Raw genomic sequence first — 72,089 nt, 5'->3', positions numbered from 1 at the left:
AACAGTCATGAGCATAATCAGAATGGTCATTTGCCATTTGTTGAGTGTCTATCATGAGCCAGGCACTGCGGTTTGTGCATTAAAACCATTTTTATTTCCTAGTGTTCATATCAGCTCCTCAATGGTATCATTTTTATTTTACACACGAGGAAACCCAGGCTGAGAGAAAAAGTAAGTAATTTGCTCAATATCAAAAAACTAGTAAAGTGATTCAAACCCAGATCTGTCTGTGTGTAAAGCCCATCCAATTTTCCTGATGTAAGGATACAGCCATGGCTCATTTTCAGAGCTGATTCCAGACACGGACCAGGCATTGGTTTCTGAGGCCAGTCCCTGGAACAGATACTGCAGATATGGCAAAGCCTTCTTCACCGCACTCTATCAACCATCAATTTCCCTCCTATGATGATAGTTTGCAACACTCCATCAGACCTTAGTTACTATTATCAATCAGTTGCTTTGTAGAACAACAGAAGGCCCTGAAAACACTTAGGTTCCTAGTGGCAGGACCACAGAAGACAGTTCGTGGCATTATAAAGGTTAACATTTTAGGCTTGCTCTGTGGCAAGTTCTACTAGCAAGGCTCTTGGGACAAACTGCATGAATCACACTTCTAGATGTTGTTCCAACTAGTAGGAAACAGCCTTTCCTTTAAATAAATTTCACTTTCAGAAAAGGCTTTAAAGCACATTACAGATAGGGCCGTGAAACATTTGGCTACATGTAAATCCTTCCACAGCAAAAGGAAACCTTCTTATGTACCAGAAAAGCTAAAACTAAGTCCAGGAAAGTCTTAGCAATAAGGGCCAAAGAGATATCTGGTGGAAAAGAATGCTTCATTCTCTTTCTGTTTCAAACCCACAACCATTCTTTTGAAGGAATCTTTAGTAATAGAAATTAATAGCAAGAACAACAGCAAAAAGAAGTGTTAACTGAGGTATTCAGCCCAGCAGGTCATCTGCTCTCTCTCTCCACAAGTAACTCTACCCCATCCTCCTCCACTGCCTCAGCCCATCCAAATGTCTTTTCCTACGGCTGCTTTTCACATCCTCATTTTATGGAATAAAGCAGTAACCCAAGTTTGCCTCAGCACTAACAGATGTTGCAAGGAATTGCTTCAGCCTCTCTCTCCCTTCACCCCACAACTCCTATCTTGTCAACACCACCGACCTTTGCAAAGAATTCATAATCCTAAAGGCACTGGTTACTTTTTTGTACCATCTAATGAAACTTTTTAGTTGAATTTTCTTTTTTTTAAAGGAGAGCTAGCTCCCTTAGATATATCAGCCTATTTAGGGCTGGTTAGTGGAGGAAACCTGTTACATCAGGCAGTTGCTTTTCTTGTTGTCAAAGATAGGTTTTTCTGATCTGGTTCTATTTATTCACTGACCTCATGACTTTCAACAAATTATCATATGCCTCTAAACCTCAATTTTCTTCTTTGTAAACCTTTCCTCACCTCTAACATAAGAGATTATGTTTTTGAAAATCATAAGAGAGCACAAATATAATGGACTTTTTTTGCAATGGCTCCTGCTATCTATTTTATGTTGCACATCATCCAGAAGTTTCTGAGACACCCAGGAGCAACAGCTTATTAACACATCAGACAAGGAAATCCTAAGACCAGGCTCTGGATGGAGAAGTTAGCTTTTCTGAATGTATCAGAATTTAATATGTAACAGAATCAACATTTTATGAAACATAATAAAACCCATAACTCTGGATTCCTAATTGCTTACCGCTTACTAGAATGCAGTGGGCAAATACATAATAGCTTGGAACTCAGAAATCAAAAGTAACACATCAGCAGTTTTGTAAATAGTTGTCTAAAAGCAAGGCTATAGTGACTGAGAAGGGCAACCCCCGGTAAAACTTAACTCAGAAAGCTTGATTTAGCTCCTCATTGGTGAGCTGTAGTGGTCAGGGTTCTGCTGCAAAGAAAAGAATTCAATCTGGTTAATTCAAGCAGAAAGGGGTTTATGACACTGTGCTAAATAGCTTACAGAATACTGGAGGGGGGTGGGTTGGAGAAGGGGAGACTAAAGAAACAAACTCTAGCTTCTTCTAGAAACAACTCCCGAGTCACACAGGCTGCCGAAGTTGCTGCCCGCTGACTGGGAAGCTGAGCTACAAACACTCCCCACCGCCATGATATAGAGACTTGGGCAAGCCCCCACTATTGTTGCCAGCTCCAGAACTCCACCATATGGGTGCCCTGCACCCTACCTGTCCACACCCATGTCTAGTCCACATCCATGACTAGTCTACACCCATGACTAGTGGCCAGGCAGTGGAGCCTTTGCTAATACAGAGAAACCACATCTCCCCGACCATCCTGGCCAGTGGAAGTAACATCTCTGCTTCCCTTTGCCTTCCAAATAAGGGGCGTCTAAACCACATCTTCAGCTTTGACTGCAAGGGAGTCTGGGAGATGGAGTTTTTAGCTTTTCAGCCCCTGTGGTAGAGAAGGCATGGTATAAAGAGGTTTAAGTGGCTGTTGTGCGACAACCCCTCATGCCCATCACATAAGTCAATACCAAAAGGCTCATCTTCTTTGCAATCCCTGCCACTCACCAAGACTTCTGGGAAATATGTGGGAAAACCTATGTGATATGCACAGCAAGGGTTTGGTGGTATAAATAGATGGCAGAATTGGCAGAGCTGTTTACATCAGACTACTCAGAAGAGGTTGCAACCAAATCCAGAAAAATTTCCTTATGTAGTGATCAGACAGCAAAATCGAAGAAAATTTAATATTCTTCTCATCAGGACTCTCAGGGAACATGGGATTGCTTGCCTCCTTCCAGGGGTCCGAGTTCATTTGACTGTTTGTTATGGACCCTACTCCCAAGCCAATGTAAGGTAACTTCTCTTCTGAATGAGGCAATCAGATTACCTATCCTAGATTCACTTAATCCTATGGGGCAGAACTGCCTGACTCACCAAGGGTTCTACTTGAGAGTGGGTTAAAAAATTGTCTACTTGCTAACAAATACCTAGTCAAAGTAGCTTCCCCCTGGAAGGAGATCTGTGGTGTTGATGTTTGTTTGTGTCTCATGTTAGGGCTCATGTCGTGATAATGCTGCGTCTGAACTTTCTGTCAAGTAACTCTGAATTTCAAGTTTCCATCATACATTGAGCAATATTCTATTAAGTGTATTCAATGTCAGGTACAGAAGACACAGAAATAAAACAGACACGGTCCCTGCCCTTGTGGAGTTTACAGTCCAGTGACAATGTCTGAAAAGAAGCTTGGCACACTAAGCAATATCATTACAGCTCTGAGATCTGTGTTGCAGTCCTGAAAATGATTCCTCCAGAGGTACTCACCTTTGGACTTGGTTCCCACACATTAAGCAGTCTTAGCTACAAAATGAAATTGCTTCAGTGTTTGAATTTGGAGAGTCCTCTGAAAGAACACACCAGATTAGGGCAATATACAGATGAAACGTCGTGTGCCAGACTCCAATACCAAGGCTGGGCAGATATTTCTGTTCTTAAAGAGGGAGCCTGGAACTGACCTGGCCCATAATTGAGATGTGGGACTTCAGGTGATGGTTCTGTTGTAGATATGTCAGCATTGAAGCCTCACAGAAACTCCATCTCAATGACAATTAATGGGCCACATGTCATTTCCATTATCCTCCTGGAAAATAAGGGTAAAAACAGACAAAACTACCCCCGCCATGATTTCTTTACTGTCTGAATAGTACCTGCTTCCATTTAGCAAGATAAAAAGCTATGTTTAATTAAATTCCCCTCAAAATTCACATGGACTTAGATTAGGGGGAGGTGTTAAACAAGAAAAGGGAAAGTTTTGCCAAAAAGATTTAAAAGTAGTTCCCTAGAGTTTCGGTAAAATCCATCAGACTGTGAAGCTCTCCAACTCCCAGGTCAATTCCAGTTTGTTTTACATTTCATTCTATCAAAACAAGACAGACTAGTCACACTGGGCTTTCCTGGCTCCATGTTAGAAAAGAAAAGGCTTGATCCTTGTGAGTGAGTCCTCTTCCCTTATCTTTTCAACAATCGCTATCTACTATGAGCAAAGCCAGTGCTGACAGGAAGAACACTGAGATGAGTAATTTATGATCCTTGCCTTCCAGAAAAATCGCCTGCACCTCAAAAAAGAAACCAAGTCAGGTTCCATGAAAGACAAGGAGCCCTATCTGATGATAGTTACTCATGAACAGCTCCACCTGGGCCCCCAAGCAAGTGTGGTAAAAAATGAAGACCAGCCAGATGACAGAGGCAAAGGCGGTTCATTCAGAGCTTGTACAGCAAGGGAGTCAGCCATCATCATTTGCATTTAGCAGATACTGAAAGGCAGGCAGAAGAGTAGACAAGCTTTAGAGTGGAAAAATGAAAGCTCAGGTGTGCCCTGATGGGAGACTCTTGGAGAGAGGAAGCTGCAGGCAGGCTAACTAGAAGCAGGGCATCCTATGGAATCTGTTAGGGGACAGATTTGGCTTTTTCTGATTGGCCCTAAATTGGAAGCAGGAACACAGATTAGGGAAACTGTCAGTTATTAATCAAGTCCGGGCCATTTGGGACTGATTGTTCTAGAAGTTATGGTTGAACTTCTTGGATCATTACTAGAAATAACAATCTGGCTTCCTGTAAGTCTACTTCTAGCCGGTTGGCCACCTGGGCTGTTTATTGTAGACAAGGGGATTGATTTCCTAGGCAGATGGCTGCAGGTTGTGGGTCAGAGTTCTATTGTTATGTGTAGTCCAGTCATTGTTCAATTGTATGTTCTATCTCTCACAAGTCTAGGGTTCGATTCCATCCTAGTCCTAGAGCTCCTCCTCTTAACATTAGCTCTCCCTTGCAGGGCAAGTGTCCCCAAAGCTTCCCACCTAAGCTCCTTGGTTTCTTCATAATGCTTCATGATGCTAAGCTTCATGACCTTTCCCAGGTAATGTCTCCGACCTCCTCTCTCCCGGGATAGCTCCTCTGCCCTAACACTACTCTGTGTAAGATAAGGAGAACAAACCTTGTCCACAAAAACCAAGCAAATTATCTTACACAAAACAGCAAATCCCTGAATTATACATGGCTTTATGGCAAGGGCTTTGTTTTATTCTTAATGATATTAAACATCTATAAGCATACACATCCATTTGCAAGCAATAATCTACAGCAAAACAGAAAATATAAACATTATTGAATGAACAGGCATTTAAACAACAGTGTACAGTATTCCATTTTAAATAATAAATGTGTATGTGCATAGAAAAAATGTGGAGAAGAGACAAAAATTTTAGTAATTTCTCTGAGTTGTAGGATTAAAAGTGTTTTTCTCTTTGTTTGTGTCCCTAATTTTCTTATTAACAAAGCTAATTTCTCATGAAATAATAAATAGCAATACAAGTTTTAATTTATTGAATATGTATAGCATATTTTTTAAAAGGACTCTCTCATAATAACACATTTGATTCATTAATTCATCAATAGCTGCCACCTGCCATTCTCCACTTTTATAGATATTATTCTCATTGTTATTCTCATAATAACTATAGCAAACTTTTAAGGTGGGTGTTTCTATCCATTTTACAGATGAGGAAACTGAAGTGCAGAAAAGTTGACAACTTGTCAGGACTGTATGAGCCCGTGTTGGCGCTCTTAGCCACTATTCTTTTTTTTGTTTTGTTTTGTTTTGTTTTGTTTTTTGAGTTGGAGTCTCACTCTGTCGCTCAGACTGGAGTGCAGTGGCTGCTTCCAGCCACCGCAGCCTCGACCTGCTGGGCTCCAGCGATCCTCCCGCCTCAGCCTTTCAAGTAGCCGGAACTACAGGCGCGTGCTACCATGCCCGGCTAATTTTTGATTTATAGTAGAGATGAGGTCTCACCAAGTTGCCCAGGTGGGTCTTGAACCCGCGGGCTCAGGCAATCCACTCACCTCAGCCTCCCAAAGGCGTGGGATTACAGGCTGAGCCACCGAGCCCAGCCTTAGCCACTATTCTGTTCTGCTTCCTTTCTAAGGCACAGGTCCCTTAATTGCACCTCATAGCAGATATATGACCAAGGAAAGTCCATTCCTATTTATAAAATATAAAATAAGTCCATTCATATGGCTGGCTGTCAGGACAGGGATAATGCACATACAGTTCACACAGCGCCCAGTGCCTAGAGCGTGTTCAGTCAGCAATTGGTGGCAAAGATCATTACTTTCAGAGTTCTATGAATGTGCCAGGGAGGGTTTTTATATTTAAGCTCAGAGAAACAGCAATGGGTAAGTAGAACTATTTTAAAGAAGATCTGTGAAGAGATTAGGGTCTGAAAATGTTCATATTAGTTAAGAATGAGTGTGAAGAATTTTTAAAAATTCACTCCGGAGATTATCTTCTTCCTTGTTGAACACATCTGTTTTAGTAATGAGTTGTGGTTTATCTTGATAGAATAAGTAAAATAGAAGAAAGGAAGCTTTTGCCATCTTACCTGTAGCTGAAGTCAGGTTGCTCTGAGCGTGAGTACTGGGGTCGTGTCATCACAAGACACCAGAAAACCCCACACCCTGACTTCTGACTCTGACTGCCTAAAGCCATCAGGGAGCCTGGAAGTCATTCTGATGCCTCAGGCTCATCCCAGAGGTTTTGATCAAATTGGTCGGGTGGGGTCTTGGTAGAGGTAGGTCTTAAAAGCAACCCCAGGTGATTCAGTGTGCAGCCAGTTAAGAACCGCCTGAACTGAAAGCCACAAGGAAATAAACACATTCTTTGAGACTCAGTTTTCAAATCTAAACATAGGTGACAAGAGGAACAATTCCCATACTCAACTGATTTGTTTAAAAGCAATTAACATTCACCTTGTGTTGGACACATTTTCATAAATTGATTTAAATCCCCACTGATGAAAAGAGTATCTAATACTTACTGAACACTTATTATGTGCTAGGCACTGTTCTAAGTACTTTTCATAGTTAAATGGATAACACAGGATTTGAACTGAGGCAGCCTGGCCCAAAGATCTGCATAGCCAACCCTATTGTATATTTTTAATAGAGCAAATGTTTTTAAACTTTAAAAATGGTTTGGGTATTGGAAATTTATTAACTTAAAATTTGTAAAACTGAAATTTATATTCTCTTTTGCACTTGGGCCAGCCTTTTTACAAATAGGCAGTTTCTCTTTATGGGCTATACCATTTCATTTATCTACTTGGGCCAACTGTCATAAAACCTCCTACTCTAGAGCAAGCAGATGCATTTAAAAATAATGAGGGGGTAGATCATACTGCCTATGAGGAGCTCTCAGAATTTTCACCCAGAGGTTGAAACTGATCTCAAAACCGTGAAACTGATCTCAAAACTCATCATTAACAAAGCCCGTTCTAAGGCCTGGAAAGGACCAAACCAATTTTCACTTTTAAATTTTGCTTATTTTTTCCTAAGGAAATATCTCAGTCCTTTTGTGCTGCTATCACAGAATACCTGAGACTGGGTAATTTATAAAGAAAAGAATTTTATTTTCTCACAGTTTTAGAGGCTGAAAAGTCTAAGATCAAGGCACTAGCAAGTTTGGTTGTCTGGTGAGGGCTGCATCCTTCAGGAGGGGTCGAAGGGAATGCTGTGTCCACACATGGCAGAATAGTGGAGGAACAAGCTAGCCAAACTTCAAGCCAGCCTCTTTTAAAAGGGCTTTAATCCCATTAAAGAGGGAGCAGCCCTCACGACCTCATCACCTAAAGGCCTCATGTCTTAATACTGTCACATTAGCAACACCTGAAGTTTGGAGAAGACACATTCAAACCATAGCAAAGGGTTCTTCAAAACTGTACAAGCTTTAAGTCTCTTGGATAATGGCCTTGGCAATGATGTTTTTGGATATGAAACCAAAAGTACAGGCAATAGAAGTGAAAATAGACAAGTGGGACTGCTTAAAACTGAAAAGCTTCTGCATAGCAAAGGAAATCATCAACGAAATAAAAGAGTAACCAATGGAATGGAACAAAATATTTACAAAACCCTATGTCTGATAAGGGTTAATAACCAAAATATATAAAGAATTCATAAAACTCAATAGTAAAAAACAAACGAACCTCAATTTCAAAATACACAAAGGACCTGAATAGTCATTTCTCAAAAGAAAAAATACAAATGTACAACAGGTAAATGTGCCCAATGTCACTAGTCATCAGGAAAATGCATACCAAAACCACTGTGAGACCTCACATCCTATACCTGTTAGGATGGCTATTATTACATTTTTAAGAGATAACTAGTGTTGTCAAGGATGTAGAGAAAGGGAACCCTGGTACACTGTTGGTAGGAATGTAAATTGATACAGTTGTTATGAGAAACATTATGGAGTTTCTCAAAAAATTAAAAATACAATTGCCATATGATCTAGCAATCTCACTGCTGAATATTTATCCAGAGAAATTGAAATCAGGATCTTGAAGCACTATTAGCACTCCCATGTTCATTGCAGCAATAGCCAAGGTATGAAATCAACCTAAATATCTACTGACAAATGAAGGGATTAAAAAAATGTGATATATGCACACAATGGAGTATTATTCATCCTTAAAAAAAAAAGCAATCCTGCCATTTGGGACAACACAGATAGATCTAAAGAATATGATGGTAAATGACATAAGCCAAATACTATATGATCTTATCTATACGTGGAATCAAAAACAGTCAAACTTATAGAAGCAGAGAGTAGAGTGGTGGTTGCCAGGAGCTGGCAAGAGGGGGAAATACGGAAGTGATAGTCAAAAAGTACAAAATTTTAGTTATACAATATAAATAAGTTCTGGAGATCTATTACATAGCATAGTGCCTATAGTGAACAATACCATATCATATACAGGTACTTAAGATTTTCTAAGAGTATAGATCTAACATTAATTGTTCTTACCAGAAGATAATACAAAGGGTACAGAGGAAACTTTGAGAGGTGATAGGTATATCTACAGCCCTGATGGTAGTGATCATTTCACAGCTGTATCTCTATCCCCAAACTCACCAAATTGTATTCATTAAACATAGGAGGGGGGACCAAAAATAAAAACAAGAATTATCTTCTTTGGAAGGCAGGCCCAGTGTAGTCACTTGGAATTTGTTCCTCCACAACAAACAGTCAACCAAAGCTTTTAATCTGGAAGTTTTGAGACACTGCATCATGATTTGGAGAAGAAATGTTATGAGTTGTGACAAACAGGTAACTGGTTCTTCCACCATGACGATGCACCTATCCATACCACTCTGAGTGTTCAGCAGTTTTTGACTAAAAACAGCATGACCCATGTGCCCCACCCTCCCTATTCACCTGATCTTGCCCTGAATGTATTTTTGGTTGTTTGTTTCCCCAAATGAAAAAGTCCTCAAAGGGAAATGTTTTGCCTATGTGGAAGAGGTGAAACAACAAAACAGCGGAAGCACTCAAAAACACCAAAACTGACAAGCTCAAAAACTGTTTTGAAGAGTGGGAAAAGAGTCTCAATAGGTATATTACATTACTTGAAAGGTTACTGAAGTTTAAATATGTTAGAATAAATACACAAGTTTTTATAAACAAATTCTGGTTTTTCGTGGGGTCCTATTAATATACAGCTTTTTACATGTCAATCATACCTCAACAAAGTTTTTTCCAATTGGAAACAACAAATTCTAATTGGACTCTTTTTCTTTCTTGGGTTAAAAAATTAACTTTCAGATCATTTGCTGTTTAATTTACCTATTGTGATTGTATGATTTGATCAAAGAGTTGACATTCATGAAAGAGATTTGGTGCCAGAACTACCATGTAGAATTTGGAGCAGTATAATTTAATGGTGTGAGATGACCAAAGAGGAAAACACTAAGACTCAACTGCAGATTTTACAAAGTTTGTTATAAAGTTTTTGGAGAGTAAACCTGTCATCTCTTTTAGATACCCAGCTTTGCACTAAGAAACTGAAACTCAAAACTGTGCAATTATATAGAGTATTCAGCACACACACCCCCGGGAGTCCCTTTTGTTTGTGTAAACTAAATAAAAGAGATAAATATTTGCATGGAGTTGAGGAAGAGCAGAATCTTGAATCATTTGGGTAATTGTCTAATTTACTAAAATAAACCTTACCATAAACTTTGCTTGCTTTCTTCACCTAAAATCAAGAGACCTGAAAGTAAGGAAAGAAGGAGAGCAGAGGGTTTATGTATTTTTTTTTATGTTTATGAGACAGCTGTGCCTTTTACTGTAGAGAATGTCACTGTCAGGGTTAAAGAATAATTTTCACCATGAACTCTTTTGTTGATTACTTATAAATATATGTTCTTAAAAAAAAAGAAAAGAAATCTAGCTTCCTTTTGGTCTTGACTGTCTCAGACTTGTTCTCTGATCCCCAAGGTAAATTACTTTGGAGCAATTGAGCAAAATAGCCTTTAGCAAAATGCTATTTTCCACATTCAATGAGAAGAACCTTTACCCTTAGTGTTCCTCCAAGATGTCTGAGTCTGGGACCTCAGACTTGGCAAATGAATTTAGAAGCACCAATGAAGAGAAACAGAGCCGAAGCACCAATGAAGAGAAACAGAGCCAAACCTGACTCCACTGGCTGAGTGTTTTATTTAAGATGCAAAGGTTTTCATCTACAGATAAACTAAGTGCTGTAATAGGAGTATTTCTGCTCAGTGGTGAAGTCTACCAGAAACAAAATCTCAGAGGGAAAGCTACCAGGTAAACTGAGCTTACTAAAATTTCCTCCAGACAATAAAAGCCAGTTAAGTAAGACAATTGAAATAATTCATCCTCCTGGGCCATAAGACACAAGGGGCAATATGAAATGTGATATTAAGATGGAAAAAAGAAGCATACAAAAGTCAGGAATATTCTTCCAAAATAAAAGTGTGGGTGGGAATTAATTAAATGTTAGAAGTTACTCTGATATGTTTTAGTCCACACACACACAAAGAGAAAAAAATTCTCTGAGTCCTGCCAGGACTCAGTGTCAGATCGCAATTTTAAGGCCAGCCAATTTCAAACAAATGCACAGGTATGACAGCAGTTAAAAGCAGTCTGCTGTGAGTTACATCCAGCTGACTCCATCTTGGACCCCCATCTTATGCATTCATTCCTTATCCACACACTGCCCCTGGGGGCGGGGAGCTCTGTCTCCAGTAGACTTGGCAGACATACCTGGCACTTCTTTTGTCTCAACCCTTGGCTTATAGTTTGAGAAAAAAGCCTTTCTTCTCTCTTCTTATCTCTGGTATTTGACATTACTCAAATCCTCATAATCTACTTTTATACCCGTCCCTATAGACACTTGACTATCTTATCAAGATATTTCAAAATATATAAATCATAAACTGATGAGTTATAAAGAGAACCTGACAAATTGCAACTATAGAGAAAGATTTTAATGTTCGTAAAACAAATGTGAGGAAATAAGTAAGAACGAAAAGATTTTTAAAAAACAGAATAAACAAGCTTGATCTAATAAACAGTGTGTACTTATCAACTACACATAAAAGAATTCCAATAATAACCTTGCAGTAAATTGAGATGGTCTCAACAAATACCAAACAAGTGATGTCATATAGACAAGGGATCCCCTATCCCTGGGTCATGGACTGTTACCAGTATATGGCCTTTTAGGAACTGGGCCGCACAGCAGGACATAAAGAGGCAGGTGAGTAAGTGAAATTTCATCTATACTTATAGCCACTCCCCCATCACTTACATTACCACCTGAGCTCTACTCCTGTCAGATCAGCAACAGCATTAGCTTATCATAAAAACATGAACCCTATTGTGAACTGCACATGCAAGAGATCTAGGTTGCACACTCCTCGTGAAAATCTAATGCCTAATGATCTGAAGTGCAACTGAGGCAGTGATGCTAGCACTGGGGAGTGCCTGCAAATACAGATTAACATTAGCAGAGAGGTTTGACTACACAAAGACTATAAATCAATTACTCGCAGACTCAAATTAAGTGGCAAGTGAGTTGATAAACTGTACAGCTGTACCTGGCGGCAGGGTTTAAGTTAGAATCCAGCACTTATTCTAGTCCACGTGTGGTCTGCCCTTTATTTTATTTAACCACTTCTATCCACACCTCTTTTTTTTTCTTTATGGCGAGTTGTATAATTATTTCATTATATATTACAATGTAACAATAATAGAAATAAAGTGCATAATAAATGTTATGCATTTGAATACTCTTGAAACAAATCTCTCCCCCACACCCTGGTCTGTGGAAAAATTTAATTGTCTTCCATGAAACTGAACCCTGATGTCAAAAAGGTTGGAGACCACTGATATAGACCACATTCTCTAGCCATAATGCAATAAAATAAGGAATTGATTTTAAAAATCAAATACTTTAAAGCTAAAAATATAATTTTAAATAATTCAAAGGTCAAAGAAGAATTTTAATGGAAATTATAGAATATTTATAATTGAACAACAGAAGAATTTGCAGTAGTGTGCTGTTAAAGTGATACCTACAGGAAAATGTATAGACTTGAAAATCAGATCAAGAACAGAAAAAGTATAAATTAGTAACATTCAACCGAAAGCGTTATTTATCAAACTACAGAGTAAAACTAGGGAGGAGGAAAAAGGAAGAAAATGTGGTAAGAGAACAAATTAAGTAACTGAAAGAGCCGGGCTCGGTGGCTCAGCCTGTAATTCCGCGCCTTTGGGAGGCTGAGGTGAGTGAATTGCCTGAGCCCACGGGTTCGAGACCCGCCTGGGCAGTGAGACCTCATCTCTACAATAAATCAAAAAATCAGACGGGCATGGCAGCGCGCGCCTGTAGTTCCGGGTACTCGGAAGGCTGAAGCGGAAGGATCGCTGGAGCCCAACAGGCGAGGCTGTGGTGGCCGGGAGCGGCCTCTGCACTGCAGTCTGGGTGACAGAGTGAGACTCCAACTCAAAAAAAAAAAAAAAAAAAATTAACTGAAAGGAAAAGAAAAGACTATCAACAAAATCAAACACTTTCTTTAAACAGATAAATCTTTGGCAACAAAGAGTAGAAGAAAGGTGAGAGAGAGAGAGCAGAATAAACAATATTAGAAATGAAAAGAGAGACAAAGTATAGATACAGTAAATGTCAGCTTGTTTAGCCTGTTGTAGCAAAATATCATAAACTGGATAATTTATAAACAACAGAAATGTGTTGCTCACAGTTCTGGAGACTGAAAAGCCCAAGATCAATATATCAGCAAATTTACTGTTGGTGAGGGCTACTCTTTGCTTCATAGATGGCATCTTCTTGCTGTGTCTTCACATGGGGGAAGGGTCAAACGATCTCCCTTGGGTCTCTTTTATTAAGAGTACTAGTTCCATCGACCTAATAACCTAAAGACTCACCTATTAATTCTACCATATTGTGGATTCCATTTCAACATTTGAATTTTAGGGAAACACAAACATTCAGATCATAGCAGTATAGATTTGTAAAATGATAAGAAAATACCATTAAAAAATTTGTCAATACATATAAATAACTTAAATATCATGGAAATTTTCCTGGAAAAATATTACAATTTCCCAAAACTAACTCAAGAAGAAGCAGAAAAACCAAAGAGAAAGTAAATCCATATGGAAAATAAATAAATAAGCCAATCTCATAAAGAAGCACAAGGACCAGACAGGTTTATAGGCATCTTTTACCAGACCTTAAAGAATTATATAATCTTTTCTTATTCAAACTATTGCAGAGACCAAAAGATAGGAATGCTCTCCAGTTCCTTTTATGAGGCTAGCAAAACCTTAATATCGAAATTGAACAAAAAACAGTATGAGAAAGTGAAATTATAAGCTCAATCACTTTTATGAGCACAGATGCAAAAATCCTACATATAATGTTAGAAAACTAAGCAAGTTTTAAACGTAAGTGTAAGGATGATTTAATAGATGCAAGATCTATTAAAGTAAAAGAATCTCAAATACAGGATATGTGATGAGAAGTCAATATGCTTTCATAATATAGAGTTTCAGCAAACTAGAAAGAGGAAAAAAATTATTTTACCTAGAGAACGTATATATAAAAAAAAACCTTCTACCATGTAGAAGCATCTGCTATAAAGTCAGTAGCACAAAAAAGATAACTGTTATTAACAAAACTGTTCCACCTGTAACTGGAGATCTTCCCCAATTCAATAAGACAAGAAATGGAAATATGAGGAAAACCAAGATGGGTTCAAAACTGTCAATAATTATAGAACATATTATTGTCCATCGAAAATTTTTAAGAATAACAAACTTAGAACTCATAAGAAAGTTCAGTAAAACTGCAGAGTACAAGATCGATTAACAAAAAATAGATCAATAGCATTTCCATAGGCAATAAACTAGTTAGAAAATGAATGACAATTAAAGTATTCATTCTAATACAATTTTTTAAAAAATATGTACAGTTTTTGGGAATAAATCTACCAAAGGTAGTATATTACCTGAAAGGATAAAATTATAATGCTTTAATGAAGAATATAAAGAAATATTCAAGTAAATGGAAAAATATGCCATACTCATTTACCAGAAGGCTCTCAATATCATAAAGATGTCATACTCCCCCCCAGTTTAATCTAAAAATTCAAGGCAATTCCAGTGCATATTGTAGTTTGCCATGAAATCTGTTAGGCTTATTCTGAATTTTATCAAATGAGTAACATGTCAAAAATGGCCAAGGAAAGTAAAGAAAAGAAACCTCCTCCATCAGAAATCAAAGCTACTATAAAGCTATAGTAATTAAACTAGAACTATAGTGTACCAAAAGATAGACAGACAAAAACAAATGAAAAGCTTGGATATTATAACTTGTCAGAGAAAACATCTTTATGCCCTTGTGTAGAAAATCATTTCTTAAACAAGACCACAATAAGCCCAAACCGAAGGAAAAGAAATTGATAAATTCACCAACATTAAAAATAAACTTTCTATATAATTAGAATAATATTTTTAGAATTAAAAGTCAAATTACAGACTAGAAGATATTTGCAGTCACTATAAACAAATGTTCAGTAATATAAGCATACAAATACCTTTTATATAAAGGTATAGATAACCACCCAATACAAAGTTGACAAATGTCATAAACAGTCAGTTCACAAAGAAGCCATTTGATTGACCAATAATACACATATGAAAGATGCCTCATCTCATACATAATCAGGAGAATGTAAACTAAAATAACAAGAGCTAATTTATACTCATGAGATAAGCAAAATTTAAAAAGTCTGATAAGAGACATGAAGAATAAGAAAAAATAAAAGCTCTAGTAGCGGAAGTTAAAATTTGGTAAGCTTTTTGAGGGAGCACATTGGCACTATCTAACAAAACTGATGGTGCGAAGTCCATATGTCTGTCCTTATTTATGACTGCATAGTATTCCATTGTGTATATGTTTGCAGCAACTTGGATGAATTCAGAGTCTATCATACCCAGTGATCTATCACAGAAACAAAGCACAAAGTACCATATATTTTCACTCATAAGCAGACCTTGAACAATTATCATAATACTATAAGAAAGGGATTGACTGTAGTGAGAAACTGCCAAGGGAGGAGGGGGTGGGATTGGCAGTTGAGGGAAACTGCTTGGGTGGGGAGGAGCACACCTCATCAACAAGGATACCTGCAGAATGAACATTTGTATACCTAACCCTGAATTGTACCCCACATCTTTAAAATAAAGGAAAAAAAAAACTAATGGTGTATAGATCTGATTATGCAGAAAGTCCAAGTTTGGGTATATACCTTAAAGAAACTCTCACATAGCCGCATGAAATAATGCACAAGGATGCTCACTACAGCATTACTGACGATCATGAAAAAAAATTGAAACTACTTTTGGATGCCTCTTAATAATAGAATGGATAGACAATATTAGGTACATTTATTCAATAAAGCATCAATCAGCAGTTAAAATGAATTAACTAGATCCACAAGTGTCAGCATGGATAAATATACAAAGCATATTTATCAGAAACAAAATGTTGAAAGAAAAAAGTCTCAGTCAAGTCAAATGTGAAGCATACTACAGGATATAATGTGTCTTTATAGACATAAATGTGTGAGTATGTGTATGTGTGCATATATGTGTGTGTGTGTGTGTGTGTGTGTGTGTAATAAAAGTGCAAGGAAAAAAGAATACATACCAAATTCAAAAAAGTATACCTCTAAAGAAGAAAGAAATAGAATGGGGTCAGGGAGTGCAAAATCAAATATATAGTTATTATAGACTGAATTCTGTTCCCCCCAAAATTCAGGTGTTAAATCTCTAACCCCCACTGTGGATATTTACAGAAAGAGCCTCTCAGGAATTAGCTGAGGTTAAATGAAGTCTTAAAAGTAGAACCCTAATCTGATAGGATGGGTGTTCCTATAAGAAGAGACACCAGAAAGCTCACTCTCCTTTCTCTCTATGGCCACACACTCTAAGAGGTTTCATAAGAATATAACAAGAAGGAAGTCATCTGCAAGCCAGGATCAAGCTCCCACCAGGAACCCAAGCAGACAGCACCTTGATCTTAGACTTTCTGGACTCCAGAACTATGAGAAAATAAATTTATCTTGTTTTAGCCACTTAGTCTATGGCATTCTGCTATGGCAGCCGGAACTGACAAATACAATGGCAAACATTAACATTCGTTAAATCTAAATAGTGACTCTACAGGAGTTTGTTACTCTCTTGCTTTTTATTTATTTTGACTATTTTCTTCACATGCATACAGTCATTGTTTAATCTGACAGATGCCATGGGGAAACATAAGTAATTTTAGTTGTACTAGAAAAAAATGATACAGAACTATTCTTCTCAAGAGATCATGAAACTTTTATAACGTTTCACTAAATAAAAGTGTCTTGTGAAGAGGGGTTCTGTCTTCAAACCGATGAAGTCATATGCAATACCACCAAGAAGCTGGAAAGATGACAGACACTGATGCTCCTTCTCCTACACTGGATCTCTTGCTGTCCAGCAAGTAAGTGTTGAAAAGCATTGACATCAACCCCCCCATTCCTTGAATATTGGAAAAATAGCACCAGACCCAAATGCTCACAATCAACTTCTGGACATGAAAGGGAGAAAGTCTTACTATGTCATCTTCCAAACAACAAGAAAAGAAGTACAGTTGACCATTGAACAACACGGGTTTGAACTATGTGAGATCACTTACAGGCAGATTTTTTTCACCAAACATGGATCAAAAATACAGTATTTGCACAATGAGAAACCTGTATATATGGAAAGCCAACTTTTATATATGTGGGTCCTGGAGGACTGATTGCAGCTCTTGAGTATGCATGGATTTGGATATATGTGGGGATTGGGGGGCCCTCGAATCAATCCATTGTGAATACCAAGAGGTGGCTATATACCATTTTGTCTTACCCATTTGCCACTGCCAAATGCAATGACTAAGTGTGCATTAAAACATGTTAGTACTGCCGGGCTCGGTGGCTCAGCCTGTAATCCCGCGCCTTTGGGAGGCTGAGGTGAGTGGATTGCCTGAGCCCGCAGGTTCGAGACCCTCCTGGGCAGCGAGACCTCATCTCTACAATAAATCAAAAACTCAGCCGGGTGTGGTAGCGCATGTCTGTAATTTTGGCTACTTGGAAGGCTGAGGCGGAAGGATCGCCAGAGCCCAGAAGGTCGAGGCTGCGGTGGCTGGGAGCAGCCACTGCACTCCAGTCTGGATGACAGAGTGAGACATCAACTCAAAAAAAAAAAAAAAAAATGTTAGTACAATGCCTTGCTCCTACTAAGCACTCAATAGGCATTTATTGAACAAAGAGTTTGTGTTTCTAACATTACCATTTGAGTTTAGTTCAGCATTTATAGATTGCTTAGAAGTTACTATACGAAAAAAGATGCCAACTAGACTGAAGAAATTTTAGTTTAGAAATCAATATCCTGGAATGGAACCTGGTCTATTCCAGCAGTTCTCAAACTTCACAGTGCATCAGGATTACTAGAAAAATTCATTTAAACATAGATTGCTGACCCTACCTCCAAAGCTTCTAATTCAGATCTGGAGTGAGGCTCAAAAAATTGAATTTCTAACAAATTTCTGGTAATGCTGATGCAACTGGTCTGGAGACTATATTGAGAATCTTTAGTCTAGTTGTCAAGGATAGTCAGAGAAAGTAAAATATTATTTTGTTTAATCTGAATCTTTTCTATCTACAATAAGTATATATTATATAATAATATATTACATGATAAGATATATACTTTATAGATATATGTAATAAAACACTTACAATAATCCTATACTCCTTATATTGCAAATTCAGAAAATAAAAGTAATAATAGCTACCAACTGTTAACTATTTATTATGTTCAGAACACTGTGGTAATTGTGTAAGATATGTTACTTATTTTAATCGTCACAAAAACCCTATGAAATAAGCGTCATTATCCCTATTTTCCAGATGAGTAAACTGAGCCTCAGACAGGTCAAGTGACCTCAGCTGATAGTGACACTAGATTTACTGACACTAAAACCTATCAGACTCCAGATCCCAAGCTCTCAACTTTTGTACTACATTGTCTTTACTTCTGAACTAACAAGTGACTTTTCCTGACCCAGCACCAGTCCACAAACCTGACAGCTGTTTACAAGGTAAAGGATCCACAATTGGAGCCATCAGGTTCATGTTGAGAGTCAGATTATGGGGAAAGACAATTTCTTAAAAACTAGCTTCCTTTCACCTGAATTAACCATTCGTTCTGCTAAGAAAAAAGATCAGAAGAAACAAATTAAAGACATTAATAAAAGATCCAGCGAGCATTTTTTCTTCTTGATCTCCCTAAACCACAAAACAAAGATCCCTATACAGTACATTCATTTCCTCCCTCAGTCCCAGTGGCATTATTTGCAAACACAATGAAGAACATGACTAAAATGCACTTTTTGGGGAAATGTTCTAGCATCTTTTGTTTGGTTTTCTCTGTTTAGTGAGCTGGTAGAGAAAGTCTTGAGGTCTCCAAGTTTAAAGGGACAGATGTGATGACACTAATTATTCTTTAGTAATCCTGAAAGTTTGCTGATAAAAAAGAATGAAGTAGCAAGAGGGTATGTAGCCAGATTGGCCCATTCAGAAAGCTAGTAAAATTTCAAGAAAACAGAGATTGGGAAAATTGAGACAAGCTGCTTTTTAAGAAGGGAGGAGCAAAGTGTCATCTTTATTTTTAAAGTTGATGGCACATTTATTTTCATATTTTTATAGTTTTACTTAAGTTTTGAAGAAGGAAAAAGTGAAAACGTCAAAATACTGAATGGACAGAGCAGAGCTTCCATTAAAATGAATACACTTTGTTTTATTGTCGGGAAAACTCTAACAAGCGCCAGACTATTAACTAAATTCTGTCATTTTGTGAAGAAGAAATTTCCAGAAGGTAGGTTAAATTGGTATCGACTTAATTTATCTTGGAATTATAAAATTAAAAGAAAATATGCTAAAATACTTGGGAAAGCTACACATGTTCAACTTTCTGTGTGTTGTATTCATGCCAAAAATCTGTTTCCTTTGTGTCTGAAATATGAGGCTATTAGCAACATTAACCTGAAGGGGACTATTGCCTCAGTCTACATGGAGATCATTTTGCTACATGGTTAAGCATGTCAGCTTAGTTGGTGTTGATCTTGGGGCTGGGAAATCTGAGATCTAGTTAGCACTAGCATTTATACATTGCTCAGTATTCAACTTTGAATTCATCCTCAATGCCTCTTTCTCACACTCTACTTTTAATTGGCAAATCCTGTCAGCTCTACCTTAAATTTTATCTCAAATCCAATTCCTTTTCTCCACCTCCACCACATCCACCTTAGTTGAAGCCATCATCATCTTTCTCTTAGATTACTGAAAGAGATTTTGTCCTACTGCTGCTCCTGCAGAATATTCTGCGGATTGGTCCTTTCAAAACTTGAGTCAGATAGCGTCACTCTGCTGTTCAAATCCTCCAGTGGTTGCCTGTCTCACTTGGAATGAAACTCAAAGTCATGAACACAGCCTGCAAGGCTCTGCTAGATATGGTTATCTCTCAGATCTCAACCCACACCCCTCTTTAAGCCTTTAGTGGATGTGACCACCAAAATGCTGCCCAGCAATCATAGTTACATTTCTTGCCCCATTCATTGACCTTCTCTCTCCTCAAAGTTCTCTCTTGTTCCCACTCCCAGCTGGTATCCTTGCTCTCTGTGTACTAAGAAAACACAAGCAAATAGAAGAGAGTCCACATGCCACCCCCTCTACATTAATCCACCTTACCAGCATCTGTGCCTATTGACCCTCCCTTTCCCCCTACTTCTATTTAAGACCAGACTCTCTTCTCATGAGCCAGACCTCTTTCCTCGCACCTCCATCAATTCCCTCTTCTCACTCTGTGTCATCGTATTTTTTCCCCTCTCCTGGATTATTCTCACAGCATACACACATGCTATACTTTCTCCCATCTTAAAAATAAAATGACTTTCTTAACTCTGCTTCCCATATCTATCACCCAACAGCAGTGAAAACTAAAAAGATCTCTCTGCTTTTTCTCCTCCCATCCCCTCTTGATCCTACTGAAACCACCCAATGCACACGTAAATCCAGCAGTCAGTTGTCAGACTGCATCTTGCATGACCCGCCAGCACCTTTTGGCATAGCCCATCATTCCCCCCTTAATACAACTTTCTTCACTTGGCCTCCAGGATGCCACAAAACTCAGGTTTCACTCCTGGCCAGCACTTTCTCTCCTCACCCCTATTCTCACTCCTGAACTCTGCTTCTCCTAGCAGGCTCCCCTCATTGTCTTTGGCCATATAAGTTTTTTTGGCCTCTGCTGTTTCTAAAGTATATCAGCTTAAAAGGCCTTCTACTTGCTCTTATCTCTACCTGGAATGCTCTTCTCTTGGCTCCTTTAAGATTTTGTTCAACTGTCACATAATTAATGACACGTTCCCTGTCCACTTTATTTACAATTGCAATATCTATCACCCTTAAATCTCCTCCCCCCATTAATTTTTCTCCATGGTACTTACCACCCTCTAACATACTATAAAATTTACATATGCAGTTTAAGTTTTTTCTTTGGTCAGAATATAGTCAACTTGTCATTTAAAAGTCCTTTGATGAATGGACATCCTTGATTCTAGACACCTAGTATGCAATATCATTTAGTAAGACATTGTCAAATTAATGAAGTAGTCTTGGCTTCTAGCATGCGAGTTAAAACAAATATCACTATTGAAGACATTACATTTAAAAACGTAGACATACGTAGGACCCCAAATTAATAAACAAAACATTCAGTAGTCAAGTATGTATATTAAGTTACCAACAGATTGCTCAGGGCTGGTTTGGCCAGCATACAGAGCCATTTCCATAGCCATGTTGGGAAATACTTATCATTCTTGAAGGAGATGCCTTTCAAATCATAAGTGAGTCAGTACCCTAGGTAACTAAATGAGTAGAGAAAGTTCAATCCTACTTCACACATAAGATCATACAGTTAACAGACCTCAAATGCTGTTGTCTCACAATCAGTTTGCTCTTAAATTTTTCAGGTCTTCAAGTGGACATGGTCATTTTACAGAAGCCCAACTCAGAAACAAGTATACTGCAACACAAGCAGCAGAACCATTTCATGCCAAACTAATGACTCCAGGACATGCAAAGCTTGACTCTGTACAAATCCACTGTAGAGCAGGGATCAAAACCATTAAACTAATGGTAAACTTGAGTCTCTGGGCCCTGAGTGCCCCATGACTCCAGGGGATTGAGATTTGTAAGAAAAATACTAAACACAGAGACATGTATAAACACTCTAAAGGATCCTTTATACAAATGCCTTTTTTGTCTGAAATAAAACCTCTAGAAAACAAAACTTTAAGTTCCCACATTAAATTTTTAAAAAAATTATTAAAAATACATTTAAGAGTTATTTTTAAAATAAAAGAAAAAACTCTCAGCGTGAAGTATAAGGACATCACTGCTTGACAATAAGTATTATTTTCTTCTTAAAATAGTCAATATAAAGGTTTAGTATTTTTCAGACTTTTTAAAAAAATTTAGGTTTAACAACTTTTGAGAGTTTGGTGTCAGTGTGATAAGCAACCATCCCCAACATCCCCAATAAATGTTCTTGTTGAGACTGTTTCTGATAGAAGAAGAGAGGTTGAGTAGCCTGGTCATATGATGTCAACACATTACTATAGAAGACAGGATTGAGAAGCCGTGTTTATGAATCTTTAATTTCAGATTAAATATATGGAATGCTTGTAACAAAAAACCTCCTACACAGAAACTAGCTAGCTGTGCATAAACTAGCTTCACCAAACTTTTTCCGCTCTTTTGGGTCATATAACTGTACTATATTTCCCAACCTCTCTTGAAGTTGGCCATAACTGAGTCCCAGTCAATAAAATGTGAACTGAAGTGATGTATACCATCCTGAGGACTTAGCCTATAAAATACTTCTGGAGCAATGTCAGATTGCTGTAGATGGGTGTGGCAACCTTAAAACCCAAAGTCAAAGGTGGCAGAGCCACAGATGGAAGGAGTCCAGGAAGGAGCCCAAGGAGGAGCCATGAAGCACTACTTAGAAGAGATTTGCTGGTTGAAAGGAAACCAATTTTGGACATTATATAGATGTTAAAGTAACCTTTATTAAGTTTTGTTGTTGTTGCTGTTGCTACCATAGCTTTCATTACCTCAACAACAACATATCTTAGTAAAAAATGGTAAAAATTAATGAACAATTAGATTACTAATGTCTAGTCTATTTAAGGTAAGCAACTGTACACCAAGCTCTAACATCTATTTTCTCTTAGTGTTTAAATTCAACAATTGCAAGAAGACTAATATCAGGGTCTGCCTATAAATAGTTAAAGCTTTCCATTGGCTAACAATTGAGACCTTTATAAATAGGATAAAAACAAAGATTTGGGGTTGTTGTTTATACTGTTGAATAAAAAGAGTCACGACCTTTTTTACTCTAATTAAACTTCTCCCAACCCCGATGCTGGAGAAGCCAGAAGCATCAGAAAGGGTGGGGATAGAGAAATAAAAAAGCAAGAAGACAGAGAGGGTCCCTGGGCCATGGATCAGACCTGGGCAAGGTGAGGGGAGAAGCTTTTGATGTAACATAAAATTGAAGTTTTAATTTCACAGAGGTAGGACTTATAATATTTGAAATATCCTAATAATCAAAATGAGGGCAGGGTAACAAAAAGCAGATGGGCAAACATAAACACAATAGATATAAATCTAACCATACCAGTAATCATATGAAAAGTAAATAGTCTAAAACCCTAATTAAAGAGCAGAGATTGTCAAGTCAGATCAAAGAACACAACCCAGCTGGATGTCACTTACAGGAACCACACATTTATAAATTAACATTATCAGAAATAATAAAAGTAACATCACTACAGATTTGACAGATATTAAAATTATAACAAGATGATATTATGAGCAACTTTATGTCAATAAATTTAACAACATAATAAATGGCTAAATTCCTTGAAACATACAAATTACAAAGTTCATTCAAGAAAAAAATAGATAATCTGACTAGTCTTATATCTTGACTTACAGATAAAAACTTTCCTACAAGGAAAACTCCTGGCCCAGATGACTTTACTATTTAATTCTACTAACATTTTAAAAAATGAAATCAATTCTACACTCTTTCTGAAAAGACAAGCAAATTGGAAAGGAAGAGGTAAGCCTATTGTTATTCACAGATGACATAATAGTTCATGTAGAAAACTCAACAGAATCTCCAAAAAAGCTACTAGAACTAATAAGTAAATTTAGCAAGACTGCAGGATACAAAATCAATGTATAAAACATTAATGTTTATGTATTCTAGCAATGAACACTTGAAAATTGAAATGTTAAAACATTTATATAAAATACTAAAGATAAACCTAATGAAAGATTGAGAGATCTATAAACAGAAAAATATAGAATATTACTGAAAAAATTAAAGAATATCTACATAATTAGAGCTATATACCATGACTAAAGTTTAGAAGACTCAATATTGTTAAGATGTCAATTCTCCCTAAATTGATATATAATATCGCCATCAAAGTTAACAGAAGAAAGGATATAATAAAGATTAGAGCAGAAATAAATCAGAGAATAGAAAAGTCATGAGGGTTGATTAACAAAAGTATCAATAAACAACACTGACAAACCCTTAGCCAGACTAAGAAAAAAAAAAGATCTGAAAATAAAGTAGAGACATTACAACAAGTACTTCCAGAAATAGAAAAGGATCATAAGGGATTGTTATGGACAATTATATGCCAACAAATTGGATAATCTAGAGGAAATGGATAATTTCCTAGGAGAAAAAACCTACAGAGAGTGAATCAGAAGAAATAGAAAGGCTGAAAAAACCAATAACAAATAAAGAGATTAAAGTGGTAATTTAAAACCTCCTAACAAAGAAAAGCCCAGAGTCAGATGTTCTCAAAGCTGAATTCTACCAAACATTCAAATAATTAATACCAATCCTTCTTCTTAAATTCTTCCAAAAAATACAACTAGAGGAAATACTTTCAAATACATTTTACAAGCCCAGAATCACCTTAATACCAAAGTCAAACAAAAACATCACAAGAAAAGAAAACTACAGGTCAATATCTTTGATGAATATTGATGCAAAAATCCTTAATAAAACATTAGCAAACCATTTTCAGCATTGCATCAAAAAGATTATACATCATGACCACCTGAAATTTATTCCTGATATGCAAGTCTGGTTTAACATACACAAATCAATCAATATGACACATCACATTAACAGAATGAAAGACAAAAACCAAGTGATCATCTTAATAGATGCAGAAAAAACATTTGACAAAGTTTCTTCTTTCATCCACTAATGATTTAACAAAATAACTTTCAACAAAATAAGTACAGAAGGAACTTACCTCAACACAATAAAGGCCATATGTGAAAAGCTCACCACTGCTATTATAATCAGTTGAGGAAAATTGAAAACTTTCCTTCAAAGATTCAATACAAAGCAAGGATGTTCACTCTTGCCACTTCTATTTGACCTAGTACTGAAAATCCTAGCCAGAGCAATTAGGCAAGAAAAATAAAATAAACTACATCAAAATCAAAAAGAAAAAAGTAAAACTGCCTCTGTTTGCAGATGGCATGATCTTATATATAAAAAATCCCAAAGACTCCACACGCACACAAAAAACCTTTAAAATGAATAAACAAAATTAGGAAAGTTGTAGGATACAAAAACAATATACAAAAAATTGCTGCTATTTCTATACACTGACAATGTACATTCAAAATGTAATTCAAATATGAGTCAATGTAATTCAAAAAGGAAATGAAGAAAATCTCATTTACAATAGCACAAAAAGAATAAATTCCTTAAGAATAAACTTAACCAAACGAGTTAAGATTTGTACACTGGGTCAGGCCCTGTAATCCCAACACTTTTGGGAGACCTAGATGGGAAGATTGCTTGAGCCCAGGAATTCAAGACCATCCTAGGCAACATAGCAAAACCTCATCTCTACACAAAATCAAAACATTAGTCAGGCATGTTGTCCCAGCTACTCAAGAGGCTGAGGTGGAAAGACTGCCAGAGCCCAGGAGGTCGAGGCTGTAGTGACCCATAATCATGCCACTGTACTCCAGCCTAGGTGACAGAGTGAGATCACAACTGAAAAAGAAAAGAAAAAAGTACACGGAAAACTATCAAACTTTGATGAAAGAAATTAAAGAAGACATAGATCAATGCAAAGACATCCTTTGTTCATGGATTGAAAGAATTAATATTTTTTAAATGTCCATTCTTCCCAATGCAATCTACAAAGTCAAGGCTAGAAATAGAAAAAAAATAAATCCTAAAATCAAAAAAGCCCCCATGGAGCCAAAGCAATCTTGAACAAGAGGAATAAACCTGGAGACACCATACTTTCTGATTTCAAAATGCAAAGATCTGGTAATCAAAACAATGTGATACTGTCATAAAAACAGGCATATAGATAATTGAAACAAAAAAAAACCCAGTGTCCAAACTTGACAAAAATCAAAATAGAAAATTGTAAATCAATCTGATTTATATTTACAAAAGAACACAAATTCTAAATAAATATAAACCAAGAGAATCTCTCAATATGTCAAGAGACTAAGTGGAATTTATTTCAGGAATAATAGGTTAGTTAATATTAAGAAATGAATACAGCCATTTAATCCAGTAGAGTAAAAAAAGAAAAAAAAAAAGTACATGTCTTATCAATAGTTAGCATTTGGCAAAATTTAGTGATTAGTCCTAATTAAAATAAAGCTAGAAAAAAACTCTCAAATTCAGCAAACATAATTTTCCAAAAGCTGACAGCAAATTTTCAAATCAGAACTAAACAACAGTAACCTATTTCACATTATTCTTAACACTATTTTAGATATTATAGCATATATAATATGACAACAAATAACTGACAAAAGTATTAGAAAAATGAGAAAAAAAACTCTCTCTTTTTGCTGGTTACATGTTATATATTTGCATGCACAGAAAAAAATTCCAAAATTAACTATAAAATGTGTTTTAGTTTCTAAATTCAAACTAAATATTTTTTTAAATGAACAGCTTTTCCTCTGGCAATCTGCACTTTGAAAGAAACAAATTTATAATAGTGACAAAACTATAAAATACTTGCAAAGTAATTAAATAAGAAAAGTTTGGAGGCCGAGGCAAGAGGATTGCCTGAGCCGTGGGTTGGAGACTAGGCCGGGCAACTTGGCAAGACCTCATCTCTACAATAAATCAAAAATCAGCCAGGTGTGGTAGTGCGTGTCTGTAGTTCTGACCACTTGGAAGGCTGAGGCAGAAGGATCACTGGAGCCCAGCAGGTCGACACTGGGGTGGCCATGAAGTGTGAGTGACAGAGTGAGACTGGGTAACAGAGTGAGACTCCAACTCAAAAAAGAAAAGAAAAGCTTGGATATATCAAAATATAGAATGCAATATCTGAAAAAATGCATTTCCTGTTTTTATAAGAGAAGAATAAATATAAAAATGTTAATTCTCCAAATATTAATGTGCAAATTAAGTGCAATTTCATTTAGTATTCCAGTAACTTTTTAATTGGGTACACTAGGTTGAAACAATATGTGAAAGAAACTTTATTCAAAAAAAGTATTTAAACAGTGTGAAAAATATATACCTTACCAAATATCCAAATACATTATAAAGCCATATGATCGAATAGAAACTGGAGCAATGAAACAGAACAGATACTTCAAAAACAAATCTCAGTGTAAATGCGAATTTAATATATTATAAAGGTTATATTTTCATTAGATAAAAATGATGAATTCTTTTAAAATTGGAAAAAACATCCATCTAGAAGAAAACAAATATGAATTATTTCTTATAGCAAACATAAAAAAATAAACATCTATTGCAGGTTTTATGTAATGGAAAGGGTACCTTCAGATATTTGCTGGTAGGAAGAATTAGAACTTTGTGGAAGCAATCTGGCATCGTTTCTTATAATTAAAACACATACACTTAGGCCTACTTATCAATAACATTACTGAATGTTCCATAAAAATAAATGTATTTCTTTGTAAAAACAAATGTAAAAATATATTAATTTCAGCATTGCTAGTAGTGGTAAAAGAAAAACCAGAAACAAAAGGAATTCCTACCAATAGAAAAATGGCTTTAAAAAATTTTATGCACTGAAAATAATAAATGAGAGCTCTACCAGATGACTTGGAAGATTTTCAAATGAGGTATTGTTGAGTGAGAAAAGCAGGATGCAAAAAAGCATGTACTATATGACCCTGCTTTCATAAAAATACATAAAACAAACTTTCTGTATATATGCATATATATATATTGTGTGTATGCATGTATGTTATACATGACATGAGAATATATAAAAATACAGAAAAATGCATTCAATGTTGTTTTAAAGACTACTTGGGGGACAGAGAGGATAATGTAAAAGGGAGGATGAAGAGGGTGAAACAAACAAAAATAGAAAAAGAAAAACTTATGGCAAAAAGGGTACTTCAACATTTTAAAGGCATACACTGACAAAATTATGTATATGTGGGTACATATAAGTAAAATATGTATTGGATTAAAAATACTTTGGAGGAAAAGTTGAACACACCAAGAGAAGAAACTCTGCCTTTCTAGTGATCAAAGAAATCCAAGCTGAAAGAATAACATTTTTTTCTTAGAAGATTCAAAAACACTTCAAAAGTTGACAACATCCACTATTGCATAAATGTGAAGAATTAAACAATCTGGATGCTTTATAAGTGTAAGGTGTTAGAACCTTTCTGGAGGATACTTTGGCAACATTTATGAAAATCTTTTAAATAGCCATTATTCAGAAATGTATGTAAAAAATAAGCAATGTCAGTAAAGTCAATAAATTGTAAGCAAGTTAGATAAATGAAACAACATATATAAAGTGCTTATCACAAGCTTGAAATATTATCAGCATTCAATAAATATCCTCAAACCAAAGGATTGGTTAATCAAATAGCAGTGCAGCTAAATTGGAGGAAAAAAATGAAGTACTTAATATCTGGAAACAGCATCCTGGAATGGACATGTTTTTAAAATGATAATGCAGATCTATAGTCATTACTTAGAAAGACACTAACAAAATACAAGATATTATTAAAGGGAAAAAGGAAGTTATAAAGCAGTATCCATCTTTGGAAACGTATTTGCAATTATATTTGTGTAGAAAAAAGTCTGGGAAGAAGCACACCAAAATGTTAACAGTGGTTGTCTCTGAAAGGTGGTTTTGTTTTGTTTTGTTTTGGTTTGGTTTGGTTTGTTCTAAGGTTCATTTTTTTAAAAATCCATCTGTTTTACTAATTTTACCAAATTAGAAATTGTTAAACTTTACAAGCATAGCAGGGTGGACAAGTATTTGGAATACAGAGTCAGAATCCCAGCTCCTTAGTTTAATGTGACATTAAGCATTTTACTTTTTAAAATCTGTTTACTCATTTGTTGATTAGTTATACTGAACCAAAATGACCCAACTCCTGGTCATTCCAAATCAATAGGCATTTACTGTACGTGAATCTGCAGGCAGAGTGGGGAGGAGTGTATATGCTAACATTAGCTCATACTAGCAAAATTTTTATGTTGCTCAAGTAGGTATTCAAGAGACTGGATCAGACACAGGAACTTGTATGGTTATTTTCAAACATCTTATGGCCTGAAAGAACAGGTGTTGGAGGAAACTGTGTCTACATATTTGCTAGGAAAGCATTCTCAGGTTTCTTTTCTAATCATGGAAAAGATGATACATTAATGGGACTATTACCCCTACTTTCTGAAAACATCCAAGCAACCAGCTGTGTAAAACCCATATTCAAGAGCAATGAAGTCATGGGTAAGAGTCCCAAGCATTCTAGCAATGAAGCTAAAAGAATTACATAACTTACAAGTCCCAACAAGTTTCCCCAGGTCCGCCATGTACCTAATAAAACTTTTCCAAGGACTATTAAAAGACAATTCCAAATTCATCTATCATGACCTTTGGATCAACTCCAACAAAATACAGAATGTCCCTGATGGGGCTGTTTAGGGATACAATTGCTGTATGCTCAAAATTACTTTGGAAGATTGGTGGAAATTTTTGATTCACAGATGGAAAAGGAAAAGGAGGAGAGGACATTCAGTTCTGGAACCAAAAGACTACAGTGTCAATGAAGAGAACGAAGAAGGATCCATGTTCCTCGGGGAGGGCAAAGGAGTTAGGGCAGTGAGACATCGCAGGAGGCATCCTCGTCAGCCACCAACCCAGGACCATCCTTGGAATTGATGATCCTCTGATTTTCTCTAATATTGAAAGCAAATAATTCTTTGGGATTGAACAAGTAGGTTGAGCACTCAGGAGAGTTCAGTGTAGAGTCAAATAAAAATGATGAAGGCCAATCCTATTTAAAGATGAGCTGTCATCTCCCCCCCCCCGGGGCTTTTGCAATGACCTCCTCACTGGTCCCATTTTCACTCTTGCCTTCCTGCAGTTTGCATTCCAAAAAGATCTTTTTAAAATGCAAGTCAGATCACGTCTCTCCCTGAAGGCATCTCCTCACGGTTAGAATAAAATTTAAAGTCCCTACCTTGGTCTATAGGGTAACCACAGGTATTAGTTTTCCTGAGACAATCCTAATTTATGATACGTCAAAGTATCAATCTGGTGCTTCCCCCTTCCCTCTGATTTCCCTGTGGTTTGGTCACTCGCTCACTTGATTCAGGTCTCTTCAGAGAGGCCTTCCTTGGCCTCTCTGTTGAAAACAACTCAAAAAAAAAAAAAGAAAAGAAAAGAAAAGAAAAACAACTCTCTAACCACTCTCCCTGTTTCACTTTTTTCCTTCTTCAAATACCTTGTACTACTTATTATGTCACATTTTTGCTTCTTAATGTGTGTCCCTAACTGGAACTGTCCTCTGTGAGGGCAGCACTTTGTGGCCTTTACTAACACATCTCCCTGCATTGAGAGCCAAACCTGCCACCTGACAGTGGCTCAGTAGATATATGATAAGTGAATGGATGAATTAATGAATGAATGAATCATTGATTCTGCATGAGAAGTATTCATTAACTCCAACCTTATATTGAACATTGCTTGAGCGAGTGATTTGTAATACTTAACTGTGGCAAGTACTACTTTAACAGTGTCAAACCAAATTCATATTTTATTTTGATAGATTTCCTAGTTTCAAGGTGTTATTATCTGTGGACAATGTCTCTAAGACAAGCCCTGAGGATGGAGTTCCAGCAGTCAAGGTTCTCTGTATGGCAGCATCCCCCAGTCCCACAGCCAGGCTTGAGGGTTCTTGTCCACCTACTCTACACCCCTACCCTTGAACTTCACCTCTAAGTTTGCATGCAAGAGGAGATGAACAAGGGACAAAGAGTAAACCTGATTTTGCGCTCTTCATAAAAACGTCCTGAGACGCACACATACACAAAAGTAGAAGTCACCAGAATCCCAAGTTTAAGGAAAATGGCCAAGTTCATGTAACTAGTAAGTGGCCATGCCCAAACATATAGATCCACATCTGTCTGACACCAAAATCTGTGCTACCTTCTAACAAAAAGGAAGTCAGTCTTTAAAAAGACATGGATTTTCCTATAAACTTATTAAGTAGCCCATGTCCCAAAAGGGAACTACAGAGCATAATGACCTGAAAACATACTCTTGACTAGAAAGAAAATAGTTGTCAACAATGACTCCTCAATTATCAACCTTCAGCTAAACCTATCCACCAGTTCAGCTTTCCCAAGCTTTGAAAATAGGCTGTAGACGAATGGGTTCCCACTACTGCAGCCCAGGGCATCTCTCTCTTCCAGGAAGAAGTGGCAATGTCTGCTTTTTATACTTCTTTTTTCTTTTTTGCCAACAAATGGCTGCTCTTGAATAGACACTGGAGGAAAAAGTTGGCCTTTGCTGCAACTCTCAGTGAACTCTCAGTTGCCACTTAAATTACTGAAAAACTAGAATTTCTGCTTGCAGACCTGAGAATCCAACAGCAAGACCTCTATGGGTGAAACTCCATCCCCCATGGGAGGTTCAGGGAGTAGCTCCCAAGGTTCCTGTTTCTTTGTGCTTTCTCAAAGCAGTCACTTGGGATTCCAGTTTACAGCACCCCAAATTGTAAGAGCTGGACTATATATGACATTGCTAGACTTTCAGTGGGAAGGGAAGGTCTCCGCTGCATTGTGCCTTTTTCTTCAAAGTGTCAGCCGGTGATTATCAACCCTTGCATGCGAATAGTGGTGTCGACACTCTGGCTCTTAGAGTTCTCCCTGCCTCTATTCTTGAATTTCACAAGTGAAGTTCATCTGTCTGCTTTCAGTTGTCTCTTGACTTTCCTGCCTCCAGTTTTACCCTGGTACTATTCATGGATCTGAAAAACTACCTGACATCTCTGGAGGTTCCACATGATATCCATCAGAACCTAGTGCAGATGGAGGAGACAGTTCCTGAGAGAATGTGGTCATGGGATGACTGGGAACTAGGAGCCAACCTCTGCTGAAAACCCACCTTCTCCACATGGGTCTGCCAGGCTCTACACACTTGCTTGTAGAGGCTACTGCTCTTGGAAATGAGAAGGTACATATTGGGATCCAGGGAGATTTAGAATAACTATTTCCTAAGAGTAAGGAAGCTGTGCCCTATACCCTGAAACTGAGCCAGTTCCTGCTGGAGAGGTTAAGGAAGTGGCCCGGATACTCACCAAGGAGTTCCAGACAACTTTTACAGGATCATAACAACATGTTTGCATAAAAATTTACAGTCTTCAAAACACTTTGTTAGACATTAATACATTGAACCATAGATCATGAGGTGAAAATGGTCAGACTTCCCTTTTTCTCTTTTTATAGAACCTAACTTGGTTCAATAACAGCCTTCTCCCAGTATTACACAATGACAGCCGAGTGCACAAACTAAACCAGATTATAATCTCATACTTGATAGTTTGCAAGGTGCTTTCACATAACATTATCTCATTTTAATCATCTCAACATCCCAGTAACATAAGCGCTGCCATCCTCAGAAAAAGGCTCAGAATGTATAAGAGTCTTGCTGGAAGCTAGAAGGTAGTGGAGTTGGCTTCAATTCCAAGTCACCTAAATCAACATCCAATTACCCTTGGACGATATTGATCAGTCTCCGGCAGCACCCCCACATTCCGAGCTATGTCAGGATGCAGTTCGTTTCTGGGCACATTACATCCTTGGAATTCAAAATAAGGTCCCAGGTTATCAACTGGGAGCTTGTTAGAAATGCAGGTTGTCAACCGGGCTTGGTGGCTCAACCTGTAATCCGCGCCTTTGGGAGGCTGAGGCGAATGGATTGCCTGAGCCCATGGGTTCGAGACCTGCCTGGGCAGGCAAGACCTCATCTCTACAATAAATCAAAAAAATTAGCCGGGCGTGGTAGCGTGCGCCTGTAGTTCCAGCTACTTGGAAGGCTGAGGCAGACGGATCACTGGAGCCCAGCAGGTCGAGGCTGCGGTGGCCGGGAGCGGCCACTGCACTCCGGTCTGGGTGACAAAGTGAGACTCCAACTCAAAAAAAATAGAAAGAAATGCAGGTTGTCAGATCCTATCTCAGATTCAGAAAATCAGAATCTGCTTAACAAGACCCTACTGATTTATGTGCACCTTAAACTTTGACAAAACTGCTGAAATCATTTAATACCCACAATAGACTTGCTCTTCTCAGAGACCTTATCATTTCTTACCTCCAATCAAGGAGGATAAAGGTTCTCTGGACTTCATGTACAAATTCAGCATGATTAAAACAAGTCACCTCATGTGATCTTTCAACAATCAAAAACAGGTTTTCCCTGTTAGACAATCCAAGGTTATTTTCAATTTCTAGTCATTTGTAAAGTTGGATGCTTTCTTCCCTTGTCTTTTATCTCTGGGACACCAGTAAACTTTCATAGTGGTTTTCAGGATAGGGTTGGCGATGTCACTAGCAAAACTCCTCACTAGCTAGAGAGAAACCCACGTAATAGAGAGGTTTGTTTGTGGCTGAATGAAACTCCAGAAAGCTCCACCTCTCAGTTGCTCTGCTATTATCTGTAGTAAGATCTGCCTTTCAGAGTTTTGTGAGAACTCAAGATAATGTAATAGGGTACCATACAGTGCCTGATTCTTTGCAGACAATAAATTGTTCTATAACTGACTGAATGAGCAAATGAATAAACAAATAAGCAGAAGTTATACAGAGGAAGGACTTGAGTGGGAAGAGGTCAGAGGTTAAAAAGAGGGGGGGAGGAGGATAATTACTAGAGTGTTTATTAAACATTCTTTCCTATAATTAAAAAAGAGGGAAAATGGTGAAGGAAGTTTTGATACCAGGTTTAATAAATCAACAGGCACTTGTGCAATAAACAGTCCATGGATGCTGGGAGAAGGAAATATCCAGTTTGGTCAAAAGCACCATGGACATTAACAAGTAGTTTCCAAGTGATGAGCAGCAGCACTGTTTTTGAGTTTTGTGTTATTTTGCTATTCTTTAATTGATCACCCTAGAGATAGCAAAATTTACATTTTTAACAAGCTCTGCCCTGATCCTACTACGTATTAGTGTTTAAGACCTATTTCCACATTTGAAGGATAAGTCCCAAAATAAGGGAGCCAGCAAACATGGGGAAGTGGACTTGATCCAAGGAAGTTCAGAAAGAACCAGATGAGGAGTTACCTGAGCAATGGGAACTTCCAGGACTAGAGTATGGGGGTGGGCCCCCAGTCACAGTAATCTCCTTTGTATTTTTACTTCATGCCTAAATTCTAAGGAAGTATCTTCTTCCAGAATGCATTCGAAATTCACAAGGCAAAATTGCCTGTTCTGAAGCCATGTCACCTTCCACCTACCATGCCATAGATGGGCATCTCTTGCTTTTTATCAGTTAGCTCTGAGGTGCAGTGTTATCTTGACCATAAAGAGGTTGAAGGTAGGAGAGATTTTCTCTAGCATAACTATCCTTCAGCATGTGTATGTACATGGTCTTTGAACTTAATTCTCAATGCTTCTAACAGACAAAAAATATATAGCTTTATTTTTTTTAATTTTAAAGATGTAGGGTACAATTCAGGATTAGATCTATAAGTGGTCATCATACAAGTAAAATTTGGGCCTCCCTTTGGTTTGAGATCAGGTCCCCTTATTGATGTTGTGTCCTCTCCCCCCACCCGACCCGGGCAGTATCCCACTACTGCCAATCCCTTTCTTATAGTATTATGGTAAATGTTCGGGTTCTGCTTATGAGTGAGAAGATGTGGTACTCTGTTCTTTGTTTCTGTGATAGACCACTGAGTATGATAGATTCTAAATCCACTCAAGTTGCTGCAATATCCATATGTTTTTCTTTCTTTATGACTGCATAATATTTCATTGTGTGTATGTACCACATTTTTTTATCCAGTCCAGTTTCGATGGGCAGCATGGTTAGTTCCATGTTTTTGCTATTATGAATAGTGCTGCAATAAACATGCATGTGCTGGTATCTCAAAAAATATATAGCTTTAAAACAACCACATTGAAACCAGTTTCTAGAGCATTGCAACTTTTCTTCAGACCTACCACCAAAGCTCTAGGACCAAACTTGGTGCCAACTGATTAGCACCAAGATGTCCCAAAGTCCATAGCTGGAAATAGTCAGGAGGAACTGGGCACCTACCAGGCCACAGAACAATGGAGGGGACTCAGGCTACACATTCTCTACTGATGAGCATCAGAACCAAATGAATGCACCAGTCAATTCCCTTTACACCTATAATATTCTTAAGTATTTTAAGCAAAATTAATTGCATTCTTGTTTTAAATTTATTTTTAAAATCTTTTAGGAAGTGCCATAGTCTAATGGTGGAAAACAAAAACAGAACACTTTTTATAGGTACAATATTTCTCCCAAGAAATTCTTGTATTATTCTATCCTTTTACAAACTCTAGAAACAAGGCTAATGTATATCTGTTTATTTGGCACTAAACTTTATAATGGAATTTACTTGTTTGCCATCAAATACCTGTTGTTTTTGTTTGGCGGGGGGCTACGTTTAGTTTTCTCTGCAACAACATTGACTAATGAGGATAGAGGTGGGTTCGGAATCTCAAGGAATCATGGGAAGATGCCTGAGACCTACAGGATGAGCCTAAAATAGTTGACTTTAACCAGACATTCAAAAGCCTAGGATAGCCCACAAATGTGGCTGCCTCATCTGGAATGTGGCTCTTCATAAATGCACTTTCTGCTCTTCATAAATTCTTAACATAGCACCATCCAAATCGCATTTTCTAAAACACTGTTTCCCTGGGCATAAGGATAGGAAAAACAGACATTGGAGATACCTAACAGAAGAGAGGGTTAGAGAGAGGGAGATGAGGATTTAAAACTTTTGGGTACCACTATGCTATTTGGGTGGCAAATTTAATAGAAACTCAAGTCTTATCATCATGCAATATACCCATGTAACAAACCTGCACATGTACCCTTTAAATCTAAAATAAAAATTAGGCCAGGTGCAGTGGCTCAAGCCTGTAATTTCAGCACTTTGGGAGGCCAAGGTGAGAGGACTGCCTGAGCCCAGGGATTCGAGACCAGCCTAAGCAACTTGGCGAGACCTCATCTTTATAATAAATAAAAAAATTAGCTGGGCGTGGTAACACATGTCTATAATCCCAGCGAGTTGGATGACTGAGGCAGAAGAATCGCCTGAGACCAGCAAGTCAAGGCTGCAGTGGCCGTGAGCATGCCACTGCACTCCAGCCTGGGCGACAGAGTGAGACTCCAACTCAAAAATGAAATAAAAATAAGATAAAATAAGAATGAATAAAACACTGCTTTCCAGAATGTGTTCTGGGAAATACCAGATCCATAAGACGATTGGTGCAGCGCAAGTGGGGAGGGTGTAGGGAGAAGCAGTCTGTGAGCAAATCAGTTTGCAAAACTGTGTTTTCTGACAATAAAAATAAAAACAATATTTATAACAGTTAGTGGAGACCCAGATCCTAGCAGCATCATTATTCACAACTAAAATAAGAACAGCAATAGAGATCACTTTGCTCAGTCTAATTGCACAACCTGAGAGGAAAGATCAAGCTGGTATCAACACTCAACAAGCAGGAATTGCTGTGTAGTCTTTTCCACAGAACACTCTTTCCATCCTTAGCTGCAAAAGGCATACTCTTCTCCATATGGAGAGTTAAGGACTCACTGACAAATGCTCTTGCACCTAACTCCCTCGTTCATAGCATTCAATATTTTACAATGATTTTCTTCTTTTTATGTTTATAGCAGTTTTATTCTGTGGTTGGAAGAAACCAAGTTGTCTTTCAGTAGGTAAATAAACAATGATACATTCATGAAATGGAATATTATTCAACACTAAGAAAAAATGAGCTATCCAGCCATAAATAAATATATAAAGGAACCTAAGTGCCTATTATTAAAAGAAGCCAATCTGAAAAGGCTACATACTGTATGATTTGAACTGTGTGTCATTCTTGAAAAGGCAAAACTGTGGAGAAAGTAAAAGAATCAGTGGTCACTGGGGGATAGTGGGAAGAAGAAACAATGGTTTTTTTCTATTTTCACTCACTATCTTTCCAACTTAGAAGGTAGACTTCAAGAAAGGAAAGTGTAGCACTCGTGTTCCCAGCTGATTATGCAGTGTGCTTGACATACAGTCATCTATAGTTGTTAATTAACTGAATGGGTCAAGTTCCCTAATTAGAGCCTGGTTTCCAAGATCTAGAGATTACTAGAGCCATCAAAGAGACAGATTTTCAAGAGTAACTGGAAAACACTTTATGCAAATCCACAGAATTTTATGTAAACTTACCAGCTCTTCTCTGCAAGACTAACAAATGTGTGTTCATCAGATAGGCTTTCTCTTACTGTGTCTGATGGAATCATACAAAGTTAGACTACAATATGGGGTCACAGGGCTTTGAGCACACAACCCAGCAGTCGTGGTGCTGACTTCCAATTCTGCCAGTCAAGCCTGAATCTTTTCATATTTTAAATTCATCAGGCTGATTAAGATTCAACCAGATGGGGCATGAGGGCCACTACCTGAGTTTTGCCCTTAGTCCTGGGAGCCAGTCCAAGAAAACCTGGGCTCAAGAGGAAAAAGCAGTACCCAACTCTCAGCCTGTGAGAGCAGGCGCTCGTGGAGCCCTAAGGGAGGACAGTGTTCCCCCCAGAATGTTCCTCACACAATGCCAAATCACACATGCTCGAACTGATTTCTCAGCTTCAAAAGTGGAAATTCCACTTGCCACTCAGAGTTCTCTTAAGTTTGAACAATTCTCTTGAGAGAAAGGAAGTCAGTCCAAAGTCCAAAGTGTTGACCAAATGATGAGGGTAAGAAGAATAATTATAACAGCCAACACTGACATAGTGTTTACAAAGAATCCAGGTTTTGCTAAGCATTATACATGGGTGATTATTACATCTAATCCCCTCAACATCCTAGGATGCAGATTCTGCTGTTGCCATTTTACAGATGAGGAAAGAAAGGTATGATACCTATTAAATCAAACAATGGCAACCCAAGACAACAGTCTTAAAGCACAGCAGGCTCCTTTTGCCTTCCCATGGATCCAAAACACAGCGTGCAGTGACTGGAAAGATGGACAGGCCGGTACTCCGGCAATATTTCTTCCTCCCCTGGCCAAACAGTGGCCACCTGACAAGACTTTATTGTATTGATTCAGCCCATCTCAGATTCATATGCCATAGTTCCAGATAGTCTCCTAGAACTGTATTAGTCATTCCAGACACTTTAATCCATTACTTAATGCATTACTCAGATCCTGGTACCAGGGAGAGAATGGCAAGAAGTCAAGGTTGGTTAAACACGGATGAAAACAATAATAATCTTGAAAACACTGCACCTGCAAAGAAAAAGTCATCGTTTGGAAACATCTCAATGTCTAACTGTATCATCATTTGTCCTTTAAAATGCTTGCCAGGGATCTTATTTTTAAGCACATAGCATCTTTGTGTTAGTGATCACATTTTAAATAATCATCCTCTAATTAGAGTAACCCCCCAATCAAAAAATGAGTCACTGACCTTTTCCAGAGTGTTTTATTTCAGTAAGCCAGAATAAACACATGAAATTGTTACTATGGAGACCAAAGGTACTGAAGGGACCCAGCTTCTCATTAAAAAATTGACACACCAGCAGGAAAAAAAAATGATGGATGTTGTAGTTATTTTAGAGAAAATCATGTCCCAAATGTTGAGGTTAAATCAGCCACCCCTTTTCCTCCAGGAAAAAAAAAGTTTCCAATGCAAATGGTTTGAATTAATGCCATGGATATTTATAACAACAGTCTGGTTAGGGAATTTATTCGCTATTCATCAAGCCAATGTCCCCAAGGATTAAAGAAGCCCAAAGAAAATATTTTTTAAAAATAAATGAAATGTCTTTTGGGGTGGGAAGCAGCTATATTCATATTCAGCACCACGACTGCTGGGTTGTGTCCTCAAAGCGCAAGGCCACTGGGACTGGACAATTCCACTGTGCCTTTGGAAGAGATTAACAAAACACATGTGTCCCAGCTGAGGAGAGCCAATAGGAGAGCCAGGATTTTCTTAAATTGACACCCCAAGTAGTAAATAAGAAAAAAGAAACCAAGAACGGCCCAATATGCAGATCTAAAATTGGAAAGGCGTTGGCTGTGTCTTTTTTAAACAACTCCTTTGGTTTGGTTCTGGAGGGGAAGAGGTTTAACTTTTTGAACACATCTTTGGAAAACGCCATCCTCACTTCTTCAAAATAGTGCTGAATGGACGCATATTGTTTTGGTGACGTGACATCTACCGAAGCCCCACCACTCAGGCTGTTCGCCGTCCATAGCGACTCTGTGAAAGATGACTGGGTGTGTGGTGGTGTAGACAGCTAGACAGAGGGGCCAAAATGTTGTTCAGGGCCCAAGAAGGTGCTGTGAAAGTGAGGACAGCGTCAGGCTTACCTGCATGCCTGATCTCCATCCTGGAGTCCCTGGTGACTCGGGATCATACTGATCCTGTCTTTATGTTAATACCATATTTAGATGTGGAATTTTCACATTATTTTGATTTATTTTCTTTTTTATTTTAAATATTTACCTATTTTAAATGTTGCATTAAAATATTATTTATTTTTATTCTTACATTTTTGGTGTCCCCTGAAATTTTGTGCCTATGGCAAGTGCCTCACTTGCCTCATCCTACTGCCTTACCCCAATTCTGAGGGTCTATCAGGATCACTCACAGAAGAAGAGTCCTGCTTTCTAGGACAGGCAGTAGGAGAATGCTATAAGAAGAGCCACTGTCAGGAAGACAGTTGCTCAGATTTCCCCTCAAGGAAACAACTTTTGCATAGAAGACTTTCTCTCTCTCTTCTCTCTTCTCTCTTCTCTCTCTCTCTCTTTCTCCCAACAACTCAGCCCAAGCAGAGCCTGCAAGACTCCACTCCTAAGCCCCAAACTGAAAGGCAAGACCGGAGTTTAACTTTGGACCCCTGGGTTCAGATCCTTGTGTGCTGTTTATCAGCCAGGCCGCCAAGCTTCAGTTTTCTCCTGCATTCACAAGGTATAATAAGCAACCTACCTCCCTGGCTTGCTGTGAAGATTCAGTGGGGGTAATTGTGTCAATGACTGAGAAGCATAAACATTTGATCTATGTCATCTATGTCAGCTATTATTATTATTCTCCAAATCTCGGTTCCTCTCCTGGTGACTTTACCTCTCCAGAATCTCAATTTCCTCTTCTGTAAAATAAGCAAATAAGAATACTATCTCTTAAGGTTGCTATAAATGTTAAATGTTCCTCTTCATAAAGTGCCTAAAACAATGTCTGTACATAGTGTTAATGATTACTATTACAACTACAACAATTACTGCTACTGTTCATACTAGCTCATTCTTCCTTCTTCTCCTCCTCTTCCTCCTGCTATTATAACTACTACTATGACTACAACTACCACTGCCGCTACTATGATCGTCCTGGCAATTGAGTGTTTGCATTGAGATCCAGAAATAGCAACTCCATCTCTGTGTGAGGGATTCTTAGCCTGTGTTTAAACATTCAAATTAATTTACTATATGCTATGCTTTTTAAAATGTTTTAGGCTTATTCAACCATTTTTATTTTCTATGTATAATGCCAAATAACCTGTTGAATTGATTCGCCTTTTTTTTTTTTTTTTTTTTAGCTAAGTTGTTTGGGTATGCTGTAGACAGACCCCGAGACAACAGAAGAGTTAGTGTACTTCAATTGTTTATAAAGGAGCGGCATAAAAATAATCTTTAAAGCTAAGGGAATGTTAATATTTAGATCCATCTAAGGGAAAATAATAACAGTTTGTGATTTCCTCCCTCCTCACTCCCAGGGCAAACATTTTTAAGGGAGGATTTGATTTTGTAACATAAATTGTTTTCCATATAACCCCAAAGACATGAGTGATTAATAGTGAGCTATAGAAAGAGATGCCCATAATTAGCAGCTTGGGTACAGTTAGATATAAACATATATTTTGTTTATGAAACATGTATCTTGAAAAAAAATCCCATCTTGCTAGATGTCACAAAAGGGTCAAGATGCTGAGGGGGAAAAATGTCCTTAGGACAAAGATTTTTAAATAAAATAAAAATTAGATATGAAGAATAAATGCATACCACACTAAGCCTGAGACAAAATTTTTTCCAGGTTTTTCATCATCATCATTGCTAATTATTACTTGCATCAATGTTGGTATAAAATTGTGATTCTGATTTTAATTTTTACCACAAGGACCTTAACCAAACACATAGTACCTTGGCTGCAGATAAATAAATGCTTTTCACATAATGGATCATTAGTGTTTCAAGACTGCATAATGTTTGTGGTCTATTTTCACTAATAATATAATTAATGACATTTGATGCTTATTGAGCACTTATTGAAGCACCGACACTAGCCTAAACCCTTGAAATGCATTGACTCCCTTAATCCTTCAAATTAGAAATTTTCATCCCCATTGTACTCATAAAGACACTGAGACTTAGGGAAATCAAATAACTTAACCAATGTCACGTTTTATCATCAGAGTTGGCATTTAAACCCAGGTATGTAGAACATCAAAGCCCATTCTCTAAACAGTGCTAAACAATGAACCACCCAAGTAGACAAGGTAATGTCATCTGCTCACCATGAACACTCAGTATGCCAAGGTCAGCTCTCCCAGTTCTGCCCTATGCATTCATAGGGTCATTCAATATATGTTGGGAAGATGTTCACTTAGGTCAAACAGCAGCAACACTATGTTCCACTATTTTATTACATTTTTAAGCAGGATAGCAGGACTTTAGGCCATTCGGTATGGGCACTACCCAAATCCACAGTGCCACTCTCAGGTACCCCCTGCAGTTGTGCCACATGGCATTCCTATTCTCCACACTCTGAATGTGGTTTTTGACTCAGCAACAACATGGCAGCCAGTGATTGGACCAGGAGTACACACCTGACGTCAGGGAGCCAATCAGATTTTGCTCTGTGGTCATTGACATGAAAGATACGAAGAAGCCTTCTCTATCAGTGGGGCCATAGCTAGAATTCAACAGGCTCAAGGCCTGGGGCCATCACAGCCTCTACCCGGGCTGGAGTAGCAGAAGGTGCTAAGAAGGAAGAGTGAGGGGGAAAGCACACAGGAAGAGATGAAAGAGCTCATGTAGCCCCTTGGAGACAGTGAAGAAAGCTTCATATTCAACTCTCCAGGAATCCCCTCAGATCAGCTATACCTTTCTGTGGGTTTCTGAGAGATTTTGTATGTCTTTTCAACAAACCCCTCTTTGTACTTGCCTGAGGTTAAGGACATTCTTATCTTTACAGGACAGAGAAGTACCCATTCTTGACCAGACCTCATCAAATGGAATTTTTATTTTACAAACAGCAGGCTTGAATTTCAGTCCCCAGATTCATATGTGCAAAGAATGTGACCTTATTTTTCTATACCACAGTCGAATTTCTATTTTGAGAGCCCATGACAACAAGGTAGCAGAATTTTAATTTCAGTTATTTCAGGATTCTAGGGGTTCAGTAGCACCAAGCAGGCAAGGAAGGGGTGGTGGACACTGAATCCCCAGTCATCGTTGTTAGACATCCACTGAGATGCCCTCCTTGTCCTGGCTACCATCCAGCTAGTTCACTGCTGCCCAGCTCACATCTCGATTTTGCCTCTGCTCATTTTCCCTGTGCTCCTTTCTCATGCCTGGTAATTGACTCACTGTTCCACACCATGTTGGACTGTGAGAGACTCTGGAGTCACTAAAAACCCACCGACTTGGCTCAGACAACCATTCTTCCCATGGTTCTTCCCATGGACCACAGGAAACTAATACTACTGAAGACCCTTCATTCCTGTACAGCCATTTCTCCTTGGGGCACTACCCAGAAATCAAAGCTGAAGTCCTGTGTGCACACAGCTCCCACAATTCTATTGGGACTTCCGGAATCATACTTCCCCAGAGCTTAATCTGAGTAAGGACTGGATACCTGCCCTTTTTCTCAGGGGCTATCCACACAGATGCTGCCAAATGCGTCTCCACAACTCCCTGATGCTTCTTAACCTCCTCCAAGGAATCTTTGCCTCCTCTGGGGCCGGTAGCTGGCCTTCAAACCTCAGGTATCCTAGCTCATCTATTGTTTACACCCCAAGATTCTTCTCTTACCTGAAGGACTTAGGCTTTTGGAACTCAAAAGGCAAGATTTGGCTTCTTTTTCTATATTTTCTCTGTGACTTACCTTCCCTTAGACTGTGAACCCAGACTAGGCTCATTTACTGACTGGAAGAACCAAGAGACCCAAGGAAATACTAGAAAAACTCTCAGTTAATATTTCAAGATATTGTCCTAACACACTACTTTGGGACCCTTCAGCCTCACAAAGCTTGATTGTGGCCATAGGCTTTGATTTCACTCTCCATTCTGGTCTAGGTGATCCTGGCCATTCTTTCACAAGCTCAGTTGATGACTCCATGATTCTGTCATTAAAAATGTGATAATGGTGTTAGTATATGGAACCATTTACCTAGTTTTCTTTTTAGATTTGCCTTTATAGTAAGTCTCACATTGTGAAATATAGGAGCAAAGTAAATTGGAAATGGAGATTTACCCTCTTTTCCTCTTTTGCATCTATGAAAATTGTGACAAACATAAGAAAACATTTCCTTTATTTGCTGAAATTACTGTCAATCCACACCAAAAGGCTCATAACATATCATCCCTAACTCACTTCTCCGTCTTTTAAAATACACTAAATAATATCTTTTCCAGAATGGCAATTATCAACAACTCAAAAAATAAAGCTGCTGGAGAGGGTGTGGTGAAAAGGGAACACTTCTACACTGTTGGTGGGAGTGCAAACTAGTGCAACCTCTGTGGAAAGCAGTGTGGCGATTCCTAAAAGCTCTAAAAATTGACCTTCCATATGACCCTGCAATCCCCCTACTGGGAATATACCCTGAAGAACACAAATCACTCTATAAAAAAGATACCTGCACATGTATGTTTATCGCAGCATTGTTCACAATAGCAAGAACCTGGAAACAACCATGCTGCCCATCAAAAGAGGACTGGATTAAAAAAATGTGGTACATATACACGATGGAATCCTACGCAGCCATAAAAAAGAACAAAATCATGAATTTCGCAGCAACCTGGATGGAACTAGAGTCTATAATACTGAGTGACTTCTCACAGAAACAAAGATCCGAGTATCACATGTTCTCACTCATATAATGGACCTTGAACATCCAATGTAATACTATAAGAAAATGACTGACGGTACTGGGAAACTATGGGGGGGAGGGGGATGGGATTAACAGTAGCAAATATCTGTCTGGGGATGGAAAAACACCTCTTATCAACAGGGTGCCTGAATGAAACATAATTGTACACCTAACCCTTAACTGTATCCCACAAAACCATAAAAAAAAATATTGATTAATAAAAAAATAAAAAATAAAAAAATATCTTTTCTTATATATTTTACTATCTCATAGAGTAAAACAAAGATTTTAGTGTGAAAAAAGATGTTATTGGTGACACAGAAAATATATATGAATGAAATAGCACTTTAACGAAGAAATGTTAGCTACACTGCTTAATCGGAGTCCATATCAAAAGTGAACACTGTGTCTAAACCTGATTTAGACATTTGCTTTTTCTTATTTTCTAGTCCCAACAATCTTACCTTTTCCAAGATTCCCACAGAGGCTCATACCTACATCAGGATCTCTTAAACAAACAACTGCAATTCTTCCCTTGATTTGTTCAACATAGATCTATTAAGAACCTACTGGGTTGGGTCCAGAAATGCCAAGATAACTAAAGAAAGTAACTTGCATTGTAGCCAATGAAGGAGACAGAGATTGCAGTACCAAGCTAAGTTCTAAAACAAAGCATTTACCAGCATTAAATCCAACTGTCTGTATTCTGTCCCAGTGCCAGTTCCACCATGCCTCCCATCTCCACAGTGGTGCCAGTTTCTTTCCTCCAATTCAGTCCAGATACACCCCCTCCTGCTAAAAAAAAAAAAAACTCAGTAGTTCCTCAGCACCACAGTGGCATTTTCCCATCTAGAGAAGAAGAATGCTTTTTTTCAAGGAATCTGAAAAGGGGGCATGTGGTTAGTTCCCCAAGTAGAAGGTACACTTTAATGTGTTTGAGTTTTTACTTGTGAGTTTCTCCACTTATCATGCCCCTCACCATTTTTCTTCATTCCACTTCTTTCTCCTCCATCTGAACTCTTGTCCATGCTGCAAAACTCACTCAAAACCCATCTTATCCATAATGCCTTCCCTGGTACTTCCAAGTCCTTGTGACTCACCACTTTTCAACATTCCCATCACTCTTTGTATATTGTAGCCCAATCACCTTGTATTACACATTTCTCTGCCTCCTTCAAAAGACTAAAAGTGTCCTGGAGTTTCTCTTTGTATACCCAGCATCCAGTGCACCGCCTGCCACATAAATGATTACGTGCAGACTGAAAAGTTCATATCAATTTTTCACACATTTAAAAAAAACTCCATTATTTCCTTTCCAGCCACCAGAAAAACGCAGGTGTGCTTGAAACAGCATTCTTACCAATAGGCAGGCATCCATGATTACTATGTAGGGATTCCTAAGCCATCCATTACTTCTTAGATTTTTTTTCTTCTGTCCCATTATAAAACTGCATGTCATTCATTTCTATTTAGTACTTCTTAAATTATATGAAATGTTGCTAGGTATCTCCCTATAAACAAAAAGGAAAAAAGGGGAAGAAATTATACTTTATGTCCTCACACTGTATGCTACAGTGTCTGGAATAGCAAATATTTTGTTGGAAGCACTTAAAAAGTTATACTCTGGGAGGAAAAAAAAATAATCCCATCCTGAATCCCAGTTCTTACCCCAGATCTGAAGAGCCGACCTGCATGCTCCCTGGGCTGGCCAGGCTCTCCCTCTGGATATCCTTCCTTTTATAGGTCCATCTGCCTTCTCATTTTCAGCAGGGACATGGAGGTCTGCCCACTCTCCTCCTCTACTTGCCCCGTGGCCCCCTCCCCTGTTGCCTCCTCCCCTGGAGACTTGAAGGGAATGTCTTCCCTTTGCCAGCCATTCCCAGTCATTTTCAACTCAGCAGAGAGGTCAATTTATTTTATTCCCTGATGGAAAAAGAAACATGACATTCTCCTCATTAGTAAAACATCACTTTTTCTGACTACAAAGGGAAAATTCAGCATTGTATAGTCCCCAAATGTTGATTTTTAGTTAAATGGCATATTTCTTCCACGTGCTAAACCCTCCTCTGACACATACACACACACACACAGAGAGAGAGAGAGAGAGAAATTCTCCTCACAAGGGTCTAAACACCCCACCCTACATTTTCCCCTTCTTTCCCGCTATACCTTCCTTCACCCTCCAATCCTGCCCTAACAACCTGGGGTAGCTTGTCCGCACTGCAAGTTCAGTCTCCTCCAAGCCTTTGTGCCTGAGATTTCTGCCCCTGTCCTCAGGCTTACAAGCACAACTTAGGTGTTCCTCTACCAAGACCTCCTTCTCTGACTACAGGCACACAGTGATCATTCTCTGGCCCACAAGGTATCTTAACACTCCAGGGCCTATGTTAGCCTTTATTCCAGTTGTTTCTGGTCTCATGTTTATTATTTGGTCTTGGCTGTCCAACCTGCCAAGCAGTGAGCTGGAGGCAGGAAGTAGGCTCTGAAGTCAAAAAGCTGTTTGTTCTTAATCCTAAGGTCTGAGCTATGTGAGGTCCAGTTTCATTTTTGTAAAATAAAGAAATTACCAGCCCAATCCCTTGCAAACTTTAAGTTTGCTGTGAGCATTACATCCTGGTATCCTGTGTGAAGTCCCAAGGCTTCATGCCCTTCATGAACTATCTTACTCCTTCCCTGAGGACAGGACTATGTCCTACCCCTGTTCCTAGGTCCACAGAATGCCTAGCACAGTTTCATGGGACAGGATCAGCAGCAATTGGTAAAATGCCCAAAATTAACAAAAAGCTGGAAATATAATCCCACTTGGCAAGGAAATGAGGCAGATCTTTAACCACTCAAGACCAATGTGCTTCTGGAAGCGAAATGGAAAACGCGATAGCATAAAAAAGCAGATCAGTCAGACACACAGATCATTTCTATCCTTAGAAGCCTATTTTACTGAACACACATAGAAAAACAAATGTCTAACACCTTTAGTAAAGGTTGCCTTGAGTCTCGCGGGGATATACAGTAAAAAGGTGTTTCTTTCAGTCTTTTTAACTAAACAAGTTCTGACTAGGTTCTATAGTACATCACATCAGAAGGCAAGGATTTAAAATACTACAGTCAGATATAAAGTGCATTTCTTTAGTTTCTGTGGGAGTACAGAAAATGCTGCCCAGTTAAGTTACAAGTAGGCTCAGTCTTCCCCTTTAACCCTAGGAGTCAGAACAAAAGCAACAGGTCCTAAGTTTGAGTCTTATCAGCTTTGCAATTGGTGTGAGGTGAGTGACTCTTTCCAATTTGCATGATTCCTATAATTTCCTATCACTAAATGGAGAAAAATGCCATTGATCCACATCAGGGGTTTCATTGAAAAGCAAAGCACTTCTCTCTGTTGACTTAAGCACTAACCTCGAATACAGAGAAGTACAATAAATGCTAAACATGGTGCACATGTGGTCCAAAAACCACAATCAATTTATTGCTGCATCTGAAACATTTTCAACAACTGTCATATAATATATTTTCACACATTTCTAACAAGACATTTTCTTGGAAACAAAATAGACAGGTATATCTGTCAGTTCAATTTCTTGCAAACGAAACAGAAAAATGTTTGGCTCAGATGTCCGTACTGTCTTTGGAGCAGTGTAACCCTCATATGAGAAGGGTATTAGTCAATGATGCCAGAAGCCCAGCAATCACTTTCAAAGAGTGGAATTATTGGCTGCACCAAAAAATGGGAAGATATATGCGTGTATGTGCACCTTCCCTCTTTTCCCATTCCAACAGAGTCATTTATTGCACTTACTTGAAAGAGATGTACCAGGGTCTTGTTAAACCCATCTATCTCCCAGTACTAAAATATTAGACTCCCTATTAAATAGAATCTTTTGATCCCCATGGCTCTTCGAGCAGAACTTTATTAAAAGTTTTATTAAAAATTAAAATGCAATCAAAATCACATCAAAATGCTTAAAAGCTCCACATTTTCACCCTAACCCCTCATGGGCATTCACAAGGAGAGTCGGAAAGGTATCTGATAGCCAGAGAGCCCCAAGCCCAATAAAGAGGGCTGCCAAAATGTCCCAATATTGGCCCCAGTGAAACCGTTTATTGGCTCACTGTTGGCTGCATAATCTGCCTTTAAGCACTTTCTCCTCTACAGAAACCCCAGGACTCCTGTAAAAGCCATGTCTCCACACACAAAACTTGCAAGTGACTCACATTCTTCCCTTCCCCTTCCCTGCCCAAGCCCTGCAGCCTCTAGCACCAGCCATATAGTCTTTGACCTCTCCCAGTAACCCACTGCAAGCATGTTTTGCTTGCAGGGTTAACAAGAAATGCATGGGGGCCAAATTACTCCATCTTTGACAAGGTTCAGAAAGAGAACGGACATGGTCAGCCCTCTTACACACTACTGAGCCTTTGCCTGTGTGGCTTTCTCTACTGCAAGTACACTGGCTAACTTTGCCCAGTGAATGACTCATCCATCTTCACAACTCAGTTCAAATAGGACTTTTTGGTGATAGCTTTCCCTGATACCGCCCACCTTGCTGAATGAGGTGGTCCATTCCTTGGCATGGAATGGAGTATCCCAAATACCCTGTTCCAACTCCACTTATTGTAGTAGTATCCAGTAGAGTGCAACACGTAGCATGGTGTCTCCTGCACCCGCCTGCAAGCTGCTTGTGGGCAGAACCTGGGTCATGGTCTTCTCCTATCCCCAGCCCCTAGGATACTGGCTTCTATGAGGAAGGAACTCAGAAATGTTTACTGAATGAAAGAACAGTGGCAACACACCAGGGAATTCCTGACTGTGCCCAGACTGGCAAAGAGCTTTAGATGGTCTCCATCAGCAAGAAGGGGAATCTCAGGAAATGGCCAGTTCAGAGTTTTCAGGTCTTTTTTTTTTTTTTTTTTTTTTTGAGTTGGAGTCTCACTCTGTCGCCCAACCAACAAGACCTGGCCATGAGGAAGTCCAACCCGATCATATGAAAATGAAGGAGGAAAACATGATTTTACAACCTGGGCCTGAGGTCTTGCTGTTAAAATTAGAGAAATAGGCTGGATGTGGTGCTCACGCTTCTAATTCCAGCACTTTGGGAGGCTGAGGCAGGAGGATTACTTGAGCCCAGGAGTTCGAGAACAACCTGGGCAACATAGCGAGGCACTGTCTCTATAAAGAAATTTAAAAAAATTTAACCAGGTGTAATAGCATGCACCTGTAGCCCCAGCTACTCAGGAGGCTGATGTGGAAGGATCACCTGTGCCCAGGAGGTTAAGGCTGCAGTGAGCTGGGATTATGCCATTGCACTCCAGCCTGGGGGAAAGAGTAAAACCAAGGCTCAAAACAAAAAAAAAAAGGAAAGAAGAATTAGAGAATTTTAAAAGAGAAAGAAGCACACCCAAGAGAGGAGAATTTTAGGGACCACAGTGAATACTAGACTAAATGGCAAGCTCTCCCAACTCTGAAAAGACAGAAGCTGGACAAAAGGCCAGGATCAAGGTAAGAAAGCCAGGGTAGGGGTAAGGGAAAGGAGGATTTATTAGCCAAATTACAGCACCCTAGACAGGTAAAGGGTTTTTAGAATATAAAAAGAGGTACATTCTGGAAAAATGTCAAAAGACTGTCCCCATGTTAGAAGATTGTGTAAAAGGAGGAAAAGCCAAGGAACTGCAGCTCTCAAAAAAGAAGCAACTCCGTGTCATGCTCATTTGAACTGAACAAAGAGAACTGCCCTGATGAAAAAATATGAGGCCGATCCTGTATTTAAGTTTCCCAGTCCAGTAGAGCAGTCAGAGGAAAAAAGACTTCAGAATAGCTCGGTGAGTTCAGACAGGCGCGCGAGGGACCGCGGGAACCCACAGCCCACAGTCCACAGCTCCAGAAACACATGGCCTTCCGCCTGCTGGGGCAGTGGCCTCATGGCAGTGCAGGTGTGTTTGAAGGAGAATGCCTAGCAGCAGCTGAAATAACCAAAAACAAGGTGGTAAATGGCTGCCCTGGGCCAATCGGGGACAGATTGGCAAGGTAGCTTGTTCTTCACACAGCTCTCCAACTGATGGAGAATTCTACCGCCTCTCCTGAGGTGCCCTGGAAAAGGCGAAGGGGAAAGGTAGAGCCTGTTAAAAGTTTATATGGTTTCTAAGGCATCTTAATTTTTAATAAAAAGTTCTTAGTAATGTTCTGGATAAAAGACTGTGGTACTTAAAAGATTCTTTTTATAATGCCAAACTCTTTGTGCAATGTATGTATATATATTTTAAAAGACCATGGTCTGGCAAATACTGACAGCCCATAATACATACCACATTCTCCTTCCGTTTACTCCACTGCTTGATACTGCGGCCAAGGGCAAATCCATTCAATTCTCGGTCCTCACTCTGTTTCACTTCAAGGTGAGGAGTTTAAAGTGAAGTGTAACAGAATGGTCGTTTCCAACAACCTTAGCCACGAAATGTGTTCTGTCCGTGCAGCTGAGGTTGTTTAACCCTGGATCCTGGCACATTCAAGCGAATGAAGAGGCATGTGCCTCAGGCAGGTTTCTGGGGGTCGGTGGTCACAACTGAGTACAACAGCCACTCGTAAGTGTAGGCTGGAATCGTTGGTGCTCTCCTCTCCTTCAAGCAACGCTTTACAATCGACAAAGTGCCTTCTTTGAGGAGTTGGGCGATTCGCCAAGATTCCATGCCTTAGTGCCAGAGCCAGAAGTTTCACAGGCTTTCTTCTTGCAGGACCAGGCTCTGAAGATAAGGTGACTGGAATACCTGTGGCCAGGGTTGACGCAGCAACAAAGTGTCATGATGAGCAGCTCCATTCTGCAGTTTTTCAGAAGTGTGACCCTTGAACTAGACCCTAGGAGGAGGAGACCAGGGGAGACCGCAAGAGCAAAGGCAACCATGGAGGATGGATTGAACATAGTGTCCAAAGAACAGCCCGGAAATCTTCCTCAACATAGAAGAAAGGTGGTCCCAGAGCATTGTCAGGAATGAGAAGTGGGAGGCGATGTTGTAAAAGTCCAAACATTTTCATTTATTTTCTTTTTTTTTAAATTCTGTACACCTATTTTACTTCATATTGGTTTTCACTGCATATTGAATTACATTTGTTTTGTATTTCGTGGTTCTCTTTTCATTTATTTATTTATTTATTTATTTATTTAGGGATGGGCAGTAGTGGGAAACTGCCAGGGGAGGGAGGGTGGGATTGGCAGTAGTGGGAAACTGCCAGGGTCGGGGGGATCCCTCATTAACAAGGGTACCTGCATAGTGAACATTTGTATACCCAACCCTTAATTGTACTCCACGTCTTTAAAATAAAAAATTTCAAATATATATATTCTTTTAAAAAATGTTTAAAATTTCTTTTAAGAGACGAGTTCTCTATGTTACTACTTCAAGATAGAGTAGCAGTGACTATTTATGGGCACAATCTTAGTGTACTACAGCCTCAAATTCCTGACCTCAAGTGATCCTCCCACCTCAGCCTCCCATCTGGACTACAGGTGTGTGCCAGATGTGTGACCTAGCTTGGCCAAACATTTTGGAAAGAAAAAATTACATTTCATGTGAACAAAGCATTAAGGAACTGCTAAAAGTTTAGACTTGGAGAGTAGGATAAAAGTGTCATTCACTTAGAAAATGAGTCAGGTGGTCACATCTTGTTACCTTTTATCTGAGAAGGAAATGTCAGGGATGCTTGGAGAGAAAGAGAGGGTACGCCCAACAACAAACCCACTGCAAAAGCAATGGATTTTTCCAAGCTATGAGTATCCTGTTTATGAAATTCGATTTTCTTTTAGTTTATTGAATTCATATTGTGGGTTTAAAAACTCCCTCCTGAGTTCAAATTTTTACTTTTCTTCAAAGGACTAAGACATTGACAATATCCTGTGGACACGGAGAAAACACACTAAACTTGAAAAGGGAAATCAAATGATAAGGAAGTAGGAATGTTCACATTTATTCACACATATGGAACTTGACTCATTTTCTAACTAAATGACACATTGGTCCTACTCTGTAAGTTAGCCTTTTTGTGCCTCAATGTTCTCATCTATAAAAGAAAAAAAAATAATCGTACCTGCCCAAGCGTTGTTGTAAGGATTGAGTCAATGTATATAAAGTACTTGGCACAGAGGCCACATAATGAATAATAGATAAATGTGAGCTATTATTCTCATTCCAATAAGCGTTTGGTTTCTATAAATCATAAAAAGTGATCCTTGCACACATGGGTGCAAGCAGTTTCCAGTGGTTCATTAGGTCTGTGAAATTTGATCATCCTTGCCTTTCTTGGCAGGAATCTTAACTAGAAAAAGTTATTGATCCAGGTAGCAAGATCCCCAGCTCTACATGACTGTTTCCACTCACTGAAAATTTCCAGAAAGCAATCATTTCAGGCTGAAATCGTCCATGCTGGGTCTCAACTCAATGGAAAGGCACTCACATTAGAAGATGAAAATAGAATCTATGCCCTGCTTTGGAGTACTTGTAGTTGAGTTAACAGACTTTTTTTCTATCTCAGAGTGAAATCTTTTAGCTGAACTTAAAAAAAGAATCACTAAACATTGTAAGTTTAAGCTTCCCTGAGCCCTGTATACAAAAAATGTGGGACCACCTGCTTTTCCAGTGATAAAGACACTTACTTTAAAGGTCGTGTTATTTTTAAGATTTTTTTTCAGCCTCCTTCAAGACAAGAGTGGCCCCAAGTTGAACATGTATTTTTCATGTCCCACTTTTTCAACTAAAATGCTCTAGATTTTAATAGTTACTTCCCTGATTTTTTTCTCTCTTGTTATCTTCATAACGTATTTTACAGCTTTAAAATGCCGGTAAAATGATTCTGGAAATATTTTTAATATAGATTAAATGTCAGGAGCCCTCTACCCTACCCACCAGACCTATGCAGCTATGAGAACTTATCTTCATGATGCCAAAACATTCATTCAGATCAGTGTTTGGAAGCGTCAGGTTTTCAGTCACCAGACTGAGCAGGACCTGCAGCTTAATCACCAATGTCCCCAGCTGCCCAGTGTCCACCACAATGGATAAGTGAATGAATAAATAAATAAATGGGCATTAGATAGACCAAACTAGCAGACAGTTTACTAAATAATTTACTTGCCTGGATATTTTTTAGAAATGTTGAAAGTTTTCCATCATTATCAATGCTTCCATTTCTCTAACATGAGGGTGTCTTCCCTCTGTCCTTATGACCCCCAGCTCCCAACAGCCAAGATATATAAGCAATGGCTACACATGCTCAAACCCATGACCACTCAGGGGTAGAGGCATTTGACTGCATAGCAATCACAGGCCAACTTGCCCAAAGAAAAGTGATTCAGAAATGACACCTCTCTGAATACCTTCCCCTCTGCCATCCCAAAACCAAAGAATCAATTCTGATTCTGGGGACATTGATACCGGAAAATAACACACAAGAGTCATTCTTGCTTGATTCTGCACTGGAGCAGCCACCAGTGCTGTGCAAACTCCCAGGGGTCAAAAATACAGAAATGATGACCCAGAAAGCTTGCCCTGTGCTCACAGCTGCACTTGGACTGTCATGAGTTCTAGTGAGTCTGAAACTCCTAAAAGGCAAAGATCATTCTGCATTTTAGAAGTTTTGTATTTTTTAGGAGCTTTGAATATTCAGGGGCCTAATGCAGTTGATAGGAAAAGGCTAAGAAGGAGAATATTTTATAAGTATTTGTGGGATGAAGGAAAGAAGGAATGAGGGAGGGACAGAGGGAGGGAGGGAAGGAGGGAGGAAGAAAGATGGACCGGAGGAAGAAGGAATAAATGGAGCCTCATTGGAGCTTCCACTTTGCAAAAATATTACTACCAATACAGTTGTTCAGAAAACAGATAGGCAACCAACCCTACCTATCACCTGATAAATTGTTAGTTCTTCCTCCTTTTTTGTACCCACTCATCCATTCCTAATTTCATCATTTTAGTGTTACTTTTACAACAAAGCAGGCACACTCTCAGCAATCATCTGATCTAAAGATAATGATTTATTGTCCAACACTTGTGACCAACTATCTTGGTCAGCTCAGGCTGCCATAACAAAATACTATAGACTAGGTGGCTTAAACAGTAGAAATTTGTTTTCTCAGCACTACAAAGGCTGAGAAGTCCAAAATCAAGGCACCAACCAATTCAGTTCCTGGTGAGGGCTCACTCCTTGGGTTGCAGACAGCTGGTTTCTCAGTCTGTCCTCCCATGGCCTTTCCTCAGTGAATGCATGCAGAAAAATAAAAGATATCTCTCTCTTCCTGTTCTCATAAGGCCACTAATCCCACCCTGAGGTCCCCACCCTCAAGACCTAATCTAACCCTCATTACCTCCCAAAGGTCTCATCTCCAAATATCATCATGTGGTGTGGGGGTGAGGGCCTTGACATATGTATTTTAGGAGGTACACAAACATTCAGTTCATAACACCAACATTTTAAAATCCCAAACTTCACCTGCATGCAGTCTACTCAAGTCATTAATCCTCACTTGTTCCGTAATCTATATCTATAATAAAATAAAATTTAAAAAATAAATCTGGAGATTCCATTCACAATTACAGCTTCTCCTGAAGAATGAGGCCATCTGTCAGCTCTTTGCCAATGTTATTACCCAGTGCAAGCTGGCACCTGGATATGTCTGAAAAGAGCCGACTCCTTTGGAGAGGGCATGCCCTTGCCAGGTCACAAAAGTCACCATGACTTAGTCATGTCCTGCATCTATTCCCTTTACTGTTTTGTGTCTGCATCATTTTGAGTTTTCTGGACAACACGGGCCAGGGGAAGGACCCGAAACTGATGTAAAAGATAAAGATTTGAATAGCAGTTTGCTGAGTTTTCTTGTGTGTCCATGTCTGCATATATGACTTACTTTAAATTTGGTAGAGTTGGAGATGGGGACAGGCAGAGAATTCCATAAAATATGGAATCACACTATCTGAAAATCACCAGATGCCTTCACTTAAGCTTTCGAGGTTCATAGGCATGGCAAATTAGATCCCTGGGATACGTGATAATATCGCTGAACCAAAAGACGAGATTCTTTGATTAGGCTTCAGTTCTTGGCTTCTCCCAATGGTTCATCTCATACTAATGATCTGGGAGAAATACTAGAAGGCAAGTTAATTGTACTCACTGCTGACTCTGGATTGGGAAGGAGCCACCTGAAACTCAGTGGTTGGCTAAAGAAAAGAAATAATTGCAGACTGACTAGATTAGAAATTTAATCCCTACAGCATTTTCCCACAAGTAAATGAGATTCAACTTATAAAATATTGTGGAGAAAAAAAACTATCACACACACTTATCACTGGGCACCTTAGAAAACTGGCTGCTTTTGTGCCCTCAGCTAGGCACACCTCAAAGCTACGTGCCAGAGGAGTAGCCCCCCAAAACAGAGTGCAACCCCCAAACAGGAGACACTTAAAAAGCTAAGCCCTCAAACCCAGTGCACCAGGACTGAACATCCTAGCTTGCCCACCATCCTTCACAACCCAGTGAACACTCAGCACCCACCCTGAGCCAACCACTTGTGCTAGACATGAGGAACAGAGACAAGGACGAGCCCATCTCTGGGCTGAGAGTATAGTTGGGTATGATTTGTCCCTTGGAGGAAAACAGCAGGGAACAACATTCCCCACTTTGAAACTTCTGGATGAACTTGGGATTTCCAAGTGGGGAAGCTTCATTTTAGAGTAAGTTCCTTCAGCACAGTTTGTGGATGGCCTCCCCTTCACCGTCAGAAGACTTGCAGCCAGGTCCAAGGAGGTTGTGAGGCCTTGGAGGGCAGCTGGCCTGGCCACAAACTGTCATAGAGGGAGATCTGCACCCACTGTCCCTCACTCTTCCCTTCCCTCCTTTTGTTTTTCCCTTCTAGAGGTTCCCAACACGTTGCATACAAGAATCACTGAGGGCACTTTTTAAAAATATAAATTCCTCACCCTTCCTCAGTCCTACTGAAACAGAATCCTTAGATTGGGCAGAACTTGCTTTTTAAACAATCTTCTCAGAAAATGTTTTTGTCAAGTTCGAGAAGCACTGGGTAGTAGAAAAATCACAGGCATTGCAGTCAAACCAAGACACAAAATTTAGCACTGACACTTAATTAACATAATTAACCCTAGGGGACCTGGGTTAATTGCTTAACTTCTTTGCAACCCAGTTTCGTGTGCTGTGAAATGGAACAGTGCCCAGTGTTGTTATAAACTTAGAGTATGCTAAACACTCATCACTGGGCTATTGTGGTCATCTCATCCCGCCTTCACTAATGCCTGCTCCCAGGAAAACATCGTACACCGATGAATTATAGTCTGGCTCCAATTTAAGTCAAATATCTCCAGGATTGTTGTCCTAAGGGTATATTTCTAGCTGTGGAGAGAAAAGATTTGTTCACTAATTTTAAAAATCCATGAAGTAGATTGTAAGTAGAAAAGATTGAGGGAATTGAGTTGGATTTAGCCATAGGGGCGAGCTGTGGGTACCCTTGTATGAAGAGACAAAGTCAATTATATCCTGACTAGCTGTGACAAGAGAAACAAAACTGGTAAACATTATGGGAAAGGAGGGAGGCAGCCAATCTGTCCCCTTACATTTCTGTTGTAAGCTATCTTTTATTGCATAATGAAGACGCAGTATATAAACAACCATATATGAACCAGAAGATCTGGGTTCAAATCCCAGCCATTGTGACTTTAGACAAGTCAGTTTTGTGTGACACTCATCTCTTTGTCCATAAAATGAGGTGCTTAGAGTGCTAAAAATCCTGCTACACTAACTTGCGGGTTCTATATCTTTTTAAAGTACAAAGTAGTCAACTAACAGTCACTTAAATGAGGCAGGCACCAGAGCATTGAAGAAAAGGAAGACCCTACAGGGTGTAAGCTTCCCAGGGAATAAGGACTTAGAATATCTCACTGGAGTCTGATTTCAGACAGTGTTTAACCTGACTGTGCCAAGTTTAGCACTCAAAAGAGTTGGCCTCAGTCCCCAAGTTTCCCATAGAAAAAGGAGTGAGCACAGCATTCACATGCCACCAGTCCCTGGTTGCTCTACAGTCAGGAGACTGCCAAAAAAATACTTGCTCCCGAACATGGATAGAAATGGGCTCTATCCTAAGCAACAGACAAAAGGTGAAACTAACCAACTGGTTTTCCATGAAAGTTTGGAGAAGGTCATCAAAGGGTACTCATGAGAGCTGGCAATGGCACTGATACTGGTGTCACCAATATCCCAGTAGAGGGCCTATCTCTGTCAAACCATCATGATTTTGGCAGAGTTCATGGCTGGATTACTCTTGGACTGAGGTGCTCCTGCTTGAGTACCACCTGAGGGTGTATTAACAGGATACTTTGGAAAGAAAGGAATTGAGCTGGAAAAACCCAGAGAACATTCTAGTTCCTTAATACTGTACAGGCTCTGGCATGGCCGTCCTCACCTTTGTCTCCTTTCCACTCTCCAATGTATCTGCCTTTCTTTCCAACCTCCTGATATGAAAATCCACTATTGTCCATCCATATTGCCACAACCCTTAAAGAAAGGCTTAACAAGCACAGAGTGGGCCTACGTGTACCTACATTCCTGAGAATTAGCAAAGGAAAGCATTTTCCCTTGTCTTCTATACATTCCCCACTAAGTCACTTCAAAGAATCCTTAAGCCCCTGCAGATTGCACTCACTCAACTGAGAGTAATGAATCCCTATTCATTCCCTTTTATCAGTAGTCATAGATTTGAAAATATAGTACCCATGTTACCATAAGCCTTGTAATGTATATAACGTTGTGTATGTTATAAATACTATTTAACAATATGTTGTAGTGAATAATGTTTTACTCTGTAAAAGGCTCTGTTAACTCCCATCCTCTATGGCAAGCTTGATCAATTCCTCAGTTTGGTGTTACTGATAAGAGGAACTGTGAGCTACTCTTTGATAACTGGCACCAGGAAATGAGAACCGTAAATGTTACTATTGACAAAATGCAGCTGTAACTTAAGTTCTATACAATGCTCTATCAATCACGTAGTCAATGTATAGGTTACCAGCAACCCTAAACTTATAAAAATGAACTGTGGAAACTAATGGGCGAGCAGACTGGTTCCAGAAATGCCAAGGCCAGGTTTTGTCTCTCTGAATTCTGAATTCAGAAATAAACTTCTTTCTGCCAGTTCCTTGGCTCTTAATGTATTGGCATCGAGAGATAGCAGCCGAGCATATACTGGAATTGTAATACTCCCTTCTTTCTCCCCTTTCTTAGAGAACAAGATGTCACCTAACCTGACAGTTTTGCACCATTCCACCCTGAATGATCTCACACAACCCTCTCCTGGATGACCACAGAAAGACTGACTCTTCCTTTTGGACCTTCCTATCGGTGTGTCTTTCTCTATAATCCCTTTCAATGTTGGCTTCCAGAAATCCAGACTGAATTCTTTGACCTATTTTTTGCTCCTTTGCTGTTTGGCCTCAGTCACCTTCATGCCACAGACTTTGAAATCAATATCAGAGTTCCCACGTTCAGTATTAAGCTTCTGACTAAGGTCCTGATCTCAATTGTCCCTTTGGTCTCTCTTTTTAGGAATAAAAGAAAATGAGCTACAAGAAGGAACCTGCAGTAGGATGCTTCTTGGAAGTCCTTGCCCCTAGGAGGCCAGTCTGAGGACATTTCCAGCCCTCCCATTTCAAGCACTCCCCCTTTCCAATCACATAGCCACTGAAGCAGTACAGGATGAGGCACAAAAGCATTGGTACCTAGATTTAATCCCATCTTCATACTTAGGCAATTTACCTAACCTCTCCAAGTCTGTTTCATCATCTGTCTTGAGGGGTTTGTAATAACAACCACATTGTTGAATCATTATTAACACAAAATGAAATAATGCCTATAAAGTTCTTAACACAATGGCCAGCATTTAGAAAGAGTTCAATAATGTTAGCTAGTATTATATGGCTGTGGTTATTAAGCAAAAACAGTGGTTCACATTCAAACTTTTGCTATATTAATAGGAAAAAAGAATACATTTAATTTTAATTCCTTCTAAATCCTTTAACCCTTTCCTGCCCTATAACTATGTATCATCCAAATGGTAGGCACCAAGCCCTGAGGCAGTGGAAGAGGTTCATGGAGAGGAACGGGCTTCATTTGTTTTGATTTTCATTGACTAAATATAAGAATTTTCTGTCCACCAGGATGAGCTCATTCATGCCAAGTATCTTCCTGTACACAGTGAAGCTGAAAGACACGTCTTTATTCAAACTGCAATGAACAAAAGAGATGGACATTAGGCAGAATCAGGGAAACAAAATGTCAAGTACAGGAAGAATTTACATATATATAAGAATTTACTTTTGCCAGTTTTGTTCTGCTCACAAATTCCATATTTTGCCCTTTAATTAAAACTCTCATTTCCACTCCCAATCAAAATGGGTGGGACAGAGCAAGCTTGAGCTCCCCCAAGAGACAAGGAAGAAGAGACAAATTCTTGACCAGTTAAAATAATTCTGCCGCTTATATCCCTTTCCCTTGAAAGAAAATTATGACAGTCTTCTCCCATCTTCCTCTTACGTGGCTTCCTTGGTACTGCGTGTTTGTTTGTACTCATCACTATTGAGCATATGCTACGCTCTCCTCCCTGCTGAAGTTCCAGCTTTCGTTTTTTCTTTAGCAGGCAACACTTAGCTCACTGGAGTCTGCCAATTAGGAGGGTGCACAGACCCAGATGGATCACAGAAGCAGGCAGATGGCACAAATACAAATCCTCTGCATTGTGTCTTACACCCACACGAACCTTCTCATGTGGCCTCTCTTTCCAGCACCCTTTTCCTTGATTACCTCATCCATACCCAAAGGACTATTGGTGCATTCAGGCACTAGAGACAGCTATCCACACAAGAGAGAGTCTATCAAACAACCTTCTGATACCCAGAACCTAGAAATAACACAAAAGCAAAAGGATTAAAAACAGGAATAGTATCTGTGGCAAGTGCTGTGGGGTGCCATCCAGAGCACTCATCAGGGTCCAAGTATTCATTCCCCCAACTGCCAGGAGTGCTGACTGCCAATGGCTCAGTTGAGTCCCTTTCTAAGTTATGTCCCTGGGCTAAGTAAGCCATCTTTCCCAAAGTGGTACTTCCTTCCTAGAGACAGATAATCATCTAATCCAATACCTGGTCAATGTGGGTGGGGGTTCCAAGTCTGATCTCTCTGCCTCAATTCAGAGCAACTCTGAAAGGCCACCTCAGACCCAGAATTCCCCATAGGGTTGGCTGGGACCTTTGTTTAGACCGCATCAAAGTAGGATTTTTTTTTTTTTGCACTTTATTTTATTTTTATTTTGGAGCTGCGAGGTACATGTGAGGACTTACTATATAAGTAAATGGTGTGCAGGTGAGGTTTAGGCTTCTAGGAAGCCCTATCTCCCCCTGGTAGTGGACATGGTACCCGATGGATGACTGTGTACACCCATGCTCCCCTCTTTACCCCCCCCACTAGTAGTGCCCAGTGTCAATTGTTCCCACATTTGTGCTCACATACCCAATGCTTAGGGTCTACTTATGAGTGAGAACATGTGTTATTCACTTTTTTGTTTCTGTGATAGTTCACTTAGAATGATGGTCTCCAGCTGCATCCCTGTTGCTGCAAAGGACATGATGTTTTTCTTCTTTATGGCTACACAGTACTCCATCATGTATTTGCATCATGTTTCTTTTCCCAGTCCACTTTTGATGGGCATCTGGGTTGGTTTCATGTTTTTGCTATTGCTAATAGCGCTACAATGAACATACATGCACAAATGTCTTTTTGGTAGAGCAGTTTATGTTTCTCCAGGTATGGTCCCAGAAGTGGAATTGCTAGATTGTATGATAGCTCAATTTTTAGTTCTTTGAGAAAACACCACACTGCTTTCCACAAAGGTTGAACTAGCTTACATTCCCACCAACAGTGCAACAGTGCAGAGGAATTCCGTTTTCTTCTCCACAGCCTAACCACCTTTTTTTTTTTATTTACTTTTTTATGATAGCCATACTGACTATGGCTATAGTGCGAGATGGTATCTCATTATAGTTTTGATTTGCATTTCTTTGATTATGAGCTCTGTCCAATCCCTCTCCCATCGCTCCCCACTAAAATCTTCTGTGTGCAAATCCTCATCTCAGAACCTGGTTGCCATTGAACTCAACTTAAACAGTAACACAGACAAGCTAAGGTTTCAAGGCTCAAGGAAACTAGTATTCCAGAAACGTCCACCAAGACTTGAAGCACTCCTTAAGATTCATGGAAAATCATGGGGTAGCCTGTGGTGTTAGGGGCCCAGCCAAATTGGCCCCACAGTTAGATGAATGCTGAAGTTGGGCTCTAGGGAATGAAAAGAGCTGGGATAGAAGCCAAGAGGCCTTGGGCTCACTCCCAGTGCTTCTTCTTTGTGCCCTTATGCAGGTTTTTTTTAGAGTAGTGCTTCTCAAATAATCAGTGTTGGAGGAACTTTTTTCTTGTATCCATTTTCAATGTATCACAAACCAATATTTTTATAAAGTACAATAAAATAAATTATAACTCCTCACTCCTTAAGTGTGGGCTACACCTAGCAACCCCATTCAAGAGAGCAAAGTATGGAAGGGGAGACAGGGGAAATTAACTTCACAGTAGGGAAAACTGGCAAGCACTGCTTCAGCCAGACGACCAAGGTCAACATCAACAGTGAGAAGTCATGTGCATTGTGTGTAGCTTTGATGTGATGAGAATAGCACCTTACCACTTCGGTCTTCCTCCCTAAACCCATAAGCCCAGTTTAATCATGAGAAAGTCAAATCAAGGCTGAAGAACATCTTACAAAACACCTGCCCAATAATCCTCAAATCTGTCAAAGTCATCAAAACCAAGAAAAGTCTGAGAAATTGTCACAGCTAACAGACATGACAATTAAAAGTAATGGGTTATCCCTGGACAGGATTCTAGAAGAGATAAAGGACATTGCTAAAAACTAGCAATAGCGGAATAAAGTATAAACTTAAATTAGTAGTAATATATCAATATTGGTTTGCTAATCATCACAAATGTACACACCAATGTAATATTGAAATGTAATATTAATAATAGGAGAAACTTGGTGCAGGGTATGTAGGAACTTTCTGCACTATCTTCTCAATGTTTTGATAAATCTAAAACAGTTCCAAAAATAAAGTTTATTAGAAAAAAATAAAAAGCCGTGTGCATGAACTTTTAAAGGCATCAAAAATATAAGACTAGTTTTGTTGCTATTAGTTTCAATCTATTTAATATTTCTGTCAAATTGCTATAAAAGTTTCTAAATGCTTACTCTGAGTAAGTGGTTCTCAGATTGGCATCAGTCTGACAACTACACTTTTAGAAGCTCTCTATTTGACTTGAGGACTCAGTTTCCTCAGTAAAATGAGAGCATGGGGCTAGAGGATCTGATCCCCCACATTCCTTCGTAGGTACCCTCTAGAGTACTGAGTAATGAGGGATCACCTTTGCCAAAATGATGTGTATTCAGAACCAGATGGCCAGAACCAAGCCCTTCTTCATGACAATGACATGAGATCTTTACCATTCAGTATTGTGAATAGCTGTTCTCTTCCCAAACCTCCCAAACTCAAGCAATACAAAAGATACAGTCTACTGGGCATTTTTTTCTCAATACAGAACTAGAAAAGGGAGAAATGAAACATAAAAGTTATACTACGTGACCGGGCTGTCATAGATGGTCCTCAAGTCAGGGTGGTAAGTGTTCTTTTTCTCCCTCTTTCATTTGGAACCCCAGAAAACTAAGAGAAGCCTCTTGTGCCAGGAGATTGATGGAGTTACAAGCCAGCTGTGGGCCAGGAACCAGCAAGCTCTCTACAGACCATGAATTGTCATAGTACAGACAGGACACAGTATGCAAGAAGACACACCACAGATGAGGAAGTTGGTAAAATGATTAGCAGGCAAACCTTCCAATGATCAAGAAAGAAAAAAAAAAACGACAGTTGAAAAACAGATGGCAGCAACCTGTCCCACTGAACAGATTTTTGAGATGTGAGTGGTTGGTCTCAAAACAGTCCAGAGAGACAATTATACAGTCGAGACAGCCAGGGATGATTTGGTTTCTTGTGGGTCTTGGAAAGCACAGAACTGGTACCCACAATTGAAGTCCCAAGAAACAGGAAGCATGTGCAGCAGAGGCCGATGGGGAACTGGAAAAAAGAGCACAGTTCTTCACTCAGCTTCCATGAGATGAAGGATGCTTGAATATTGGAATTTGGAAGGAAATTAAATAATGGAACATTTAAGCTCCATATGCCATCCATATACAGGGGGGACCCAAAAAACACGAAATTATTTTTTGGAGGGCAGGCTCCTTTGGCACCAGTGACCAGTTAGCATTGTGAAAGGCTGAGTTCAGCTTCAGTGAATTTTTTTTCTAGATTCTTTCAATGCGTTTGTCCATTTCATGATGGGTGATTTATATGAATAACCTACCCACACCACACTGACTGTTCAACAATTTTTGGCTAAAAACCACATGACCCTGTGCTCCACTCTCACTATTTAACCAATCTCCTCCTGAGCAATTTTCATTTTGTTTGTTTCCCAGGATGACAAAAGTTCTCAAAGGGAAACATTTTGCCAGTGTGGAAGAGGTCAAACAAACAAGCAAACAAACAAACAAAAAAAGCAGAAGCACTAAAAGTTTAGCATCAAAACTGACAAGTTCAAAAACTTTTTTGAGCAATGGAAAGAGTGTCTTGATAGGTGTATTGTATCAAATAGAGAGTATTTTGAAGGTGAAGGAAGTTTAAACATGTAAGAATAAATAAACTTTTTAAATAAATTCCAGGTCTTTTGGGGGCCTCCCTCATATTATCACCTATTAATGATATATTATTTTCTATCAATTAAATTTCTACTCCAATAACTCTGTGGTCCTTCTCCTAGCAAGAGAGTTGGTTTATATATTTGACCCGTATTTCAGAAATTCCTAGAGATAGGCTGTGTCAGCAAAGGTAATAATCCACAAGAGTAATGTGTTAGTCACAGCATGCTAATTGCTGTAATAAGCAACTTCAACCTCAAAATCTCAATGACTTAACACATCAAGTATGGTTCAATGCGGGTCAGTAACAGGGGCTCTCCTCCAAGTGGTCTTTCAGAGACCAGGCTTCTCCCATGTTGTGGCTCTTCCCCCTTGCACACAAACCAGCAGAAAGGGAGAGGGGGAGTAGAGAAAGGGAAAAGGCCATCCACTTTTATCTGCCTTGGTCTAGAAAAGACACTGCTTTTGCTCACACTGCGCTGGCAAGAATGAGGCACATGACCTCACCAGACCCAAGAGGGCTGGGGAAAATGTTAACTATGTGTCTAGGAAGAAGAAATAGGTTTGGTGAGCATTGAGACAATTGCCAGGAGTAATTAAAAGAGGGACTTACAGAAAGTTGTCCAAACATGTTGGTCTTCTATCGTTTTGCGCAACTCAGTGAAAAAAATGCTCAGAAAATGTGAACTCTGTCTAGACAACTTTCTTATTAGCACTTGAGTCAGTACCCCCATTTATTAGCACTTATTCAGAAGATTCAAAATGTGGGTTCTGGAGTTTGACTGCCTTTACTCAAATCTGGGTTCAACTTCTTGCCTCCTATGAAACCAACCCAGAACAAGGTAGACTCCTGTTTGCAACTTAGACTTCTCGTTTGTAAAATAAGGATATTGGTACTTGTTTCATAGGGCTGTGACGTTTACATGAGATGATTCTTATAAAATACTCAGTGCAGTGCCCAGAGCATAATAATTCCTTAACATTTATGAAATACTTTCTATATGTCAGGAAGTACCATAAAGACTTTACATTAATAAACTAACTCAACGCTCACAACAACCCACTGAGGTAAGAAATGTATTCTCCATTTTATGCATAGAAAAACAATCCAGGCCAGGCACAGTGGCTCAAGCATATAATCTCAACACTTTGGGAAATGGAGGCAAGAGTACTGCCTAAGCTCAGGGGTTCAAGACCAGCCTGAGCAACATGATGAAACCTCATCTCTACAATAAATAAAAAAAAAAATTAGCTGGGCCAATTGTGGTGGCACATACCTGTGGTTCCAGCTACTTGGAAGGCTGAGGAAGAAGGATTGCCTGAAGCCAGCAAGATGAGGCTGTGGTGGCTGTGAGCATGCCACTGCCCTCCAGCCTGGGCGACAGAATGAGACTCTGACTCAAAAAAAAAAAAAGGAAAAAGAAAAGAAAAACAGTCCAGAAAAGTTAACCAGTGCATAGTCATCAACTAGTACATGAAAGACAAGAATTGGCACCCCAGGTGTTCTGACTTCAGAGCTAAATTATCACCTACCTCTCAATAAATATTACCTAGTATTTTTGCTATTTAGCAACCTTACTGAGGTATAACTGACATATAATAATCTGCGCATAGTTAAAATGTAAAATCTCAAGGCTGCAGTGAGCTGTAATCAAACAACCGCTCTCTAGCAGGGGCAACAGAGTGAGACCTCAACTCCAAAATTTAAAAAAGACCTGTGATTCTGTTTTGCTCAAATGTTTTTTGTTTGCTTTTGTTTGTTTGTTTCTTTGTTTTTATTTTAAAGATGTGGGGTACAATTCAGGATTAGGTATACAAGTGGTCATTGTACAGACAAAGTTTGGGCCTCCCTTTGGTCCACACTTTGCCTGGTTTTAGATCAGGTACCCTTATTGATGCTATGCCTTCCCCACCCAGGCAGTATTCTGCTACTGCCAATCCCTTTCTTATAGTATTACAGTAAATGTTGAGGGTCCGCTTATAAATGAGAACATGTGGCACTCTAGTCTTTGTTTCTGTGATAGATCACTAAGCATGATAGACTATAAATCCATGCAAGTTGCTGTGAAGTCCATATGTTTGTCCTTCTTTATGGCTGCATAATATTCCATTGTGTATACGTACCAAATTTTTTTATCCAGTCCAGTTTCATTTGGCAGCATGGTTGGTTCCATGCTTTAGATATTGCAAATAGTGCCACAATAAACATGCATGTGTAGGTATCCTTTTTGTAGGATGATTTGACTTCCTCTGGGTATATTCTGAGTAGGGGGATTGCTGGGTCATATGGAAGATCAATTTCTAGTTCTTTCAGGAATAGCCACACTGTTTTCCAAAGAGGTTGCACTAGTTTGCATACCCACCAGCAGTATAGAGCATTCCTTTTCCTCCATATCCTCTCCAGCATCTGTTGTTTGTTTTATTAATGATGGCCATTCTTACTGGGGTTAGGTGGTATCTCAATGGGGTTTTGATTTGCATTTCTCTAATGATTAGTGTCTGTTGGCTGCCCATATATCTTCTTTTGAGAAGTGTCTATTCATGCCTTTCACCCACTTTGTAATGGGGCTGTTTTTTTTTCCTTTTGGCATGTTTGAGTTCCATGTAGATCCTAGATATTAGGCCTCAGTTGGATATACAGTTGGCAAATATTTTTCCCCAGTCTGTGGGTTGTGTCCCTGCTCTCTTGAGGGTTTCTCTGGCTTTGCAGAAACTTGTCAGTTTGATGAGATTCCACTTGTCTATCTTATCTCTTATGGCATGGGCACTTGGGTTTTGATCAGGAATTGGTTGCCAGTTCCTGCATTTTCTAAGGTTCTTTTAGTTTGAGGTTTTGTGTTTAGGTCTTTGATCCATTTAGAATTGATTTTTATGTATGGTGATAGGTAGGGGTCCTGTTTCAATCTTCTGCATATGGTCAGCCAGTTTTCCCAGCACCATTTACTGAATAGGTTCATCTCTCCCCAGTAGTCGATGGTAGAGGCTTTGTCAAAGATAAGTTGGTTGAGAAATTGATGTTTTGCTTCTGGAATCTTTATTCTGTTCCATTGGTCCATATGCCTGTTCTTGTACCAATACCAAGCTGTTTAGATTATTGTATCTTTCTAGTAAAGTTTAAAGTCTGGAAGTATGATGCTTCCTGCTTTGTTTCTTTTACTAAGGATTGTTTTGGCTATTCGTGGTCATTTAAGTTTCCATATGAATTTCTGTATTGTCATTTCCTGTTCCGAGAAGAATGCTGTTGGTAATTTAATGGGTATTGCATTGAATCTGTAGATTGCCTTCGGTAGGATGGACATCTTAATGATGTTGATTCTTCCTATCCATGAACATGGGTTATTTTTCCATTTGTTTGTGTCTTCCTGGATTTCTTTGAGCAGTGTTTTGTAGCTCTCATTTTAAAGATCTTCACTTCTCTGGTTAGGAAGATGCTGAGGTGTTTCTTTCTTTCTTTTTTTTTTTTTTTTTTGTGGCTATTGTGAATGAGATTGTGCTTTTTATTTGGTTCCCTGCCTGCTTGTTATTTTTGTATAAGAATGCAAGTATATTTTGCACATTTATTTTAGACCCTGAGACTTTGCCAAAGTTCTATATCAGTGCAAGCAGGTTTTTGACAGATTCTCTTGGATTTTTGAGGTATAGAATCATAGAGGAATAACTTAACTTCGTCTTTTCCTATTTGGATACCCCTCGCTTCCTTCTCTTGTCTAATTGCTCTAGCTAGGATTTCCAACACAATATTGAACAAGAGGGGTGAGAGTGGGCAGTCTTGTCTTGTTCCAGTTTTCAGGGGAAATGATTCCAATTTCTGTTCATTTAGCAATATGCTGATTGTGGGTTTATTATAGATAGTACTTACTATTTTGAGTTATGTTCCTTCTATGCCTAGGTGTTTGAGGGTTTTTATCAGGAAGGAGTAGTGGATTTTCTAAAAGGCTTTTTCTGCATCTATTAATATAATCATGTGGTTCTTGTTTTTACATATGTTGATGTATTTGATTACATTTATGGTCTTGCAGATGTGTGCAAATGTTTTGAAACTTTGTCAAGTTTGTCAGGACTATTTGGTAAAATTATATGAGAGGCATCATCAAATGATAAATAATACTAAATCTACTTTTGGTTACATTTATAAGTATGTTATTGATATAAATGTTCTAAAAATTATTTAAATTTATAAAAATCTAAAAATAGTAGAATCTGAAGATTATGAACATAGCCACCATCTCAAGGGGTTCCTCAACCCCCTTTGAAATCTTTTTCTCCACCATTCCCCACTCCTGCCCCCATCCCCAGACAACTACTTATCTGCTTTCTAGCACTATGGATTAGTTTGAAGTTTCCAGGTTTGTATATAATAGAACAATACAATATGGTCCCATCTTTATCTGCTTCTATCAGTGTAATTATACTGAATTTCACTAATGTTGTTGCATGTACCACTAATTCACTCCTTTTCATTGATAAGCATTTCATTGTATAGGCTTACCACAATTTGTTTATCCATTCTCTATTAATGGACATTTGGGTTGTTTCTGTTTTTTGACTGTTACATTAAAGCTTCTATGAATAATCATGTTCAAGTCTTGGTATAGATATACACTTTGATTGATCTTCAGGAAATACCTACAAATAAAATAACTGGGTTATTTGGTAGCTATATGTTTAGTTTTTTAAGAAATTGCCACGCTATTTTCTAAAGTGGTAGTACCATTTTACACATCTACCAGCAGTTCATGAGGGTTCAAGTTATTCCCCCTCCTTGGTTTGCCATGGTCAGTCTTTATTCTAACAGATATGTAGTGGTATCTCAGTGTGATTTTAATTTGTCCCTACGTAATGATGTTGAACCTTTTTAATACATTTATTTACCATTTGTATGTCTTTTCTGGTACTCATTCAAGTCTTTATTTTTTATTTTAAAGATATGGGATACATCTTTAAATTAAATTCAGGGTAAGGTATACAAACATTGATTATGCAGGTAACATTGATGAGGCATGCCCCTCCCTCCCCTAGCAGTTTCTCTCAACTGCCAATACCCCCTACTTCCATGGCAATTTCCCACTATTGCTAGTCCCTCTCTTATAGTATTATGATAATTGTTCAAGGTCCACTTATGAGTGAGAACATATGGACTCTGTTCTTTGTTTCTGTGATATATCACTGAGCATGATCAACTCTAAATCCATCCAAGTTGTTGCGAAGTCCATATGTTTGCCCTTCTTTATGGCTGCATAATATTCCATTGTGTATATGCATCACATTCTTTTTATCCAGTCCAGCTTCAATGGGCAGCATGGTTGGTTCCATGTTTTTGCTATTGTGAGTAGAACTGCAACAAACATGCATGTGCAGGTATCTTTTTTGTAGAATGATTTGAGTTCCTCCAGGTATATTCCCAATAGGAGTATTGCTGGGTTATATGGAAGGTCAATTTCTAGTTCTTTCAGAAATCGCCACACTGTCTTCCAAAGAGGCTGCACTAGCTTGCATTCCCACCAGCAATGTAGAAATGTTGCTTTTTCTCCACATACTTGCCAGCATCTGTTGTTGTTTGTTTTATTAATGATGGCCATTCTTACTGGGGTTAGGTGTCAAATCTTTTGCCCACTTTTATTGGGTTGTTTATTCTCTCATTATTTAGTTATAGGAGTTCCCTATATATTGTGTATAAAAGTCCCTTATCAGATATGAGATTTGAAAATATTTTCTTCCATATGTATCTAGTCTTTTCATTTTCTTAGCAGTCTCTCACAAAGAGTAAACATTCTTAACTTGGTTGCAATCCAATTTATAATTTTTTATGGTATATCCTTTTGATATAAAACTTTATAAATTTTTGCTTAAGACAATGTCACAAAGATTTGAGTCTCATATTTCCTCCCAGAAATGTCATGTTTTTAGATTTTACATTTAGGTCTATGATTCATTTATCGTTTGTACTCATATATGTTGCAAGGTTTGAATCAAACAGGTTTTCTTCTTTTTTCATTTTATTTTGCATACAGATTTTTAATTGTTCTAGCATCAATTATTAAAAAGACTACCATTTCTCCACTGAATTACCTTTTAACCATTACCAAAAAATCAATTGGCCATATATATGAGATTTATGTTTCCATTGTATCTACTGATATATTTGTCCATCTATTGTATCTATTGATATATATGACACAATTATCACACTATCTTAATTACCGTAGTTTTGTTAAACTTTGAAATTAGGTAGTATGAGTCCTCCAGCTTTATTCTTTTTCAAAGTTGTTTTGGCTATTCAAAGACTTTTGTATTTTTTTATACATTTTTAAATGGGCTTTTCAATTTTTACTTTTAAAAAGGTCTGCTGAGATTTTGACTGGGAAGACCCTATCAATTTGGGGAGGAATAATATCTTAACAATAAGAATTCTTCGGTTCCAAGAATTCAGTATGTTTCTCCATCTATTTGGGACTTCTTTCATTTCTCTTAGCAACGATTAGTCGTTTACAGTATACAGATATTACTATTGTCTTTAACTACTTCTTCTACATCAACAATATTTCTCTAACTAGATTGTATCTAAAAGAACCAGGTCACTAACATTTCTCATAATTTTGCATTTGGTATATTCTGGGTGAAATCTGACAAAAGAGACAAAAGTTATCGATAAACATTTTTGGAGAGCCATACAGATGGGTTCAAGACCTTTTCTTTGGTTCCCCACCTCCCAACCCCTTCCCACTCTCCATTTTCACCTGCTCTCTACCCTGGAGGCCAATCTGTGTGAACTGCATCAAGAGCTCCCTTTTCATTTGGATTCAACAGAGGTGAATACTTGCAAGAGATTGAAGGGAGGGAAGAAAGTAAGATCAGGATACTTTTCCCCCAATATCTCTCCTTGGTAGTTTCTGTGAGTTGATTGCATTCCTCCACCAAAGGCCACAGTTTCTATCAGACAGCTGTCTCCAAAAACTCTCTATTCTGGTGGATACTTCCTTCCCTCCACCCTTCTGGCTTAGTGCTGGTAATCACTCCCCAATGGGGTTCTGCAGCATCCCTTGTTGCTCTTCCTAAATCCTACACACACTTTTGTAAACAGTTCCTTTATTAAACTCTTCCCAGCATGAATGCACCATCTGTTTCCTGCCAGGATCCTAATGGATACAGCACACTCAGAAAAATAGTTTTTACAGGTTCTTAGAAACAGAGGATGATAAAATACCAGCCCACTGTCAAGCAGTGAGGATACATTAAATAACTCCAAAAATAATGCTCATAAATCTCATTCACACATATTGTCTAATTTAATATTAACAATACTCCCATTGAGTAGGCATTGACGTAATTTCCATCATAAAGGTGAGAAAATTGAGACCCTAAGGACCTTAAGGCAGGTGAGTCACTGGGATTTCCCTGACATTCCTTAAACCATATCCTCTGAACTTCCCACTACATCCTGACCCATTTCATGCAAGCAACACACAGCACCAATACTGAAGTGCAGACTTCTTCAACTTCCAGGGCAACCAAGACATTTTTAAAGTCCTTAAAGCCCAAGGAAAAGAGTGGTTATTCCAGCTTTATACTGTTAAAACCCAAATGCCTGAAAAATAACACACTCTAAATTCAGCCAGTTTGGAGAACTGAGTATATTGTTCAGAGACCCCTGTTGTATCAACTTTAAAGAAACTATTTTTTAAAAAACACTTAAGTATCCTTTAAACATCACTCCATGACTCCAAAGAAGATCCCAAACTTCAGTCTGTGGAATTCATGAAATAAAATTAAAGTCAGTAGCATAGATTAAGACCTCAGGCTCGGAGGACAGGCAGATCTAAGTTCCTGGCACAACATTTACTAGTAGCTGTTTCCTAGGCAACTAGTAGCTGTTTCCTAGGCAAGCGTCATAATTTTTCTGATTCTCAGTTTCCTCATCTGTAAAATGGGGATAATAATAGTACCTACATCATAATGTTAAATAAATTAAATTAGCACATGCATTTTAAGTGCTTAATACAAGGCCTGGCTAACTATAATCACTCAATAAAATGT

The sequence above is a fragment of the Carlito syrichta genome, unplaced genomic scaffold (genome assembly GCF_000164805.1).
Source record: "Carlito syrichta isolate Samal-C Ts95f unplaced genomic scaffold, Tarsius_syrichta-2.0.1 Scaffold305878, whole genome shotgun sequence".
NCBI classification, from domain to species: domain Eukaryota; kingdom Metazoa; phylum Chordata; class Mammalia; order Primates; family Tarsiidae; genus Carlito; species Carlito syrichta.
The sequence above is the reverse complement of the archived record's forward strand: the minus strand, read 5'-3'. Positions refer to the sequence as shown.